The sequence below is a fragment of the Leuresthes tenuis genome, unplaced genomic scaffold (assembly GCF_036924035.1).
Source record: "Leuresthes tenuis unplaced genomic scaffold, fLeuTen1.0.hap1 SCAF_47, whole genome shotgun sequence".
Lineage (NCBI taxonomy): Eukaryota > Metazoa > Chordata > Actinopteri > Atheriniformes > Atherinopsidae > Leuresthes > Leuresthes tenuis.
Window position 1 is genome coordinate 9,538 of NW_027325401.1, and position 52,413 is coordinate 61,950.

Below are 52,413 nucleotides of genomic sequence, written 5' to 3' on the forward strand. Positions count from 1 at the left end.
ACCCTTTCTCATCAGCTTTTTGCAAATTATGATCTGACATTCACACCTACTTGCAGTCGAACAGCTCTGCTCCCGCTTTGATTATGTATGGTTGGATATTCGAACCTTTTCTTAACTGCTTTTTACAAACTTTGGTTGGACGTTCACACCTTCTTGTAGCCGAACACATGCACTCCTGCTTTTGATGATGTATGGTTGGGCATTCGCATCTTTTTTTTACCCATTTTTCAGGTATTATGGGTGGACATTCACACCTTCTTGCAGCTGAACACCTCCTCTCCCACTTATGATCATGTGTGGTTTGATTTTCGAAAATTTTCTTTCATGTTTTCTAGCAATTATTGATGGACATTTAGACCTTCTTGCAGCTGAACACAACCTCTCCCGATTTTGATTATGTATGGACCGGCATTTTTACCTTTTCTAACACATTTTTCAGCAATTATGGTTGGAGATTCACACCTACTCACAGCCGAACAACTCCGCTACCGCATTTGATGGTGTATAGTCGGGCATTCTCACCCTTTCTCATCAGCTTTTTGCAAATTATGATCTGACATTCACACCTACTTGCAGTCGAACAGCTCTGCTCCTGCTTTTGATTATGTATGGTTGGATATTCTAACCTTTTCTTAACTGCTTTTTACAAACTTTGGTTGGACGTTCACACCTTCTTGTAGCCGAACACATGCACTCCTGCTTTTGATGATGTATGGTTGGGCATTCGCACCTTTTTTTTACCCATTTTTCAGGTATTATGGGTGGACATTCACACCTTCTTGCAGCTGAACACCTCCTCTCCCACTTATGATCATGTGTGGTTTGATTTTCGAAAATTTTCTTTCATGTTTTCTAGCAATTATTGATGGACATTTAGACCGTCTTACAGCGGAACACCTCCTCTCCCGCTTATGATCATGTACGGTTTGATATTCGAAAATTTACTTTCTTGTTTTAAAGCAATTATTGATGGACATTCAAACCTTCTTTTTGATGGTGTATAGTCGGGCTTTCGAGCCTTTTCTTCCCGGTTTTTACAAACCATGGTCGGACTTTCACACCTTCTTGTAGCCGAACAACTGCGCTCCTGCTATTGATTGTGTACAGTCGGGTATTTTAACCTTTTCTTACCCGCTTTTTACCAACTATGGTCGGACATTCACACCGTCTTACAGCGGAACACCTCTGCTCCCGCTTTTGATGGTGTATAGTCGGGCATTCGAACCTTTTCTTACCCGCTTTTTACAAACTATGGTGGGACATTCAAACCTTCTTGTATCCGAAAACCTCCGCTCCCTCTTTTGATGGTGTATGTTCGGGTATTCAAACCTTTTCTTACCCGCTTTTTCCAAACTATGGTCGGCTATTCACAGCTTCCTCTCCACCATACTTGTATGGTTGGATATTCACACCCACTTGCATCCGAAGACCTCTGCCCCAAATTTTTTTGATATTTAGTCGGACATTCGCACCTTACCCGCTTTTGGCAAACTATGGCCTTCTTGCAGCCAAACACCTCTGATCTCGCATTTGATGATGTAAGGTTTGGCATTCAGACCTTGTTTCACCTGCTTTTCACCAAATATAGTCGGACATTCACACCTTCTTGCAGCCGAACACTTCCGCTCCACCTTTTAGTGTTCTATCACACCTTTTTTTCACAGCATTTTATACATTATGGTCGGAAATTTTGACATCTGCCTTACATGTAACAGATTAGCGGTTTAGCAGTTTTAATTTAGTTTGAGTGAAGGAATTCATTTTATAGCAAAATCCGAAATCGTGAAGAACTCATGAAAGTAAGCTTATTCTCGGATTCCTGAAACTTTAGATTTGCTATTTCTTTTACTGCAAAGTACAACGTTGGTTTTTTTGTTTAAATCTTTCAAGACATGGTAAATATGATTTTTATATATATAATAAATATATTTATTTCTGTTTACAATATATGACATGTAATAGAACTGAACCGGACCGGGGGACAAGGAAAGAAGAAGAAGAAGAAGAGGAAAGAAGAGAAAAACAGAACATACATCGCATACAACACAGCTGTGGATATAGATGACCTGAGACGACATGATAATACATCAACTGCTTAGCGATCATGCTACTGGACTAATGAATGTGGTTGTGTGTGTGTGAGAACATGCAACACCCATGGCACAGGACCTACATGATAACCGTGCTTAGTTATGAGTGTATAAGCGTACAGGGCCACAATCCACAGCCCCCCCAAGCAATCAGAAGCAGGCAGAGAAGGCCACAAGACCCAGGCCACCAGCAGCCCCCACAGAGCACAGAACCCAGGAAGCCCACCGCAGGGGCAACCACGCATCCACCCAGAAGACTGCAGAGGAAGCCCCCGGAAAGAGCCCCCATAAGCATAGGGCAGAGGCCTTCCGGGAGCCAGGGGCAACAGCCCACCGACGTCGCCAGGCCCCAGCCGCCCAGACATGGGCCGTGTACTGGATCCGGGCCCCAGGAGCCCGAGCGCCCCCAAACCCCCCGGCAGAGGCCCCACCCAATACCCAGGAGGGCCAAGCGCCCCAGACAGCCACACAGTGGGTCAGTGCCTGCCCCAGCACCCCTGGCCAAGTGCCCTGGGAGTCAAGACGTGCCCACAGGTGGGTGAAGTCGCGAGCAGCGGAGAGAGGCCACGCCGCCCCCCCCATCGGGAGAAGCACAGGCAGGCCAGGCGACAGCAAGTCCAAGATCCAGGCCCAATCATTACCACACACACTTTCATGTCCCATACATCCACACGTCCTCCCTCCCTCGACTCCGCTGGGGTGTAGTGCAGCGGGCACACCAGGGGGCCAGCAGCCCCCCAGCCACCACAGACCCCAAACCAGCAGAACAATTAATTAATCCTCCTGGCCCCTCCCGCCCCGAGCAGCAACCAGGAAGCAGGGGTGTGCGAAGAAGACCCCTCCCCTCACCCTTCTGGCTCTTCAATATTTTCTAATAGTGAGCAATTAAAATTGAGGGGCAGCCAAACTTGTAGAACTGGGAGCGTGGCCCTCTGGGCAGCCTACATACCCAAAGAGCCCCGCCCACCAGATGCCACTCAGTGTAACCACCCCCCAAGACCTAATGTGTGTGTGTGAGTGTGTTTGATAAGTAGTAATGTCTAAGGTGTAATTAAAACAGGGGTGGGAACTGCAGAGGGCAACTACTGCAGAGTCCACTACACCCCACCGAACACACACGCCCCCAAAACCCTTCATGTGTGAGTGTGTGCTGTGTACAGGAGCCAGAAGGGAGAGGGGTATGGGGATATACACTGGGGGCAGCCAGGGACTGGCTGCAATAGGCATCCCTGCTACCAGGGAGCCAACACAGGACAGGAGGGCCTGATGTCCACCAGGCTCGGGGCCTGCAGCGACCATATTCTGGGAGCTACTGTACCCCCAGAAGGTACCCATCCCGCCCCACCCCACTCAACCCAACCCCACTCCGGAGGACCTCTACAAAAAACAAACAAACAACAACAAAAAACAAACAAACAAACCACCCGGTCACACCAGTCGCAGCAGCCCGGGCCTGAGACCCACCATCACCCAGGCCCCCCCAGGCCCCCCCTCAACAGGTGCGCTCTTGTGAAAAAGCAAACAGCGGCAGCAACAAAAACACAACGGGAACACCGTATTGAGGCTTTGTTCTGACCGCTCATTTGGTATGGCGTTTCTTTCAAGCAATTCTCCCGGTTAGCCCGCACTCGGCTCGCTCCCAGAGCCGTGTTAAAGTCTACTTCGCATTCACTCTCTTTTCTCCGCAGACTAAAAGAAAGTTTCATCTTGGGCTCCCTGAAACTTGCATCCTGCACCGCTGTTTGCTTTTTCACAAGAGTAGAGAAGAGCGCACCGTTCCCAGCGGCACTGCAGTACGGGGTCAATGCTTGGAGTGAACGGAGCAAGCTAATTTTTCAACTCCTATTGCTAAAAATCCATTTAATATGTAGTCCTCGTAGAGAGGACATATCAGATATTAAACTGATAAGAACAGATACTACACTTGATCTTAGCCAAAAGGCCGAGAAGCGACAACTGTCCACTGGTTCACGTCCGAGGGCCCTTCCTGGCACAATGCGCACTTGTCCGCTAACACCCCTGTTCTTTTTATGGCCATAGGTGGCCAGAGTGTCACTTTGCACCTCCGCCCACCTGCTGCACTGAGCACTCTTCAGCCCTTTTAAATGGTATAACTTTGCACTCCCGCACGCTCCAGCAAGCACCATTCAAGCAACAACTTTGCACTCCAGCTTCGAACATCGGCACAGTCGCAACAAGTAAGGCGACTCTACTCAGAGAAGTCACTCTGCACAGTAACAAGATTTCTTTTGCACAGACAGAAAGGGCTTCACCCGCAAAGGTAAAGCCTGCCAAAAATAGAAACAACTCATTAGTGCTGCTCTCCACAGATGTCTTTAGTAAAAGGCGAAAGACTTGTACGTTATGAAGAGAAACCAGAGTACGATTATCCGTCACTGCGGGAGCAGGGCATCAGGCTAGTTGGCATAGCCACCTTCCCCATGGTGAGCTTTGCTTGGTTGAGACGCTTGCCCCCCCCCACCCCCCCCACCCCCTTGCTCCTCGGCTGACCAAGTAGGAACAATCGGGCCCTATTCGATGGCTGCCTTGTCTTTTACTCTGTGCAAAAGACAAGGCAGCAACAAAAACACCACGGGAAAACCGTATTGAGGCTTTGTTCTGACCGCTCATTCGGTGTCGCGTTTCTTTCAAGCAATTCTCCCGGTTAGCCCACACTCGGCTCGCTCCCAGAGCCGTGTTAAAGTCTACTTCGCATTCACTCTCTTTTCTCAGCAGACTCTTGGGATTTTATCTATAAAATGAATTCCTTCACTCAAACTATGTTAAAACTGCTTTGTCCTTCATATTTACCATGTCTAGAAAGATTTAAACAAAAAAAAAACAACGTTGTACTTTGCAGTAAAAGAAAGAGCAAATCTAAAGTTTCAGGAATCCGAGAATAAGCTTACTTTCATGAGTTCTTCACGATTCCGGATTTTGCTATAAAATGAATTCCTTCACTCAAACTAAATTAAAACTGCTAAACCGCTAATCTGTTACATGTAAGGCAGATGTCAAATTCACCGAAATAGGATCTAAGGGTATTCGGCCAATCGAGCTGTAGCAGCTTTGGTAAAAGAGTATAAGTTGAAGAGTTTGTGAATAAAGGTGTGCGCACACATAGTGAGCTGTAGGAAAATAGGCAGGGAGCAATGCCGGCTGGGGTATATGTTCTTGTATGTTGTCTGACTGTTTGATTTGAATGTGTTGTGTAAGTGTCCTGTTGAATGTTACATGTTTGGGCTTTGACACTTCACTGTGGTTGTTAACTGTGTGGTGTGTCCTGAAATGTTATAGGTTTGGGCTGTGTGACATGCTTAATGCTTGTCAGTAGCTACCCACTTATTCATATATAGCAACTGACAACATAAGAAGTCTGGACATACTTTGATAGTAGTTGTAGAAGTATCCTTATTGATAATAGATAAACTAATTCATAGTGATAGAACAGTAGATGAACAGGTGCCTGCACATGTCTCACGAAAATAAAATGGGTGTATGATTGCTGACGGCAGAGCAATACTGCCAAACTTATGAGTTCTTGTGGCAAACTTGATTCAGTGTCTTGACGTGTATACGCTGTTTCGCTGACTTGATTGTCACAAGAAACAAAGTGTGTTTGATAAGATCCGACCATTTTATTACGGGAGGATCAGTATGTATGGATTCTGATGTGACTGATAAACCCATTCGTATCGTAAGCATAATCTAATACGTGAGACAACGCCCTGGCACACAATCAAAAAAAAAAGAGAGAGCGGTTTTGTGTCCCCACAGTCCATAATGTAGAAAAGAGAGAAAAAAAGCCTTTCTGATTTGGTGTGTGTAATCACAGTGCAGAGTGTAGAGAAAAGAGAGAAAAGAAAGCCGTTTTGGTGTCACGGGTGTTGTGACTTACACACACACATTTCTGAATTGAGAAAGGAAATTATTTTAGAGGAAGCACTAGAGTTTAGATCCCACATTTGTTGATAGGCATTCATTTATTTCTTCACTTCTGATGAAGTTTCAACAATAAACAACAAACTTTGTATTATGAGAAAGAACCAGACTCATTCTTCAGGAATCCGAAAATAAGCTCTATTTTACGAGTTATGCACGAATTCGGATTCTCCAATAAAACGAATTCCTTAACTCTAACCAAGTTAAGACTGCTTTGTCCTTCATATTTATTCATGTCTAATCAAGTTTCAACGATAAACAACGTTGTACTTTGTAGAATGAGAAAGAACTTCTTCAGCAATAAGCATCTCTCGACATATGACGAAATACAGATTTTGCTATAAAATTAATTCCTTCTATCAGCCTGACTTAAAACTGTTTGTCCTCCTTATTTATCCACTTCAAATCAAGTTTCAACAATTAAAAAAATTTTGTAGTTTGAGACAAAACAACTTCATCTTAAGCAATCAGTAGGGTAAGAAAGGGTAAGAAAAGGTGCAAATGCCAACCATACATCACTAAAAGGTGGAGCGGAAGTATTCGGCTGCAAGTAGGTGCGAATGCCTGACAATGTATGATTAAAAGAGGGAGCGGAGGTTTTCGGCTGCAAGGTCTGAATGTCCAACCATAATTTGTAAAAACTGGGGAAGAAAAGGCTCGAAAGCCCGACTATACACCATCAAAAGCGGGAGCGGAGGTGTTCGGCTGCAAGTAGGTGTGAATGTTCGACCATAATTTGTAAAAAGCGGGTAAGAAAAGGTTTGAATGCCCGACTATATATTAACCAAAGCAGGAGGAGAGGTCTTTACAACCATTTACAACCATAATCTATAAAATGCGGTGAAAAAAAAGGTGTGAATACCCCATAGAACACTAAAAGGTAGAGCGGAAGTGTTCGGCTGCAAGAAGGTGTGAATGTCTGACCATAGTTTGTAAAAAGCGGGTAAGAAAAGGTTCGAATGCCCGAACATACACCATCAAAGGAGGGAGCGGAGGTGTTCTGCTGTAAGAAGGTGTGAATGTCCGACCATAGTTGGCAAAAAGCAGGTAAGAAAAGGTTAAAATACCCGATTGTACACAATCAATAGCGGGAGCAGAGTTGTTCCACTACTAAAAGGTGTGAAAGTCCGACCATGGTTTGTAAAAAGCGGGTAAGAAAAGGTGTGAATGCCCGACAATGTATGATCAAAAGAGGGAGAGGAGGTTTTCGGCTGAAACAAGGTCTGAATGTCCATCCATATTTTGTAAAAATCTGGGAAGAAAAGGCTCGAAAGCCCGACTATACACCTTCAACAGCTGGAGCGGAGGTGTTCAGCTGCAAGAAGGTCTGAATGTCCATCAATAATTGCTAGAAAACATGGAAGAGAATTTTCAAATATCAAACCGCACATGATCATAAGCGGGAGAGGAGGTGTTCAAATGCAAGAAGGTGTGAATGTCCACCCATAATTACTGCAAAATGGGTAAGAAAAGGTACGAATGCCCAACCATACATGATCCTAACAGGGAGCGGAGGTGTTTGGCTGCGACAAGGTGTGTATGTACACCCATAATTAATGAAAAGCGGGCAACAAGTAGGTTTGAATACCCATCATCAAAAGCAGGAGTGGATGTGTTCGGCTACAAGAAGGTTTGAATGTCTGACCATAGTTTGTAAAAAGCGGGTAAGAAAAGGTTCGAATGCCCGAACATACACCATCAAAGGAGGGAGCGGAGGTGTTCCGCTGTAAGAAGGTGTGAATGTCCAACCATAATTGGCAAAAAGCAGGTAAGAAAAGGTTAAAATACCCTATTGTACACAATCAATAGCGGGAGCAGAGTTGTTCCGCTACTAAAAGGTGTGAAAGTCCGACCATGAATTGTAAAAAGCGGGTAAGAAAAGGTGCGAATGCCCGACAATGTATGATCAAAAAAGGGAGCGGAGGTTTTCGGCTGAAAGAAGGTCTGAATGTCCATCCATAATTTGTAAAAATCGGGGAAGAAAAGGCTCGAAAGCCCGACTATACACCATCAACAGCTGGAGCGGAGGTGTTCAGCTGCAAGAAGGTCTGAATGTCCATCAATAATTGCTAGAAAACATGGAAGAGAATTTTCGAATATCAAACCGCACATGATCATAAGCGGGAGAGGAGGTGTTAAAATGCAAAAAGGTGTGAATATCCACCCATAATTACTGCAAAATGGGTAAGAAAAGGTACGAATGCCCAACCATACATCATCAAAAGCAGGAGTGGATGTGTTCGGCTACAAGAAGGTTTTAATGTCCGACCATAGTTTGTAAAAAACGGGTAAGAAAAGGTTTGAATGCCCGAACATACACCATCAAAAGAGGGAGCGGAGGTGTTCCACTGTAAGAAGGTGTGAATGTCTGACCATAGTTGGTAAAAAGCGGGTAAGAAAAGGTGAAAATACCCGACTGTACACAATCAATAGCGGGAGCGGAGTTGTTCGGCTACTAAAAGGTGTGAAAGTCCGACCCTGGTTTGTAAAAAGCGGGTAAGAGAAGGTGCGAATGCCCGACAATGTATGATCAAAAGAGGGAGCGGAGGTTTTCGGCTGCAAGAAGGTCTGAATGTCCAACAATAATTTTGTAAAAACCGGGGAAGAAAAGGCTCGAAAGCCCGACTATACATCATCAAAAGCGGGAGCGGAGGTGTTCAGCTGCAAGAAGGTCTGAATGTCCATCAATAATTGCTAGAAAAAATGAAAGAAAATTTTCGAATATCAAACCACACATCATCATAAGCGGGAGAGGAGGTGTTCAGCTGCAAGAAGGTGTGAATGTCCGACCATAGTTTGTAAAAAATGGGTAAGAAAAGGTGCGAATGCTCAACCATACATCATCAAAAGCAGGAGTGGATGTGTTCGGCTAAAAGAAGGTTTGAATGTCCGACCATAGTTCGTAAAATGCGGGTAAGAAAAGGTTCGAATGCCCGAACATACACCATCAAAAGAGGGAGCGGAGGTGTTCCGCTGTAAGACGGTGTGAATGTCCAACAATAGTTGGTATAAAGCGGCTAAGAAAAGGTTAAAATACCCGACTGTACACAATCAATAGCGGGAGCGGAGTTGTTCGGCTACAAGAAGGTGTGAAAGTCCGACCATGGTTTGTAAAAAGTGGGTAAGAAAAGGTTCGAATGCCCGAATATATACCATCAAAAGCGGAAGCGGAGGTGTTCGGCTGCAAGAAGGTGTGAATGTCCGACCAAAGTTTGTAAAAAGCAGTGAAGAAAAGTTTCGAATATCCAACCAAACATAATCAAAAGCGGGAGCGGAAGTGTTCGGCTGTGAGTAGGTGTGAATGTCAAACCATAATTGCTGAAAAATGTGTTAGAAAAGACTAGAATGCCGGACCATACATCATCAAAAGCGGGAAAAGTGGTGTTCGGCTGCAAGTAGGTGTGAATGTCCAGCCATAATTACTCACAAACCGGTAAGAAAAGGTAGTATTGCCAGACCATACATTATCAAAACAGGGAGCGGAGGTGGTTCAGCTGCAAGGTGTGAATGTCTGACTAAAGTTTATAAAAAGCGGGTAAGACAAGGTGCGAATGCCTGACAATGTATGATCAAATGAGGGAGCGGAGGTTTTCGGCTGCAAGGTCTGAATGTACAACCATAATTTGTAAAAACTGGGGAAGAAAAGGCTCGAAAGCCCGACTATACACCATCAAAAGCGGGAGCGGAGGTGTTCGGCTGCAAGTAGGTGTGAATGTTCGACCATAATTTGTAAAAAGCGGGTAAGAAAAGGTTTGAATGCCCGACTATATATTAACAAAAGCAGGAGGAGAGGTCTTCGGATAAGAGTGGGTGAGAATTTCCAACCATAATCAATAAAATGCGGTGAAAAAAAAGGTGTGAATACCCCATAGAACACTAAAAGGTGGAGCAGAAGTGTTTGGCTGCAAGAAGGTGTGACTGTTCGACTATATTTGGTGAAAAGCAGGTGAAGCAAGGTCTGAATGCCCAACCTTACATCATCAAAAACGAGATCAGAGGTGTTTGGCTGCAAGAAGGCCATAGTTTGCCAAAAGCGGGTAAGCTGCGAATGACCGACTAAATATCAACAAAAGTGGGGGCGGAGGTCTTCGGATGCAAGTGGGTGTGAATATCCCACCATACAAGTATGGTGGAGAGGAAGCTGTGAATGGCCGACCATAGTAAAAAGCGGGTGAGAAAAGGTGCGAATGTCCAATCATACATGATCAAAACAGGGAGCGGAGGTGTTTGGCTGCGACAAGGTGTGTATGTCCACCCATAATTAATGAAAAGCGGGCAACAAGTAGGTTTGAATACCCATCATCAAAAGCAGGAGTGGATGTGTTCGGCTACAAGAAGGTTTGAATGTCTGACCATAGTTTGTAAAAAGCGGGTAAGAAAAGGTTCGAGTGCCCGAACATACACCATCAAAAGAGGGAGCGGAGGTGTTCCGCTGTAAGATGGTGTGAATGTCCAACAATAGTTGGTAAAAAGCGGGTAAGAAAAGGTTAAAATACCCGACTGTACACAATCAATAGCGGGAGCGGAGTTGTTCGGCTACAAGAAGGTGTGAAAGTCCGACCATGGTTTGTAAAAAGCGGGTAAGAAAAGGTGCGAATGCCCGACAATGTATGATCAAAAGAGGGAGTGGAGGTTTTCGGCTGCAAGAAGGTCTGAATGTCCAACCATAATTTGTAAAAACCGGGGAAGAAAAGGCTCGAAAGCCCGACTATACACCATCAAAAGTGGGAGCGGAGGTGTTCAGCTCCAAGACGGTGTTCAGCTTCAAGACGGTCTGAATGTCCATCAATAATTGCTAGAAAACATGAAAGAAAATTTTCGAATATCAAACTGCACATGATCATAAGCAGGAGAGGAGGTGTTCAGCTGCAAGAAGGTGTGAATGTCTACCCATAATTACTGAAAAATGGGTAAGAAAAGGTGCGAATGCCTAACCATACATCATCAAAAGAGGGAGCGGAGGTGTTCCGCTGTAAGACGGTGTGAATGTCCGACCATAGATGGTAAAAAGCGGGTAAGAAAAGGTTAAATTACCCGACTGTACACAATCAAAAGAGGGAGCGGAGTTGTTCAGCTAAGAGAAGGTGTGAAAGTCCGACCTTGGTTTGTAAAAAGCGGGTAAGAAAAGGTTCGAATGCCCGAATATACACCATCAAAAGCGGAAGCGGAGGTGTTCGGCTGCAAGATATTGTGAACGTCCGACCAAAGTTTGTAAAAAGCAGTTAAGAAAAGGTTTGAATATCTAACCAAACATAAGAATGAGTCTTTTCCGCTGTAGAATGCCCGACTATAGACCATCAAATGCGGGAGCGGAGGTGTTCGGCTCTGAGTAGGTGTGAATGTCCGACCATAATTGCTGAAGAATGTGTTAGAAAAGGTAAGAATGCTGGACCGAACATCATCAAAAGCGGTAGAGGTGGTGTTCGGCTGCAAAAAGGTGTGACTGTTCGACTAAAGTTTGTAAAAAGTGGGTAAGACAAGGTGCGAATGCCTGACAATGTATGATCAAAAGCGGGAGCGGAGGTGTTCAGCTGCAAGAAGGTCTACATGTCCATCAATAATTGCTAGAAAACATGAAAGAAACTTTTCGAAAATGAAACCGCACATGATCATAAGTGGGATAGGAGGTGTTCAGCTGCAAGGTGTGAATGTCCACCCATAATTCCTGAAAAATGGGCAAAAAAAAGGTGTGAATGCCCAACCATACATCATCAAAAGCAGGAGTGGAAGTGTTCGGCTACAAGAAGGTGTGAACGTCCAACCAAAATATGTAAAAAGCAGTTAAGAAAAGGTTCGAATATCCAACCAAACATAATCAAAAGCGGGAGCAGAGCTGTTCGACTGCAAGTAGGTGTGAATGTCAGAGAATAATTTGCAAAAAGCTGATGAGAAAGGGTGAGAAATCCCGACTATACACCATCAAATGCGGGAGCGGAGTTGTTCGGCTGTGAGTAGGTGTGATTCTCCAACCATAATTGCTGAAAAATGTGTTAGAAAAGGTAAGAATGCCGGTCCATACATCATCAAAAGCGGGAGAGGTGGTGTTCGGCTGCAAGTAGGTGTGAATGTCCATTAATAATTGCTTTAAAACATGAAAGAAATTCGAATATCAAACCTTACATGATCATTAGCGGGAGAGGAGGTGTTCAGCTGCAAGAAGATGTGAATATCCACCCATAATTACTGAAAAATGGGTAGGAAAAGATGCGAATGTCCAACCATAAATCATCAAAAGCAGGAGTGGAGTTGTTCAGCTACAAGAAGGTATGAAAGTCCAACCATGGTTTGTAAAAAGCGGGTAAGAGAAGGTTCGAATACCCGAATATATACCATCAAAAGCGGAAGCCGGGGTGTTCGGCTGCAAGAACGTGTGAACGTCCGACCATAGTTTGTAAAAAGCAGTTAAGAAAAGGTTTGAATATCCAACCGAACATAATCAAAAGCGGGAGCAGAGTTGTTCGACTGCAAGTAGGTGTGAATGTCAGATCATAATTGCTGAAAAATGTGATAGAAAAGACTAGAATGCCGGACAATACATCATCAAAAGCGGGAGAGGTGGTTTTTCGGCTGCAAGTAGGTGTGAATGTCCAGCCATAATTACTCACAAACGGGGGAAGAAAAGGTAGTATTTCCAGACCACACATGATCAAAACAGGGAATGGAGGTGGTTCAGCTGCAAGGTGTGAATGTCTGACTAAAGTTTGTAAAAACCGTGTAAGACAAGGGGCGAATGCCCGACAATGTATGATCAAAAGAGGGAGCGGAGGTTTTCGGCTGCAAGGTCTGAATGTCCAACCATAATTTGTAAAAATCGGGGAAGAAAAGGCTCGAAAGCCCGACTATACACCATCAAAAGCGGGAGCAGAGGTGTTCAGGTGCAAGAAGGTCTGAATGTCCGACCAATAATTACTGAAAAATGGGTAAGAAAAGGTGCGAATGCCAAATCATACATCATCAAAAGCAGGAGCGGATGTGTTCGGCTACAAGAAGGTTTGAATGTCCAACCATAGTAAGTAATAGGTGGGTAAGAAAAGGCTCGAATGCCCAACTATACACCATCAAAAGCGGAAGCGGAGGTGTTCGGCTGCAAGACGGTGTGAACGTCCAACCAAAGTTTGTAAAAAGCATTAAGAAAAGGTTCGAATATCCAACCGAACATAATCAAAAGCGGGAGCAGAGCTGTTCGACTGCAAGTAGGTGTGAATATCAGATCATAATTTGCAAAAAGCTGATGAGAAAGGGTGAGAATGCCCGACTATACACTGTCAAATGTGGGAACGGAGGTGTTCGTCTGTGAGTAGGTGTGAATGTCCGACCATAATTGCTGAAAAATGTGTTAGAAAAGGTAAGAATGCCGGACCATATATCATCAAAAGCGGGAGAGGTTGTGTTCGGCTGCAAGAAGGTGTGAATGTCCAGCCATAATTACTCACAAACGGGTAAGAAAAGGTACTATTGCCAGACCATATATGATCAAAACAGGGAGCGGAGGTGGTTCAGCTGCAAGAAGGTTTGAATGTCCGACTAAAGTTTGTAAAAAGCGGGTAAGACAAGGTGTGAATGCCCGACAATGTATGATCAAAAGAGGAGCGGAGGTTTTCGGCTGCAAGAAGGTCTGAATGTCCACCCATAATTACTGAAAAATGGGTAAGAAAAGGTGCGAAAGCCCAACCGCACATGATCATAAGTGGATGAGAAGGTGTTCGACTCCAAGTAGGTGTGAATGTAAGATCATAATTTGTAAAAAGCGGGTAAGAAAAGGTAAGAATGCCCAACCATAAATTATCAAAAGCGGCAGCAGAGTTTCGGCTGGTATTTATCAATGTCTAGATAGATTTCAACAAAAAACAACGTTGTACTTTGCAGTAAAAGAAAGTGCAAATCAAAAGTTTTAGGAATCCGAGAATAAGCTTATTTTCATGAGTTCTGCACGATTTTGGATTTTATGTATAAAATGAATTTCTTCACGCAAACTAAGTTAACACTGCTTTGTCCTTCATATGTATCCATTTCTACATATATTTCAAACATAAACTTCCTCATATTACCCTGAATGAGAAAGAGCCACACTTGTGATTAAGCCATACCTCCCTTTTGAGGAGTTCTGCATGATTTGGGATTTTATCTATAAAATTAATTCCTTCACTCAAACTATGTTAAAACGGCTTTTACCTTCATATTTATCAATGTCTCGATAGATTTAAACAAAAAAACAACGTTGTACTTTGCAATAAAAGAAAGAGCAAATCAAAAGTTTTAGGAATCCGAGAATAAGCTTATTTTCATGAGTTCTGCACGATTTCGGATTTTATGTATAAAATGAATTCATTCACTCAAACCAAGTTAAAACTGCTTTTTCCTTCATATTTATCAATGTCTAGATCGACTTCAACAAAGAACAACATTGTATTTTGCAGTAGAAGAAAGAGCAAAACTGAAGGATCAGGAATCCGAGAATAAGCTTCTTTTCATACGTTCTGCATGATTTGGGATTTTATGTATAAAATGAATTCCTTCACTCAAACTAAGTTAACACTGCTTTGTCCTTCATATGTACCCATTTCTACATATATTTCAAGCATAAACTTCCTCATACTACCCTGAATGAGAAAGAACCACACTTGTGATTAAGCCATACGCCCCTTTTGAGGAGTTCTGCATGATTTGGGATTTTATCTATAAAATCAATTCCTTCACTCAAACTATGTTAAAACGGCTTTTACCTTCATATTTATCAATGTCTCGATAGATTTAAACAAAAAAACAACGTTGTACTTTGCAGTAAAAGAAAGAGCCAATCAAAAGTTTTAGGAATCCGAGAATAAGCTTATTTTCATGAGTTCTGCACGATTTCGGATTTTATGTATAAAATGAATTCATTCACTCAAACCAAGTTAAAACTGCCTTTTCCTTCATATTTATCAATGTCTAGATCGACTTCAACAAAGAACAACATTGTATTTTGCAGTAGAAGAAAGAGCAACACTGAAGGATCAGGAATCCGAGAATAAGCTTATTTTCTTATGGGCAAGTGGGAACTGCTTTGTCCTTCATATTTATCAATGTGTAGATGGATTTCAACTTCTTCTACTGCAAAGTCCAATGTTTTTCTTTGTAGAAGTCAATCTAGACATTGATGAATATGGAAGGACAAAGCAGTTTTAACTTGGTTAAAAACCATGGTCGGACTTTCACACCTTCTTGTAGCCGAACACCTCCGCTCCCGCTATTGATTGTGTACAGTCGGGTATTTTAACCTTTTCTTACCCGCTTTTTACCAACAATGGTCGGACATAGTTACAGCTTACAGCGGAACACCTCCGCTCCTGCTTTTTATGGTGTATAGTCGGGCATTCGAACCTTTTCTTACCCGCTATTTACAAACTATGGTAGGACATTCAAACCTTCGTGTATCCGAAAACCTCCGCTCTCTCTTTTGATCATACATTGTCAGACATTCACACCTTTTCTTACCCGCTTTTTACAAACCATGGTCGGACTGTCACACCTTCTTGTAGCCGAACACATCCGCTCCCGCTATTGATTGTGTACAGTCGGGTATTTTAACCTTTTCTTACCCGCTTTTTACCAAGTATGGTCGGACATTCACACCTTCGTACAGCGGAACACCTCCGCTCCCTCTTTTGATGGTGTATGTTCGGGCACTCGAACCTTTTCTTACCCGCTTTTTACAAACTATGGTCAGACATTCAAACCTTCTTGTAGCCGAACACATCCACTCCTGCTTTTGATGATGGGTATTCAAACCTACTTGTTGCCCGCTTTTCATTAATTATGGGTGGACATACACACCTTGTCGCAGCCAAACACCTCCGCTTCCTGTTTTGATCATGTATGATTGGACATTCGCACCTTTTCTCACCCGCTTTTTACTATGGTCGGCCATTCACAGCTTCCTCTCCACCATACTTGTATGGTGGGATATTCACACCCACTTGCATCCAAAGACCTCCGCCCCCACTTTTGTTGATATTTAGTCGGTCATTCGCAGCTTACCCGCTTTTGGCAAACTATGGCCTTCTTTCAGCCAAACACCTCTGATCTCGTTTTTGATGATGTAAGGTTGGGCATTCAGACCTTGCTTCACCTGCTTTTCACCAAATATAGTCGAACAGTCACACCTTCTTGCAGCCGAACACTTCTGCTCCACCTTTTAGTGTTCTATGGGGTATTCACACCTTTTTTTTCACCTTATTTTATTGATTATGGTTGGAAATTCTCACCCACTCTTATCCGAAGACCTCTCCTCCTGCTTTTGTTAATATATAGTCGGGTTTCAAACCTTTTCTTACCCGCTTTTTACAAATTATGGTCGAACATTCACACCTACTTGCAGCCGAACACCTCCGCTCCCGCTTTTGATGGTGTATAGTCGGGCTTTCGAGCCTTTTCTTACCCGCTTTTTACAAACTATGGTCAGACATTCAAACCTTCTTGTAGCCGAACACATCCACTCCTGCTTTTGATGATGGGTATTCAAACCTACTTGTTGCCCGCTTTTCATTAATTATGGGTGGACATACACACCTTGTCGCAGCCAAACACCTCCGCTTCCTGTTTTGATCATGTATGATTGGACATTCGCACCTTTTCTCACCCGCTTTTTACTATGGTCGGCCATTCACAGCTTCCTCTCCACCATACTTGTATGGTGGGATATTCACACCCACTTGCATCCGAAGACCTCCGCCCCCACTTTTGTTGATATTTAGTCGGTCATTCGCAGCGTACCCGCTTTTGGCAAACTATGGCCTTCTTTCAGCCAAACACCTCTGATCTCGTTTTTGATGATGTAAGGTTGGGCATTCAGACCTTGCTTCACCTGCTTTTCACCAAATATAGTCGAACAGTCACACCTTCTTGCAGCCGAACACTTCTGCTCCACCTTTTAGTGTTCTATGGGGTATTCACACCTTTTTTTTCACCTTATTTTATTGATTATGGTTGGAAATTCTCACCCACTCTTATCCGAAGACCTCTCCTCCTGCTTTTGTTAATATATAGTCGGGTTTCAAACCTTTTCTTACCCGCTTTTTACAAATTATGGTCGAACATTCACACCTACTTGCAGCCGAACACCTCCGCTCCCGCTTTTGATGGTGTATAGTCGGGCTTTCGAGCCTTTTCTTCCCCGGTTTTTACAAATTATGGTTGTACATTCAGACCTTGCAGCCGAAAACCTCCGCTCCCTCATTTGATCATACATTGTCAGGCATTCGCACCTTGTCTTACCCGCTTTTTATAAACTTTAGTCAGACATTCACACCTTGCAGCTGAACCACCTCCGCTCCCTGTTTTGATAATGTATGGTCTGGCAATACTACCTTTTCTTACCGGTTTGTGAGTAATTATGGCTGGACATTCACTCCTACTTGCAGCCGAACACCACTTTTCCCACTTTTGATGATGTATGGTCAAGGATTCTAGTCTTTTCTAACACATTCTTCAGCAATTATGGTTTGATATTCACACCTACTCACAGCCGAACACTTCCGCTCCCGCATTTGATGGTGTATAGTCGGGCATTCTCACCCTTTCTCATCAGCTTTTTGCAAATTATGATCTGACATTCACACCTACTTGCAGTCGAACAGCTCTGCTCCCGCTTTTGATTATGTTTGGTTGGATATTCGAAACTTTTCTTCACTGCTTTTTACAAACTTTGGTCGGACGTTCACACCTTCTTGCAGCCGAACACCTCAGCTTCCGCTTTTGATGGTATATATTCGGGCATTCAAACCTTTTCTTACCCGCTTTTTACAAACCATGGTCGGACTTTCACACCTTCTTGTAGCCGAACAACTCCGCTCCCTCTTTTGATGGTGTATGTTCGGGCATTCGAACCTTTTCTTACCCACATTTTACGAACTATGGTCGGACATTCATACCTTCTTTTAGCCGAACACATCCACTCCTGCTTTTGATGATGTATGGTTGAGCATTCGCACCTTTTCTTACCCATTTTTTACAAACTATGGTCGGACATTCACACCTTCTTGCAGCTGAACACCTCCTCTCCCGCTTATGATGATGTGTGGTTTGATATTCGAAAATTTTCTTTCATGTTTTCTAGCAATTATTGATGGACATTCAGACCTTCTTGCAGCTGAACACCTCCGCTCCCGCTTTTGATGATGTATAGTCGGGCTTTCGAGCCTTTTCTTCCCCGGTTTTTACAAAATTATTGTTGGACATTCAGACCTTCTTGCAGCCGAAAACCTCCGCTCCCTCTTTTGATCATACATTGTCGGGCATTCGCACCTTCTCTTACCCGCTTTTTACAAACCAGGGTCGGACTTTCACACCTTTTAGTAGCCGAACAACTCCGCTCCCGCTATTGATTGTGTACAGTCGGGTATTTTCACCTTTTCTTACCCGCTTTTTACCAACTATGGTCAGACATTCACACCTTCTTACAGTGGAACACCTCCGCTCCCTCTTTTGATGGTGTATGTTCGGGCATTCGAACCTTTTCTAACCCGCTTTTTACAAACTATGGTCGGACATTAAAACCTTCTTGTAGCCGAACACATCCACTCCTGCTTTTGATGATGTATGGTTGGGCATTCGTACCTTTTCTTACCCATTTTGCAGTAATTATGGGTGGACATTCACACCTTTTTGCATTTTAACACCTCCTCTCCCGCTTATGATCATGTGCGGTTTGATATTCGAAAATTCTCTTCCATGTTTTCTAGCAATTATTGATGGACATTCAGACCTTCTTGCAGCTGAACACCTCCGCTCCAGCTGTTGATGGTGTATAGTCGGGCTTTCGAGCCTTTTCTTCCCCGATTTTTACAAACTATGGTCAGACATTCAAACCTTCTTGTAGCCGAACACATCCACTCCTGCTTTTGATGATGGGTATTCAAACCTACTTGTTGCCCGCTTTTCATTAATTATGGGTGGACATACACACCTTGTCGCAGCCAAACACCTCCGCTTCCTGTTTTGATCATGTATGATTGGACATTCGCACCTTTTCTCACCCGCTTTTTACTATGGTCGGCCATTCACAGCTTCCTCTCCACCATACTTGTATGGTGGGATATTCACACCCACTTGCATCCGAAGACCTCCGCCCCCACTTTTGTTGATATTTAGTCGGTCATTCGCAGCTTACCCGCTTTTGGCAAACTATGGCCTTCTTTCAGCCAAACACCTCTGATCTCGTTTTTGATGATGTAAGGTTGGGCATTCAGACCTTGCTTCACCTGCTTTTCACCAAATATAGTCGAACAGTCACACCTTCTTGCAGCCGAACACTTCTGCTCCACCTTTTAGTGTTCTATGGGGTATTCACACCTTTTTTTTCACCTTATTTTATTGATTATGGTTGGAAATTCTCACCCACTCTTATCCGAAGACCTCTCCTCCTGCTTTTGTTAATATATAGTCGGGTTTCAAACCTTTTCTTACCCGCTTTTTACAAATTATGGTCGAACATTCACACCTACTTGCAGCCGAACACCTCCGCTCCCGCTTTTGATGGTGTATAGTCGGGCTTTCGAGCCTTTTCTTCCCCGGTTTTTACAAATTATGGTTGTACATTCAGACCTTGCAGCCGAAAACCTCCGCTCCCTCATTTGATCATACATTGTCAGGCATTCGCACCTTGTCTTACCCGCTTTTTATAAACTTTAGTCAGACATTCACACCTTGCAGCTGAACCACCTCCGCTCCCTGTTTTGATAATGTATGGTCTGGCAATACTACCTTTTCTTACCGGTTTGTGAGTAATTATGGCTGGACATTCACTCCTACTTGCAGCCGAACACCACTTTTCCCACTTTTGATGATGTATGGTCAAGGATTCTAGTCTTTTCTAACACATTCTTCAGCAATTATGGTTTGATATTCACACCTACTCACAGCCGAACACTTCCGCTCCCGCATTTGATGGTGTATAGTCGGGCATTCTCACCCTTTCTCATCAGCTTTTTGCAAATTATGATCTGACATTCACACCTACTTGCAGTCGAACAGCTCTGCTCCCGCTTTTGATTATGTTTGGTTGGATATTCGAAACTTTTCTTCACTGCTTTTTACAAACTTTGGTCGGACGTTCACACCTTCTTGCAGCCGAACACCTCAGCTTCCGCTTTTGATGGTATATATTCGGGCATTCGAACCTTTTCTTACCCGCTTTTTACAAACCATGGTCGGACTTTCACACCTTCTTGTAGCCGAACAACTCCGCTCCCTCTTTTGATGGTGTATGTTCGGGCATTCGAACCTTTTCTTACCCGCATTTTACGAACTATGGTCGGACATTCATACCTTCTTTTAGCCGAACACATCCACTCCTGCTTTTGATGATGTATGGTTGAGCATTCGCACCTTTTCTTACCCATTTTTTACAAACTATGGTCGGACATTCACACCTTCTTGCAGCTGAACACCTCCTCTCCCGCTTATGATGATGTGTGGTTTGATATTCGAAAATTTTCTTTCATGTTTTCTAGCAATTATTGATGGACATTCAGACCTTCTTGCAGCTGAACACCTCCGCTCCCGCTTTTGATGATGTATAGTCGGGCTTTCGAGCCTTTTCTTCCCCGGTTTTTACAAAATTATTGTTGGACATTCAGACCTTCTTGCAGCCGAAAACCTCCGCTCCCTCTTTTGATCATACATTGTCGGGCATTCGCACCTTCTCTTACCCGCTTTTTACAAACCAGGGTCGGACTTTCACACCTTTTAGTAGCCGAACAACTCCGCTCCCGCTATTGATTGTGTACAGTCGGGTATTTTCACCTTTTCTTACCCGCTTTTTACCAACTATGGTCAGACATTCACACCTTCTTACAGTGGAACACCTCCGCTCCCTCTTTTGATGGTGTATGTTCGGGCATTCGAACCTTTTCTAACCCGCTTTTTACAAACTATGGTCGGACATTAAAACCTTCTTGTAGCCGAACACATCCACTCCTGCTTTTGATGATGTATGGTTGGGCATTCGTACCTTTTCTTACCCATTTTGCAGTAATTATGGGTGGACATTCACACCTTTTTGCATTTTAACACCTCCTCTCCCGCTTATGATCATGTGCGGTTTGATATTCGAAAATTCTCTTCCATGTTTTCTAGCAATTATTGATGGACATTCAGACCTTCTTGCAGCTGAACACCTCCGCTCCAGCTGTTGATGGTGTATAGTCGGGCTTTCGAGCCTTTTCTTCCCCGATTTTTACAAATTATGGATGGACATTCAGACCTTCTTTCAGCCGAAAACCTCCACTCCCTCTTTTGATCATACATTGTCGGGCATTCGCACCTTTTCTTACCCGCTTTTTACAATTCATGGTCGGACTTTCACACCTTTTAGTAGCGGAACAACTCTGCTCCCGCTATTGATTGTGTACAATAGGGTATTTTAACCTTTTCTTACCTGCCTTTTGCCAATTATGGTTGGACATTCACACCTTCTTACAGCGGAACACCTCCGCTCCCTCCTTTGATGGTGTATGTTCGGGCATTCGAACCTTTTCTTACCCGCTTTTTACAAACTATGGTCAGACATTCAAACCTTCTTGTAGCCGAACACATCCACTCCTGCTTTTGATGATGGGTATTCAAACCTACTTGTTGCCCGCTTTTCATTAATTATGGGTGGACATACACACCTTGTCGCAGCCAAACACCTCCGCTCCCTGTGAGGATCATGTATGGTTGGGCATTCGTACCTTTTCTTACCCATTTTGCAGTAATTATGAGTGGACATTCACACCTTCTTGCATTTGAACACCTCCTCTCCCGCTTATGATCATGTGCGGTTTGATATTCGAAAATTCTCTTCCATGTTTTCTAGCAATTATTGATGGACATTCAGACCTTCTTGCAGCTGAACACCTCCGCTCCAGCTGTTGATGGTGTATAGTCGGGCTTTCGAGCCTTTTCTTCCCAGATTTTTACAAAATATGGATGGACATTCAGACGTTGTTTCAGCCGAAAACCTCCGCTCCCTCTTTTGATCATACATTGTCGGGCATTCGCACCTTTTCTTACCCGCTTTTTACAAACCATGGTCGGACTTTCACACCTTTTAGTAGTGGAACAACTCTGCTCCCGCTATTGATTGTGTACAATCGGGTATTTTAACCTTTTCTTACCTGCTTTTTGCCAACTATGGTCGGACATTCACACCTTCTTACAGCGGAACACCTCCGCTCCCTCCTTTGATGGTGTATGTTCGGGCATTCGAACCTTTTCTTACCCGCTTTTTACAAACTATGGTCAGACATTCACACCTTCTTGCAACACCTCCGCTCCCGCTTTTGATGGTGTATAGTCGGGCTTTCGAGCCTTTTCTTCCCCGGTTTTTACAAATTATGGTTGGACATTCAGACCTTGCAGCCGAAAACCTCCGCTCCCTCTTTTGATCATACATATTCAGGCATTCGCACCTACTTGCAGCCGAATACTTCCGCTCCACCTTTTAGTGATGTATGGTTGGCATTTGCACCTTTTCTTACCCTTTCTTACCCTACTGATTGCTTAAGATTAAGTTGTTTTTTCTCAAACTACAACATTTTTTTAATTGTTGAAACTTGATTTGAAGTGGATAAATAAGGAGGACAAACAGTTTTAAGTCAGGCTGATAGAAGGAATTAATTTTATAGCAAAATCTGTATTTCGTCATATGTCGAGAGATGCTTATTGCTGAAGAAGTTCTTTCTCATTCTACAAAGTACAACGTTGTTTATCGTTGAAACTTGATTAGACATGAATAAATATGAAGGACAAAGCAGTCTTAACTTGGTTAGAGTTAAGGAATTCGTTTTATAGGAGAATCCGAATTCGTGCATAACTCGTAAAATAGAGCTTATTTTCGGATTCCTGAAGAATGAGTCTGGTTCTTTCTCATAATACAAAGTTTGTTGTTTATTGTTGAAACTTCATCAGAAGTGAAGAAATAAATGAATGCCTATCAACAAATGTGGGATCTAAACTCTAGTGCTTCCTCTAAAATAATTTCCTTTCTCAATTCAGAAATGTGTGTGTGTAAGTCACAACACCCGTGACACCAAAACGGCTTTCTTTTCTCTCTTTTCTCTACACTCTGCACTGTGAGCACACACACCAAATCAGAAAGGCTTTTTTCTCTCTTTTCTACATTATGGACTGTGGGGACACAAAACCGCTCTCTCTTTTTTTTTTTGATTGTGTGCCAGGGCGTTGTCTCACGTATTAGATTATGCTTACGATACGAATGGGTTTATCAGTCACATCAGAATCCATACATACTGATACTCCCGTAATAAAATGGTCGGATCTTATCAAACACACTTTGTTTCTTGTGACAATCAAGTCAGCGAAACAGCGTATACACGTCAAGACACTGAATCAAGTTTGCCACAAGAACTCATAAGTTTGGCAGTATTGCTCTGCCGTCAGCAATCATACACCCATTTTATTTTCGTGAGACATGTGCAGGCACCTGTTCATCTACTGTTCTATCACTATGAATTAGTTTATCTATTATCAATAAGGATACTTCTACAACTACTATCAAAGTATGTCCAGACTTCTTATGTTGTCAGTTGCTATATATGAATAAGTGGGTAGCTACTGACAAACATTAAGCATGTCACACAGCCCAAACATATAACATTTCAGGACACACCACACAGTTAACAACCACATTGAAGTGTCAAAGCCCAAACATGTAACATTCAACAGGACACTTACACAACACATTCAAATCAAACAGTCAGACAACATACAAGAACATATACCCCAGCCGGCATTGCTCCCTGCCTATTTTCCTACAGCTCACTATGTGTGCGCACACCTTTATTCACAAACTCTTCAACTTATACTCTTTTACCAAAGCTGCTACAGCTCGATTGGCCGAATACCCTTAGATCCTATTTCGGTGAATTTGACATCTGCCTTACATGTAACAGATTAGCGGTTTAGCAGTTTTAATTTAGTTTGAGTGAAGGAATTCATTTTATAGCAAAATCCGAAATCGTGAAGAACTCATGAAAGTAAGCTTATTCTCGGATTCCTGAAACTTTAGATTTGCTCTTTCTTTTACTGCAAAGTACAACGTTGTTTTTTTTTGTTTAAATCTTTCTAGACATGGTAAATATGAAGGACAAAGCAGTTTTAACATAGTTTGAGTGAAGGAATTCATTTTATAGATAAAATCCCAAGAGTCTGCTGAGAAAAGAGAGTGAATGCGAAGTAGACTTTAACACGGCTCTGGGAGCGAGCCGAGTGTGGGCTAACCGGGAGAATTGCTTGAAAGAAACGCGACACCGAATGAGCGGTCAGAACAAAGCCTCAATACGGTGTTCCCGTGGTGTTTTTGTTGCTGCCTTGTCGATTGCACAGGGGCAAGCGTTTCAACCAAGCAACGCTCACCATCGGGAAGGTGGCTATGGCAACTAGCCTGATGCCCTGCTCCCGCAGTGACGGATAATCGTACTCTGGTTTCTCTTCATAACATACAAGTCTTTTGCCTTTTACTAAAGACTTTCGTGGAGAGCAGCACTAATGAGTTGTTTCTATTTTTGGCAGGCTTTACCTTTGCGGGTGAAGCCCTTTCTGTCTGTGCAAAAGAAATCTTGTTACTGTGCAGAGTGACTTCTCTGAGTAGAGTCGCCTTACTTGTTGCGATTGTGCCGATGTTCGAAGCTGGAGTGCAAAGTTGTTGCTTGAATGGTGCTTGCTGGAGCATGCGGGAGTGCAAAGTTATACCATTTAAAAGGGCTGAAGAGTGCTCAGTGCAGCGGGTGGGCGGAGGTGCAACGTGACACTCTGGCCACCTATGGCCATAAAAAGAACACTGCTACAAGTGCGCATTGTGCCAGCAAGGGCCCTCGGACCTGAAACAGTGGACAGTTATCGCTTCTCGGCCTTTTGGCTAAGATCAAGTGTAGTATCTGTTCTTATCAGTTTAATATGTCCTCTATACGAGGACTACATATTAAATGGATTTTTAAGAATAGGAGTTGAAAAAGAAGCTTTGCTCCGTTCACTCCAAGCATCGACCCAGTACTACAGTGCCGCTGGGAACGGTGCGCTCTTCTCTGCTCTTGTGAAAAAGCAAACAGCGGTGCAGGATGGAAGTTTCAGGGAGCCCAAGATGAAACTTTCTTTTAATCTGCTGAGAAAAGAGAGAAGTAGACTTTAACACAGCTCTGGGAGCGAGCCGAGTGTGGGCTAACCGGGAGAATTGCTTGAAAGAAACGCGACACCGAATGAGTGGTCAGAACAAAGCCTCAATACGGTGTTCCCGTGGTGTTTGTGGCTGCCTTGTCTTTTGCACAGAGTAAAAGACAAGGCAGCCATCGAATAGGGCCCGATTGTTCCTACTTGGTCAGCCGAGGAGCAAGTGGGGGGAGCAAGCGTCTCAACCAAGCAAATCTCACCAAGTAGGAACAATCGGGCCCTATTCGATGGCTGCAACACCTGAAAGAGATATTGATGCGAGACCCGATCAAAAGCTTTTTCAAAGTCTAAATTTAAGATGACAAGCCGGGTGTTTCTGTCTCTAGCGTAATCAATGATGTCTCGAATCAGTACGAGGCTGTCGGTCAGTTGTCTCTCTGAGATGGCACAAGCCTGGTCTGGGTGAATTACCTCCTCTAAAACAGAGGACATCCGTGTCGTTAAAACCTTGCTAAAAAGTTTACAGTCAAAGTTTAAAAGTGTGATGGGCCTCCAATTCTTTAGGTCAGTCTTATCATTTTTATCAGAAGTGAAGAAATAAATGAATGCCTATCAACAAATGTGGGATCTAAACTCTAGTGATTCCTCTAAAATAATTTCCTTTCTCAATTTAGAAATGTGTTAGAAAAGGTAAAAATGCCGGTCCATACATAATCAAAATCGGGAGAGGTGGTGTTCAGCTGCAAGAAGGTCTAAATGTCCATCAATAATTGCTAGAAAACATGAAAGAAACTTTTCGAAAATCAAACCGCACATGATCATAAGTGGGATAGGAGGTGTTCAGCTGCAAGGTGTGAATGTCCACCCATAATTCCTGAAAAATGGGCAAAAAAAAGGTGTGAATGCCCAACCATACATTATCAAAAGCAGGAGTGGAAGTGTTCGGCTACAAGAAGGTGTGAACGTCCAACCAAAATATGTAAAAAGCAGTTAAGAAAAAGTTCGAATATCCAACCAAACATAATCAAAAGCGGGAGCAGAGCTTTTCGACTGCAAGTAGGTGTGAATGTCAGATCATAATTTGCAAAAAGCTGATGAGAAAGGGTGAGAATGCCCGACTATACATCATCAAATGCGGGAGCGGAGTTGTTCGGCTGTGAGTAGGTGTGAATCTCCGACCATAATTGCTGAAAAATGTGTTAGAAAAGGTAAAAATGCCGGTCCATACATCATCAAAAGCGAGAGGGGTTGTGTTCGGCTGCAAGTAGGTGTGAATGTCCAGCCATAATTACTCACAAACGGGTAAGAAAAGGTAGTATTGCCAGACCATATATGATCAAAACAGGGAGCGGAACTAAAGTTCAAATATATTAACAAAAGCGGGAGGAGAGGTCTTCGGATGAGAGTGGTTGAAAATTTCCGACCATAATGTATAAAATGCGGTGAAAAAAAGGTGTGATAGAACACTAAAAGGTGGAGCGGAAGTGTTCGGCTGCAAGAAGGTGTGAATGTCCGACTATATTTGGTGAAAAGCAGGTGAAGCAAGGTCTGAATGCCAAACCTTACATCATCAAATGCGAGATCAGAGGTGTTTGGCTGCAAGAAGGCCATAGTTTGCCAAAATCGGGTAAGGTGCGAATGTCCGACTAATTATCAAAAAAATTTGGGGCAGAGGTCTTCGGATGCAAGTGGGTGTGAATATCCAACCATACAAGTATGGTGGAGAGGAAGCTGTGAATAGCCGACCATAGTTTGGAAAAAGCGGGTAAGAAAAGGTTTGAATACCCGAACATACACCATCAAAAGAGGGAGCGGAGGTGTTCCGCTGTACGAAGGTGTGAATGTCCGACCATAGTTGGTAAAAGGCGGGTAAGAAAAGGTTAAAATACCCGACTGTACACAATCAATAGCGGGAGCGGATGTGTTCGGCTACAAGAAGGTGTGAAAGTCCGACCATGGTTTGTAAAAAGCGGGTAAGAAAAGGTGCGAATGTCCGTTAATGTATGATCAAAAGAGAGAGCGGAGGTTTTCGGATACAAGAAGGTTTGAATGTCCCACCATAGTTTGTAAAAAGCGGGTAAGAAAAGGTTCGAATGCCCGACTATACACCATCAAAAGCGGGAGCGGAGGTGTTCCGCTGTAAGACGGTGTGAATGTCCGACCATAGTTGGTAAAAAGCGGGTAAGAAAAGGTTAAAATACCCGACTGTACACAATCAATAGCAGGAGTGGAGTTGTTCGGCTACAAGAAGGTGTGAAAGTCCGACCATGGTTTGTAAAAACCGGGAAGAAAAGGCTCGAAAGCCCGACTATACACCATCAAAAAGAAGGTTTGAATGTCCATCAATAATTGCTTTAAAACAAGAAAGTAAATTTTCGAATATCAAACCGTACATGATCATAAGCGGGAGAGGAGGTGTTCCGCTGTAAGACGGTGTGAATGTCCGACCATAGTTGGTAAAAAGCGGGTAAGAAAAGGTTAAAATACCCGACTGTACACAATCAATAGCGGGAGCGGAGTTGTTCGGCTACTAAAAGGTGTGAAAGTCCGACCCTGGTTTGTAAAAAGCGGGTAAGAAAAGGTTCGAATGCCCGAACATACACCATCAAAAGAGGGAGCGGAGGTGTTCCGCTGTAAGACGGTGTGAATGTCCGATCATAGTTGGTAAAAAGCGGGTAAGAAAAGGTTAAAATACCCGACTGTACACAATCAAAAGAGGGAGCGGAGTTGTTCAGCTAAGAGAAGGTGTGAAAGTCCGACCATGGTTTGTAAAAAGCGGGTAAGAAAAGGTTCGTATGCCCGAATATACACTATCAAAACCGGAAGTGTAGGTGTTCGGCTGCAAGAAGGTGTGAACGTCCGACCAAAGTTTGTAAAAAAGCAGTTAAGAAAAGGTTCCCCCACAGAGCACAGAACCCAGGAAGCCCACCGCAGGGGCAACCACGCATCCACCCAGAAGACTGCAGAGGAAGCCCCCGGAAAGAGCCCCCATAAGCATAGGGCAGAGGCCCTCCGGGAGCCAGGGGCAACAGCCCACCGACGTCGCCAGGCCCCAGCCGCCCAGACATGGGCCGTGCACTGGATCCGGGCCCCAGGAGCCCGAGCGCCCCCAAACCCCCCGGCAGAGGCCCCACCCAATACCCAGGAGGGCCAAGCGCCCCAGACAGCCACACAGTGGGTCAGTGCCTGCCCCAGCACCCCTGGCCAAGTGCCCTGGGAGTCAAGACGTGCCCACAGGTGGGTGAAGTCGCGAGCAGCGGAGAGAGGCCACGCCGCCCCCCCCATCGGGAGAAGCACAGGCAGGCCAGGCGACAGCAAGTCCAAGATCCAGGCCCAATCATTACCACACACACTTTCATGTCCCATACATCTACACGTCCTCCCTCCCTCGACTCCGCTGGGGTGTAGTGCAGCGGGCACACCAGGGGGCCAGCAGCCCCCCAGCCACCACAGACCCCAAACCAGCAGAACAATTAATTAATCCTCCTGGCCCCTCCCGCCCCGAGCAGCAACCAGGAAGCAGGGGTGTGCGAAGAAGACCCCTCCCCTCACCCTTCTGGCTCTTCAATATTTTCTAATAGTGAGCAATTAAAATTGAGGGGCAGCCAAATTTGTAGAACTGGGAGCGTGGCCCTCTGGGCAGCCTACATACCCAAAGAGCCCCGCCCACCAGATGCCACTCAGTGTAACCACCCCCCAAGACCTAATGTGTGTGTGTGAGTGTGTTTGATAAGTAGTAATGTCTAAGGTGTAATTAAAACAGGGGTGGGAACTGCAGAGGGCAACTACTGCAGAGTCCACTACACCCCACCGAACACACACGCCCCCAAAACCCTTCATGTGTGAGTGTGTGCTGTGTACAGGAGCCAGAAGGGAGAGGCGTATTGGGATATACACTGGGGGCAGCCAGGGACTGGCTGCAATAGGCATCCCCGCTACCAGGGAGCCAACACAGGACAGGAGGGCCTGATGTCCACCAGGCCAGGGGCCTGCAGCGACCATATTCTGGGAGCTACTGTACCCCCAGAAGGTACCCATCCCGCCCCACCCCACTCAACCCAACCCCACTCCGGAGGACCTCTACAAAAAACAAACAAACAACAACAAAAAACAAACAAACAAACCACCCGGTCACACCAGTCGCAGCAGCCCGGGCCTGAGACCCACCATCACCCAGGCCCCCCCAGGCCCCCCCTCAACAGGTGCGCTCTTGTGAAAAAAAAAACAGCGGCAGCAACAAAAACACAACGGGAACACCGTATTGAGGCTTTGTTCTGACCGCTCATTTGGTATGGCGTTTCTTTCAAGCAATTCTCCCGGTTAGCCCGCACTCGGCTCGCTCCCAGAGCTGTGTTAAAGTCTACTGACCTAAAGAATTGGAGGCCCATCACACTTTTAAACTTTGACTGTAAACTTTTTAGCAAGGTTTTAACGACACGGATGTCCTCTGTTTTAGAGGAGGTAATTCACCCAGACCAGGCTTGTGCCATCTCAGAGAGACAACTCACCGACAGCCTCGTACTGATTCGAGACATCATTGATTACGCTAGAGACAGAAACACCCGGCTTGTCATCTTAAATTTAGACTTTGAAAAAGCTTTTGATCGGGTCTCGCATCAATATCTCTTTCAGGTGTTGCAGCCATCGAATAGGGCCCGATTGTTCCTACTTGGTGAGATTTGCTTGGTTGAGACGCTTGCTCCCCCCACTTGCTCCTCGGCTGACCAAGTAGGAACAATCGGGCCCTATTCGATGGCTGCCTTGTCTTTTACTCTGTGCAAAAGACAAGGCAGCCACAAACACCACGGGTACACCGTATTGAGGCTTTGTTCTGACCACTCATTCGGTGTCGCGTTTCTTTCAAGCAATTCTCCCGGTTAGCCCACACTCGGCTCGCTCCCAGAGCTGTGTTAAAGTCTACTTCGCATTCACTCTCTTTTCTCAGCAGATTAAAAGAAAGTTTCATCTTGGGCTCCCTGAAACTTGCATCCTGCACCGCTGTTTGCTTTTTCACAAGAGCAGAGAAGAGCGCACCGTTCCCAGCGGCACTGCAGTACTGGGTCAATGCTTGGAGTGAACGGAGCAAGCTTCTTTTTCAACTCCTATTCTTAAAAATCCATTTAATATGTAGTCCTCGTATAGAGGACATATTAAACTGATAAGAACAGATACTACACTTGATCTTAGCCAAAAGGCCGAGAAGCGATAACTGTCCACTGTTTCAGGTCCGAGGGCCCTTGCTGGCACAATGCGCACTTGTAGCAGTGTTCTTTTTATGGCCATAGGTGGCCAGAGTGTCACGTTGCACCTCCGCCCACCCGCTGCACTGAGCACTCTTCAGCCCTTTTAAATGGTATAACTTTGCACTCCCGCATGCTCCAGCAAGCACCATTCAAGCAACAACTTTGCACTCCAGCTTCGAACATCGGCACAATCGCAACAAGTAAGGCGACTCTACTCAGAGAAGTCACTCTGCACAGTAACAAGATTTCTTTTGCACAGACAGAAAGGGCTTCACCCGCAAAGGTAAAGCCTGCCAAAAATAGAAACAACTCATTAGTGCTGCTCTCCACGAAAGTCTTTAGTAAAAGGCGAAAGACTTGTATGTTATGAAGAGAAACCAGAGTACGATTATCCGTCACTGCGGGAGCAGGGCATCAGGCTAGTTGCCATAGCCACCTTCCCCATGGTGAGCGTTGCTTGGTTGAAACGCTTGCCCCTGTGCAATCGACAAGGCAGCAACAAAAACACCACGGGAACACCGTATTGAGGCTTTGTTCTGACCTCTCATTCGGTGTCGCGTTTCTTTCAAGCAATTCTCCCGGTTAGCCCACACTCGGCTCGCTCCCAGAGCCGTGTTAAAGTCTACTTCGCATTCACTCTCTTTTCTCAGCAGACTCTTGGGATTTTATCTATAAAATGAATTCCTTCACTCAAACTATGTTAAAACTGCTTTGTCCTTCATATTTACCATGTCTAGAAAGATTTAAACAAAAAAAAAACAACGTTGTACTTTGCAGAAAAAGAAAGAGCAAATCTAAAGTTTCAGGAATCCGAGAATAAGCTTCCTTTCATGAGTTCTTCACGATTTCGGATTTTGCTATAAAATGAATTCCTTCACTCAAACTAAATTAAAACTGCTAAACCGCTAATCTGTTACATGTAAGGCAGATGTCAAATTCACCGAAATAGGATCTAAGGGTATTCGGCCAATCGAGCTGTAGCAGCTTTGGTAAAAGAGTATAAGTTGAAGAGTTTGTGAATAAAGGTGTGCGCACACATAGTGAGCTGTAGGAAAATAGGCAGGGAGCAATGCCGGCTGGGGTATATGTTCTTGTATGTTGTCTGACTGTTTGATTTGAATGTGTTGTGTAAGTGTCCTGTTGAATGTTACATGTTTGGGCTTTGACACTTCACTGTGGTTGTTAACTGTGTGGTGTGTCCTGAAATGTTATATGTTTGGGCTGTGTGACATGCTTAATGCTTGTCAGTAGCTACCCACTTATTCATATATAGCAACTGACAACATAAGAAGTCTGGACATACTTTGATAGTAGTTGTAGAAGTATCCTTATTGATAATAGATAAACTAATTCATAGTGATAGAACAGTAGATGAACAGGTGCCTGCACATGTCTCACGAAAATAAAATGGGTGTATGATTGCTGACGGCAGAGCAATACTGCCAAACTTATGAGTTCTTGTGGCAAACTTGATTCAGTGTCTTGACGTGTATACGCTGTTTCGCTGACTTGATTGTCACAAGAAACAAAGTGTGTTTGATAAGATCCGACCATTTTATTACGGGAGGATCAGTATGTATGGATTCTGATGTGACTGATAAACCCATTCGTATCGTAAGCATAATCTAATACGTGAGACAACGCCCTGGCACACAATCAAAAAAAAAAGAGAGAGCGGTTTTGTGTCCCCACAGTCCATAATGTAGAAAAGAGAGAAAAAAGCCTTTCTGATTTGGTGTGTGTGCTCACAGTGCAGAGTGTAGAGAAAAGAGAGAAAAGAAAGTCGTTTTGGTGTCACGGGTGTTGTGACTTACACACACACATTTCTGAATTGAGAAAGGAAATTATTTTAGAGGAAGCACTAGAGTTTAGATCCCACATTTGTTGATAGGCATTCATTTATTTCTTCACTTCTGATGAAGTTTCAACAATAAACAACAAACTTTGTAGAATGAGAAAGAACTTCTTCAGCAATAAGCATCTCTCGACATATGACGAAATACAGATTTTGCTATAAAATTAATTCCTTCTATCAGCCTGACTTAAAACTGTTTGTCCTCCTTATTTATCCACTTCAAATCAAGTTTCAACAATTAAAAAAATGTTGTAGTTTGAGAAAAAACAACTTCATCTTAAGCAATCAGTAGGGTAAGAAAGGGTAAGAAAAGGTGCAAATGCCAACCATACATCACTAAAAGGTGGAGCGGAAGTATTCGGCTGCAAGTAGGTGCGAATGCCTGACAATGTATGATCAAAAGAGGGAGCGGAGGTTTTCGGCTGCAAGGTCTGAATGTCCAACCATAATTTGTAAAAACCGGGGAAGAAAAGGCTCGAAAGCCCGACTATACACCATCAAAAGCGGGAGCGGAGGTGTTCGGCTGCAAGTAGGTGTGAATGTTCGACCATAATTTGTAAAAAGCGGGTAAGAAAAGGTTCGAATGCCCGACTATATATTAACCAAAGCAGGAGGAGAGGTCTTCGGATACGAGTGGGTGAGAATTTACAACCATAATCTATAAAATGTGGTGAAAAAAAAGGTGTGAATACCCCATAGAACACTAAAAGGTAGAGCAGAAGTGTTCGGCTGCAAGAAGGTGTGAATGTCTGACCATAGTTTGTAAAAAGCGGGTAAGAAAAGGTTCGAATGCCCGAACATACACCATCAAAGGAGGGAGCGGAGGTGTTCCGCTGTAAGAAGGTGTGAATGTCCGACCATAGTTGGCAAAAAGCAGGTAAGAAAAGGTTAAAATACCCGATTGTACACAATCAATAGCGGGAGCAGAGTTGTTCCGCTACTAAAAGGTGTGAAAGTCCGACCATGGTTTGTAAAAAGCGGGTAAGAAAAGGTGTGAATGCCCGACAATGTATGATCAAAAGAGGGAGAGGAGGTTTTCGGCTGAAACAAGGTCTGAATGTCCATCCATATTTTGTAAAAATCTGGGAAGAAAAGGCTCAAAAGCCCGACTATACACCATCAACAGCTGGAGCGGAGGTGTTCAGCTGCAAGAAGGTCTGAATGTCCATCAATAATTGCTAGAAAACATGGAAGAGAATTTTCGAATATCAAACCGCACATGATCATAAGCGGGAGAGGAGGTGTTCAAATGCAAGAAGGTGTGAATGTCCACCCATAATTACTGCAAAATGGGTAAGAAAAGGTACGAATGCCCAACCATACATGATCCTAACAGGGAGCGGAGGTGTTTGGCTGCGACAAGGTGTGTATGTACACCCATAATTAATGAAAAGCGGGCAACAAGTAGGTTTGAATACCCATCATCAAAAGCAGGAGTGGATGTGTTCGGCTACAAGAAGGTTTGAATGTCTGACCATAGTTTGTAAAAAGCGGGTCAGAAAAGGTTCGAATGCCCGAACATACACCATCAAAGGAGGGAGCGGAGGTGTTCCGCTGTAAGAAGGTGTGAATGTCCAACCATAATTGGCAAAAAGCAGGTAAGAAAAGGTTAAAATACCCTATTGTACACAATCAATAGCGGGAGCAGAGTTGTTCCGCTACTAAAAGGTGTGAAAGTCCGACCATGAATTGTAAAAAGCGGGTAAGAAAAGGTGCGAATGCCCGACAATGTATGATCAAAAAAGGGAGCGGAGGTTTTCGGCTGAAAGAAGGTCTGAATGTCCATCCATAATTTGTAAAAATCGGGGAAGAAAAGGCTCGAAAGCCCGACTATACACCATCAACAGCTGGAGCGGAGGTGTTCAGCTGCAAGAAGGTCTGAATGTCCATCAATAATTGCTAGAAAACATGGAAGAGAATTTTCGAATATCAAACCGCACATGATCATAAGCGGGAGAGGAGGTGTTAAAATGCAAAAAGGTGTGAATGTCCACCCATAATTACTGCAAAATGGGTAAGAAAAGGTACGAATGCCCAACCATACATCATCAAAAGCAGGAGTGGATGTGTTCGGCTACAAGAAGGTTTTAATGTCCGACCATAGTTTGTAAAAAACGGGTAAGAAAAGGTTCGAATGCCCGAACATACACCATCAAAAGAGGGAGCGGAGGTGTTCCACTGTAAGAAGGTGTGAATGTCTGACCATAGTTGGTAAAAAGCGGGTAAGAAAAGGTGAAAATACCCGACTGTACACAATCAATAGCGGGAGCGGAGTTGTTCGGCTACTAAAAGGTGTGAAAGTCCGACCCTGGTTTGTAAAAAGCGGGTAAGAGAAGGTGCGAATGACCGACAATGTATGATCAAAAGAGGGAGCGGAGGTTTTCGGCTGCAAGAAGGTCTGAATGTCCAACAATAATTTTGTAAAAACCGGGGAAGAAAAGGCTCGAAAGCCCGACTATACATCATCAAAAGCGGGAGCGGAGGTGTTCAGCTGCAAGAAGGTCTGAATGTCCATCAATAATTGCTAGAAAAAATGAAAGAAAATTTTCGAATATCAAACCACACATCATCATAAGCGGGAGAGGAGGTGTTCAGCTGCAAGAAGGTGTGAATGTCCGACCATAGTTTTTAAAAAATGGGTAAGAAAAGGTGCGAATGCTCAACCATACATCATCAAAAGCAGGAGTGGATGTGTTCGGCTAAAAGAAGGTTTGAATGTCCAACCATAGTTCGTAAAATGCGGGTAAGAAAAGGTTCGAATGCCCGAACATACACCATCAAAAGAGGGAGCGGAGGTGTTCCGCTGTAAGACGGTGTGAATGTCCAACAATAGTTGGTATAAAGCGGGTAAGAAAAGGTTAAAATACCCGACTGTACACAATCAAAAGCGGAAGCGGAGGTGTTCGGCTGCAAGAAGGTGTGAATGTCCGACCAAAGTTTGTAAAAAGCAGTGAAGAAAAGTTTCGAATATCCAACCAAACATAATCAAAAGCGGGAGCGGAAGTGTTCGGCTGTGAGTAGGTGTGAATGTCAAACCATAATTGCTGAAAAATGTGTTAGAAAAGACTAGAATGCCGGACCATACATCATCAAAAGCTGGAAAAGTGGTGTTCGGCTGCAAGAAGGTGTGAAAGTCCGACAATGGTTTGTAAAAAGCGGGTAAAAAAAGGTTCAAATGCCCGATCATATTTATTGCTATAAAATGAATTGCTTTGCTCAAACCAAGTTAAAACTGCTTTGTCCTTCCATATTCATCAATGTCTAGATCGACTTCAACAAAGAAAAACATTGGACTTTGCAGTAGAAGAAGTTGAAATCCATCTACACATTGATAAATATGAAGGACAAAGCAGTTCCCACTTGCCCATAAGAAAATAAGCTTATTCTCGGATTCCTGATCCTTCAGTGTTGCTCTTTCTTCTACTGCAAAATACAATGTTGTTCTTTGTTGAAGTCGATCTAGACATTGATAAATATGAAGGAAAAAGCAGTTTTAACTTGGTTTGAGTGAATGAATTCATTTTATACATAAAATCCGAAATCGTGCAGAACTCATGAAAATAAGCTTATTCTCGGATTCCTAAAACTTTTGATTGGCTCTTTCTTTTACTGCAAAGTACAACGTTGTTTTATTTGTTTAAATATATCGAGACATTGATAAATATGAAGGTAAAAGCCGTTTTAACATAGTTTGAGTGAAGGAATTGATTTTATAGATAAAATCCCAAATCATGCAGAACTCCTCAAAAGGGGCGTATGGCTTAATCACAAGTGTGGTTCTTTCTCATTCGGGGTAGTATGAGGAAGTTTATGCTTGAAATATATGTAGAAATGGGTACATATGAAGGACAAAGCAGTGTTAACTTAGTTTGAGTGAAGGAATTCATTTTATACATAAAATCCGAAATCGTGCAGAACTCATGAAAATAAGCTTATTCTCGGATTCCTAAAACTTTTGATTGGCTCTTTCTTTTACTGCAAAGTACAACGTTGTTTTTTTTTGTTTAAATATATCGAGACATTGATAAATATGAAGGTAAAAGCCGTTTTAACATAGTTTGAGTGAAGGAATTGATTTTATAGATAAAATCCCAAATCATGCAGAACTCCTCAAAAGGGGCGTATGGCTTAATCACAAGTGTGGTTCTTTCTCATTCGGGGTAGTATGAGGAAGTTTATGCTTGAAATATATGTAGAAATGGGTACATATGAAGGACAAAGCAGTGTTAACTTAGTTTGAGTGAAGGAATTCATTTTATACATAAAATCCCAAATCATGCAGAACGTATGAAAAGAAGCTTATTCTCGGATTCCTGATCCTTCAGTTTTGCTCTTTCTTCTACTGCAAAATACAATGTTGTTCTTTGTTGAAGTCGATCTAGACATTGATAAATATGAAGGAAAAAGCAGTTTTAACTTGGTTTGAGTGAATGAATTCATTTTATACATAAAATCCGAAATCGTGCAGAACTCATGAAAATAAGCTTATTGTCGGATTCCTAAAACTTTTGATTTGCTCTTTCTTTTATTGCAAAGTACAACGTTGTTTTTTTGTTTAAATCTATCGAGACATTGATAAATATGAAGGTAAAAGCCGTTTTAACATAGTTTGAGTGAAGGAATTAATTTTATAGATAAAATCCCAAATCATGCAGAACTCCTCAAAAGGGAGGTATGGCTTAATCACAAGTGTGGCTCTTTCTCATTAAGGGTAATATGAGGAAGTTTATGCTTGAAATATATGTAGAAATGGGTACATATGAAGGACAAAGCAGTGTTAACTTAGTTTGCGTGAAGAAATTCATTTTATACATAAAATCCGAAATCGTGCAGAACTCATGAAAATAAGCTTATTCTCGGATTCCTAAAACTTTTGATTTGCACTTTCTTTTACTGCAAAGTAAAACGTTGTTTTTTGTTGAAATCTATCTAGACATTGATTACATTCACACCTACTTGCAGTCGAACACCTTCTCATCCACTTATGATCATGTGCGGTTGGGCTTTCGCACCTTTTCTTACCCATTTTTCAGTAATTATGGGTGGACATTCAGACCTTCTTGCAGCCGAAAACCTCCGCTCCTCTTTTGATCATACATTGTCGGGCATTCACACCTTGTCTTACCCGCTTTTTACAAACTTTAGTTGGACATTCAAACCTTCTTGCAGCTGAACCACCTCCGCTCCCTGTTTTGATCATATATGGTTTGGCAATAGTACCTTTTCTTACCCGTTTGTGAGTAATTATGGCTGGACATTCACACCTTCTTGCAGCCGAACACAACCTCTCCCGCTTTTGATGATATATGGTCCGGCCTTCTTACCTTTTCTAACACATTTTTCAGCAATTATGGTCGGACATTCACACCTACTCACAGACGAACACCTCCGCTCCCACATTTGATAGTGTATAGTCGGGCATTCTCACCCTTTCTCATCAGCTTTTTGCAAATTATGATCTGATATTCACACCTACTTGAAGTCGAACAGCTCTGCTCCCGCTTTTGATTATGTTTGGTTGGATATTCGAACATTTTCTTAATGCTTTTTACAAACTTTGGTCGGACGTTCACACCGTCTTGCAGCCGAACACCTCCGCTTCCGCTTTTGATGGTGTATAGTCGGGCATTCGAGCCTTTTCTTACCCACCTATTACTTACTATGGTTGGACATTCAAACCTTCTTGTAGCCGAACACATCCGCTCCTGCTTTTGATGATGTATGATTTGGCATTTGCACCTTTTCTTACCCATTTTTCAGTAATTATTGGTCGGACATTCAGACCTTCTTGCACCTGAACACCTCTGCTCCCGCTTTTGATGGTGTATAGTCGGGCTTTCGAGCCTTTTCTTCCCCGATTTTTACAAATTATGGTTGGACATTCAGACCTTGCAGCCGAAAACCTCCGCTCCCTCTTTTGATCATACATTGTCGGGCATTCGCCCCTTGTCTTACACGGTTTTTACAAACTTTAGTCAGACATTCACACCTTGCAGCTGAACCACCTCCATTCCCTGTTTTGATCATGTGTGGTCTGGAAATACTACCTTTTCTTCCCCCGTTTGTGAGTAATTATGGCTGGACATTCACACCTACTTGCAGCCGAAAAACCACCTCTCCCGCTTTTGATGATGTATTGTCCGGCATTCTAGTCTTTTCTATCACATTTTTCAGCAATTATGATCTGACATTCACACCTACTTGCAGTCGAACAGCTCTGCTCCCGCTTTTGATTATGTTCGGTTGGATATTCAAACCTTTTCTTAACTGCTTTTTACAAACTTTGGTCGGACGTTCACACCTTCTTGCAGCCAAACACCCCCGCTTCCGCTTTTGATGGTATATATTCGGGTATTCGAACCTTCTCTTACCCGCTTTTTACAAACCATGGTTGGACTTTCATACCTTCTTGTAGCTGAACAACTCCACTCCTGCTTTTGATGATTTATGGTTGGACATTTGCATCTTTTCCTACCCATTTTTCAGTAATTATAGGTGGATATTCACATCTTCTTGCAGCTGAACACCTCCTCTCCCGCTAATGATCATGTAAGGTTTGATATTCGAAAATTTTCTTTCATGTTTTAAAGCAATTATTAATGGACATTCACACCTACTTGCAGCCGAACACCACCTCTCCCGCTTTTGATGATGTATGGACCGGCATTCTTACCTTTTCTAACACATTTTTCAGCAATTATGGTTGGAGAATCACACCTACTCACAGCCGAACAACTCCGCTACCGCATTTGATGGTGTATAGTCGGGATTTCTCACCCTTTCTCATCAGCTTTTTGCAAATTATTCTCTGACATTCACACCTACTTGCAGTCGAACAGCTCTGCTCCCGCTTTTGATTATGTTTGGTTAGATATTCGAACCTTTTCTTAACTGCTTTTTTACAAACTTTGGTCGGACGTTCACACCTTCTTGCAGCCGAACACCTACACTTCCGGTTTTGATAGTGTATATTAGGGCATACGAACCTTTTCTTACCCGCTTTTTACAAACCATGGTCGGACTTACACACCTTCTCTTAGCTGAACAACTCCGCTCCCTCTTTTGATTGTGTACAGTCGGGTATTTTAACCTTTTCTTACCCGCTTTTTACCAACTATGATCGGACATTCACACCGTCTTACAGCGGAACACCTCCGCTCCCTCTTTTGATGGTGTATGTTTGGGCATTCGAACCTTTTCTTACCCGCTTTTTACAAACCAGGGTCGGACTTTCACACCTTTTAGTAGCCGAACAACTCCGCTCCCGCTATTGATTGTGTACAGTCGGGTATTTTAACCTTTTCTTACCCGCTTTTTACCAACTATGGTCGGACATTCACACCGTCTTACAGCGGAACACCTCCTCTCCCGCTTATGATCATGTACGGTTTGATATTCGAAAATTTACTTTCTTGTTTTAAAGCAATTATTGATGGACATTCAAACCTTCTTTTTGATGGTGTATAGTCGGGCTTTCGAGCCTTTTCTTCCCGGTTTTTACAAACCATGGTTGGACTTTCACACCTTCTTGTAGCCGAACAACTCCGCTCCTGCTATTGATTGTGTACAGTGGGGTATTTTAACCTTTTCTTACCCGCTTTTTACCAACTATGGTCGGACATTCACACCGTCTTACAGCGGAACACCTCTGCTCCCGCTTTTGATGGTGTATAGTCGGGCATTCGAACCTTTTCTTACCCGCTTTTTACAAACTATGGTGGGACATTCAAACCTTCTTGTATCCGAAAACCTCCGCTCTCTCTTTTGATCATACATTGTCGGACATTCGCACCTTTTCTTACCCGCTTTTTACAAACCATGGTCGGACTTTCACACCTTCTTGTAGCCGAACACATCCGCTCCCGCTATTGATTGTGTACAGTCGGGTATTTTAACCTTTTCTTACCCGCTTTTTACCAACTATGGTCGGACATTCACACCTTCGTACAGCGGAACACCTCCGCTCCCTCTTTTGATGGTGTATGTTCGGGTATTCAAACCTTTTCTTACCCGCTTTTTCCAAACTATGGTCGGCTATTCACAGCTTCCTCTCCACCATACTTGTATGGTTGGATATTCACACCCACTTGCATCCGAAGACCTCTGCCCCAAATTTTTTTGATATTTAGTCGGACATTCGCACCTTACCCGCTTTTGGCAAACTATGGCCTTCTTGCGGCCAAACACCTCTGATCTCGCATTTGATGATGTAAGGTTTGGCATCCAGACCTTGCTTCACCTGCTTTTCACCAAATATAGTCGGACATTCACACCTTCTTGCAGCCGAACACTTCCGCTCCACCTTTTAGTGTTCTATCACACCTTTTTTTCACCGCATTTTATACATTATGGTCGGAAATTTTCAACCACTCTCATCCGAAGACCTCTCCTCCTGCTTTCTTTAATATATTTTAACTTTAGTCGGACATTCAAACCTTCTTGCAGCTGAACCACCTCCGCTCCCTGTTTTGATCATATATGGTCTGGCAATACTACCTTTTCTTACCCGTTTGTGAGTAATTATGGTCGGAGATTCACACCTACTCACAGCCGAACAACTCCGCTCCCGCATTTGATGATGTATAGTCGGGCATTCTCACCCTTTCTCATCAGCTTTTTGCAAATTATGATCTGACATTCACACCTACTTGCAGTCGAACAGCTCTGCTCCCGCTTTTGATTATGTTTGGTTGGATATTCGAACCTTTTCTTAACTTCTTTTTACATATTTTGGTTGGACGTTCACACCTTCTTGTAGACGAACACTTCCACTCCTGCTTTTGATGATGTATGGTTGGGCATTCACACCTTTTTTTTGCCCATTTTTTAGGAATTATGGGTGGACATTCACACCTTGCAGCTGAACACCTCCTATCCCACTTATGATCATGTGCGGTTTGATTTTCGAAAAGTTTCTTTCATGTTTTCTAGCAATTATTGATGGACATGTAGACCTTCTTGCAGCTGAACACCTCCGCTCCCGCTTTTGATCATACATTGTCAGGCATTCGCACCTTGTCTTACCCACTTTTTACAAACTTTAGTCGAACAGTCACACCTACTTGCAGCCGAACACAACCTCTCTCGCTTTTGATGATGTATGGACCGGCATTCTTACCTTTTCTAACACATTTTTCAGCAATTATGGTCGGAGATTCACACCTACTCACAGCCGAACAACTCCGCTCCCGCATTTGAAGGTGTATAGTCGGGCATTCTCACCTTTTCTCATCAGCTTTTTGCAAATTATGATCTGACATTCACACCTACTTCCAGTCGAACAGCTCTGCTCCCGCTTTTGATTATGTTTGGTTGGATATTCGAACCTTTTCTTAACTTCGTTTTACATATTTTGGTTGGACGTTCACACCTTCTTGTTGCCGAACACTTCCACTCCTGCTTTTGATGATGTATGGTTGGGCATTCACACATTTTTTTTGCCCATTTTTTAGGAATTATGGGTGGACATTCACACCTTGCAGCTGAACACCTCCTGTCCCACTTATGATCATGTGCGGTTTGATTTTCGAAAAGTTTCTTTCATGTTTTCTAGCAATTATTGATGGACATGTAGACCTTCTTGCAGCTGAACACCTCCGCTCCCGCTTTTGATCATACATTGTCAGGCATTCGCACCTTGTCTTACCCACTTTTTACAAACTTTAGTCGAACAGTCACACCTACTTGCAGCCGAACACAACCTCTCTCGCTTTTGATGATGTATGGACCGGCATTCTTACCTTTTCTAACACATTTTTCAGCAATTATGGTCGGAGATTCACACCTACTCACAGCCGAACAACTCCGCTCCCGCATTTGAAGGTGTATAGTCGGGCATTCTCACCCTTTCTCATCAGCTTTTTGCAAATTATGATCTGACATTCACACCTACTTGCAGTCGAACAGCTCTGCTCCTGCTTTTGATTATGTATGGTTGGATATTCGAACCTTTTCTTAACTGCTTTTTACAAACTTTGGTTGGACGTTCACACCTTCTTGTAGCCGAACACATGCACTCCTGCTTTTGATGATGTATGGTTGGGCATTCGCACCTTTTTTTTACCCATTTTTCAGGTATTATGGGTGGACATTCACACCTTCTTGCAGCTGAACACCTCCTCTCCCACTTATGATCATGTGTGGTTTGATTTTCGAAAATTTTCTTTCATGTTTTCTAGCAATTATTGATGGACATTTAGACCTTCTTGCAGCTGAACACCACCTCTCCCGATTTCGATGATGTATGGACCGGCATTTTTACCTTTTCTAACACATTTTTCAGCAATTATGGTTTGAGATTCACACCTACTCACAGCCGAACAACTCCGCTACCGCATTTAATGGTGTATAGTCGGGCATTCTCACCCTTTCTCATCAGCTTTTTGCAAATTATGATCTGACATTCACACCTACTTGCAGTCGAACAGCTCTGCTCCCGCTTTTGATTATGTATGGTTGGATATTCGAACCTTTTCTTAACTGCTTTTTACAAACTTTGGTTGGATGTTCACACCTTCTTGTAGCCGAACACATGCACTCCTGCTTTTGATGATGTATGGTTGGGCATTTGCACCTTTTTTTTTACCCATTTTTCAGGTATTATGGGTGGACATTCACACCTTCTTGCAGCTGAACACCTCCTCTCCCACTTATGATCATGTGTGGTTTGATTTTCGAAAATTTTCTTTCATGTTTTCTAGCAATTATTGATGGACATTTAGACCTTCTTGCAGCTGAACAGGCATTGTGCACATGTCTCATGAAAATAAAATGGGTGTATGATTGCTGACGGCAGAGCAATACTGCCAAACTTATGAGTTCTTGTGGCAAACTTGATTCAGTGTCTTGACGTGTATACGCTGTTTCGCTGACTTGTCACAAGAAACAAAGTGTGTTTGATAAGATCCGACCATTTTATTACGGGAGGATCAGTATGTATGGATTCTGATGTGACTGATAAACCCATTCGTATCTTAAGCATAATCTAATACGTGAGACAACGCCCTGGCACACAATCAAAAAAAAAATAGAGAGAGAGCGGTTTTGTGTCCCCACAGTCCATAATGTAGAATAGAGAGAAAAAAGCCTTTCTGATTTGGTGTGTGTGCTCACAGTGCAGAGTGTAGAGAAAAGAGAGAAAAGAAAGCCGTTTTGGTGTCACGGGTGTTGTGACTTACACACACACATTTCTGAATTGAGAAAGGAAATTATTTTAGAGAAAGCACTAGAGTTTAGATCCCACATTTGTTGATAGGCATTCATTTAATTTTTCTTTTAATCAGTTTTAAAGTGAATACTAACTGAGAAATGAAAAAGGTGAAGAGTTTAGAAGCTTGGTTCAAGAGCAAAACTTGGTTTATGATCAGCTGAGTCTCTAAACAGAACAGCAAAGGGCTTCATCGAACATTTAAAAAAGATTCAGATTGTTAGAATATCCAGAATTTATAGGAATGGTGGTGATTACTCTTATTTTCTAGAATGGAAATAACTGCACCATGTCTGTTTTATGAATTTAAGGGGCTAAAAAGTTTTGTTCTCGTTTTTCTATGATTAACCGAATGTATGTGAGAGTCCAAACAGACAGAAGGGTTACGGCCGAGCGCTGGACCTTCCAAAAAAGATGAGACAGGCTGGACCTGTGCCATACTAGTTAAGACCGGCCTGTGGATAACAGGTTCTTTAAACTCTCACACACACAAACTCACACACGTTCGCACACATACACCCATACACACACACATTCTTGAACTTGCTGCAAGATTAAACATTTGCATTAACTGACTCCAGCAACTCTGAGTCTCATTGAGAGACTTTTCTCAACAATTGGGTCCTCAAACCAGATCTCAACGTTTTTTCCGCTTTCCAGGGTCGGAGCTGAAACCGTGCACGGGGGAGTCCAGTACTCCTAATGAAAGACCCCCTGCTGAATTGCGGTAATTAGGGGCCAGTGTCCACTGAAAGGGGGAAACAGGGACGAGATCGTACTTTTGAATCAATGGCCAGAAGCCATTGGCAGTGCAGGCATCAACAATAATGGTGTTATTTCACCCATTAACACTTAAGGTACCTCATGCAGTGGCTGTGATATGGTTACTTAACAAAATATCTTTACCAGACATCTCTCCTACATAACAGTTCTTCTTTCACAGCCACACCTTGTTGTCGAGAGATGTGCTACACTTAATCCATCCACACTGCTACCTACCCCACAGATGGAAAGCCTCATGATTGCATGTCAGAAATAACCATCAGTGTTTTACCCAGGCCAGACTTAACTGATATACGTTATGAAAATGCAGAAATAACTATATTTATTCAACAGGTCAAGCAAAAAACCCTGATGGCACAAATGCTACAGGATTTGCAGTAGTAACAGAAACTGAAGTTTTCTTAAAACAACCACTACCAAAAAATTACTCTGTTCAAGCAGTCGAATTGGTAGCTTTAACTGAAGCTTGTAAATTAAATAACAAAAAGGTTGTTAACGTTTACACTGACAGTCAGTATGCCTTCTCAACTGTACATGTGTTAACACAGCATTGGAAAAACAGGTATGTTGACATCCACAGCTAAATGTATAAACTACAAATATTTTAGCATTATTAGATGTTATTCAATTGCCATCTACAATAGACTCGTATGAATGACCGGAAGGAAAACCATACTGCCAAAGAATTTGTTTAAATATGCTGCAGTATTGAGCCACGGACCATGTCATGTCTCAACAGGAGGGATGGAAGCAATAATGAACAAGGTTTTTACAGCATATGGTTTTACTAATTATTGAATTTTTTTTTTAGAATAAATAAATGAATAAAGTTTTGTCTAGCAGGTCAAATATGTGCAAAATACATTCCACAGGGCAATCTAAGACCAAAACGAAGATAATTCCCTAAGCCAGTGTATCTTTTTCAACATATTTGTTTGGATTTCATTATTTCATTATTGTGTAGATTTCATTGAACTAAATTAATGTTAAGGGAAACGATTCTGCTCAGTGACAACAGAGGTTTTTACCAAATGGTCTGAAATATTTCCATGTGCACAAGCAGATGCACTCTCAGTAGCAAAATCACGCGTAAAATAACTCATTTCTAGATTTGAAATTCCTGAAAAGATCTTCAGTGATAATTTGACACACTTTGTAAACTATGTCATCTCACTGATGGCAAAGAACTTAAAATAGATCTTAGAAACCACTGTGATATAGAAGGTTTCGCTAACACATTGGAATTGTTTTACTATTTACATATGCATGTGCAGTGAAGAATTGCTTGCTGCTGATAAATGCAAAGAAGAACAGCTTACACATAGATGCTCACATATAGGCTGCTGAATGCAATGAAGACCTGCTTATCCAGTAAAGTTCAATGTCAATGTGTAATATTCAATTAGGATTTGCAAAACAGTGAAGTTAAACAATGAATGGGTCCATAGTCGGTATGAGAAGACTACAGGAATATTTACCTGGGTGTACGTTCAAACAGAGATGAGAAAATTGCGATAAATTATTGTTTGTTTGTTTGTTAGTATGTATATGAATGTTATGTGTATAAACTGTGTTGAGTTGTAGTTACTCAGTAGTGTCTCAGTGAAACAACCGACGGGGGAAGCCTTGCGGTGACAACAAAAGCAGTGTTTTACTGATCAGTCAAGTTGCTCCAGTGTACTCCATACAAACTGGTTGGCTACTGAAGGGATAGAAAATGGGGAATACTTGTTTTAAAGCAAACAAGGAATTAGATGGGAAAAATACATGTTTTAACGGGACCCAGACAATATTATATAGATGTCGCCACTGAAGTAAAGAACATTTACGTGGGATGGTGTGAGGGTCCTCGTTTGGCTGACGTTCGCCGATATGCTCGCCATGCTCAGAACCAAGTTGAGACGCGTAAGACAACCAAAAGGGACAAGTGTGAAAAGGAGCTGCATTTGGCAACCATGACCATGTATTACGCAGTTGGTGTAAACAGAGGACGAGGCCGAAGTCGAAGACGTGGACGTGTGGGAGAGGAGGTCGAAATGGGCCACGCCAGAGCTATGATCCGAATATTTGTTTTTACTGTGGCCAGACTGGACACTGGAAGAAGGACTGTCCACAGCTAAAAAGTGATGAAATTGGGCAAAAGGCTGACTGAGGGTGGGAGGCAGGTTCTGGACGTCACGCGGCAGCGGAGCCTTCACTAATGGGTGATAGCACAAACACACTCACACATTTTTCCTGCTCTGTGTAGTGAAGCAACGCTTGCCGACTGTGATTCACGTAGTAAAGTTTTGCATGCTATTTCCGTCCTAGAGCAAAGATATTTCTTTCAGAATATAGGAACTTATGTTCATCAGTAGTGACGTCAGGGGAGTTTGATTGTCCTCCAAAGTTAAGTGGAAACCACGTTTACTGTATGTCTGCATCAGGCCAGGTTGTGAAGGAGAAAATGACAATGCCCATTGCGTGTTGTCACTCCCGATGAGCTCTCCTTCAAACACTCATTTTTGTTATCAGAGTTGTGTCCCATTCACCTGATGGGCTGTGATCTCATGTGTAAATTAGGCATTATTTTAACTTCTACACCAGAGGGTGTTAAGGTTATGTTACAGCCTGACAAAGTTTTCACAGCAGTGCAGTTTGATTCATCGGCACTTACATATGCTTATGAGTGGAAACTTCCCAGCTCTCCTTTTTCACAACAACTAGTGGAAGAAGCAAAAGCGTTAGTTTCACCCCTTTCTGATTTCATGCAACCTACTGATTTGCACTGCACATCACACATTTCTTCGGGGCCTGACAATGACTATGAGAAGAAGTGAAAAAATATGTGCGCCTACTTTATTGGCTGTGTCGCTCACTCCAGAGCACTTCGATTTTTTTAATGTTTGTGGTACTCGCCCTCACATTTCCTTGGCCAAACATACACACTGGCAGTGACAAGGTGTGGGAGAGTTTGTTGCTACATGTCAGAAAGAAATGGAGTGGACCGTTTCACCTGCTGATCCAAATTTGATGTTTTCTGAACGATTGTCAGCATACAAAAAAACATTTTTGAGTACAATGCATTGTCAAAGAACTGTGGACTTAATTCCTACCACAGAATCACATTTTGAAGCATGTTTTTTATCTGAAACAGATTTGTCTTTGATACCCATGTTGGCTGAAGTGCCCAATGATCTTTGGGCTAAGAGCAAATATGATGTGGGGTTGATAAAAGGCTGTGAACCAGTAATTGTCACCCCTAAATCAGACTTTTGTCCATGTAAAAAACAATACCCTTTTAAGCCTGAAGCAATTAAAGGGATTAAACCTGTTTTTCAATCTTTTCAGAAAACAGGCGTTATTGTTCCTTTTGAAAATTCACCTGTGCTTACTCCATTGTTTCCTGTTAAAAAGATTAAAGATGCTGGCCAGCCAGATGAATGGCGTTTTGTACAGGACCTCCAAGCGGTGAATGCTGCAGTTCAGCCACATGCTCCTACTGTGCCCAACCCACACACTATTTTGTCTCAAATTACATCAGATGCACAGTTTTTCTCAGTGGTTGACTTGTCGCCAGTGCACCCTGATAGCCCATTTTGGTTTGCTTTTTAGTTTGAAGGGAGATCTTGGACTTTTACCCGGTTATGCCAGGGGTACTGTGAAAGTCCCACTATTTACAATGCTGCCCTCAAAGCTAGTCTGGATTAACTTCAATCAACCACAGGCTCTGCTCTTTTGCAGTATGTGGATGACATCCTTTTATGTGGTCCATCTAAACAACAGTGTGAAAAAGACAGTGAATCTGTTGAAACATCTTCCTTCTTATGGCCATAAAGCCAGCCTTTCTAAGTTACAGTTTGTACAGGACGAAGTCACCTTTTTGGGTCATGTGATTTTTAAGGATGGGCGCTCACTTTCTCCTAAACGTGTTGCTGCAGTTCAGATCATTCCTAAACCGGTTACTAAAAAACAGCTTATGTCATTCTTAGGTATAACATCTTACTGCAGGAACTTTATTCCTAACTACTCTTTTCTCGAAGCTCTCTTAGGTGCTCTTATCCATGGTAAAGGCAGCTGCAGTTCTGACATGCAGCTCCAGCCTTTAGTCAGCTTAAGCTGGCTCTTCAAACAGCACCAACACTTGGCATTCCAGATCCTCATAAACCTTTCATACAGGCAGTTGATGAGAAGCATGGTTGTATGACATCTGTTCTTATGCAGGAACATGGGGCAGGCAAAGGCCAGTGGCTCATTTCTCAGCAAAACTGGACTCTGTGACTGCAGGCCTGCCTGGTTGTCTTCGTGCTGTTGCAGCTGCAGAGAAAGCTGTCCTGGCCTCCCAAGATATTGTGGGCTACGCTAATTTGACTGTTTTGGTTCCTCATGCTGTTGCCTTTATTCTTCTCGAGCAGAAAACTTCACATCTTTCAACTGCTCGTTGGCTCAGATACACCTCTGTGATATGCCAAATGTCACTGTTAAACGTTGTACTGTTCTGAATCCTGCTACTTTGCTTCCGACTCCTGAGGATGGGGAGCCTCATGACTGTGAAGCTGTTTTGGAACAAGTTTGTACACCCCGACCTGATCTTTTAGAGACTCCTCTTCCAAACTCTGACATGATTCTTTTTGTAGATGGATCAGCTTTGCGTGATCCAGCCACAGGTACGAACTGTGTTTGGTTTGCAGTATGTTCTTCACATGACACTTTGTTGTCTGGTTCTCTTCCTAAACATTTCTCTGCTCAAACTACTGAGCTTATTGCACTTACTGAAGCTTGTAAGTTGGCAGCTGGTAAGTCTGTCACTATTTACACAGATTCCAGATATGCTTTTGGTGTTGTTCATGACTTTGGTGCGCTGTGGAAACACAGGCATTTCCTTAAATCAGATGGTAAAACTATTCTGAACTCCAAGCAGGTTTCTGATCTTCTTGATGCGATCCTTTTGCCTACAGCAATCTCGGTCTGTAAGTGTACGGCTCACACTAACTCAGACGATCCTGTTGCTTGTGGCAATGCCAGAGCTGATGCTGCAGCTAAGCAAGCAGCTAATTTTTTTCCTGTTTTCGCTTCCCTCTCTTTGCAGGCAGAAGACTCCCTCACAGATCTCCATGCTTTGCAAACTTTTGCCTCTGCAGATGAAATTTGGTCCTCTGGACGCATTTGGTCCTCTGTGGGTGCAACTCATACGGATGGTGTTTGGATGGGACCTGATGGTAAACCCTGTCTACCTAAACATTTTTTTCCTCATTTTTCAAAATTGACACATGGGTTGGACCATGTGTCAAAAGGGGGGATGCTGAATGCACTCACTGCTCAGTGGTTCACAAAAGGGTTCAGTTCATATGCGCAAAAATACTGTCAGTCATGTATGGTTTGTGCCACACATAATGTAGGAAAGGCATTACACACATCGCAAGTTGCACACCCTCCACCAGAGAAACCTTTTGAACATTTGATGATGGATTTTGTTGAACTCACACCAGCTGAAGGAAAGAAATATGCACTAGTAATAGTGGACGTGTTTAGTAAATGGGTTGAAGTTTTCCTTGCAAAACATGCAAACAGTAATGCAGTGACTAAAGCACTGCTAAACAGAAATCATTCCTAGATGGGGCATTCCAGAGAAGATCAGCAGTGATAATGGCACACATTTTGTAAACACTGCATTGACTGAGGTTGGTAAATTCCTGGGAATAACCTTGCGCACACATTGTGCTTATCATCCACAGAGTGGAGGTGCTGTGGAAAGAGAAAATGGTACATTAAAGTCCAAGTTAGCCAAATGTTGTGAAGAAACAGGTCTGCCATGGACAAAAGTATTACCTATTGTGCTTACCTACATGAGAATGAGAATCAGAGCTCAAGTGAATCTCAGCCCATTTGAAATTTTATTTGGCAGACCTCCTAACCTGGGATTGGGACCTGTAACCAGACCCCTCCCTTCCACAACTGTTTGTGATGATGCTATGTTGTCTTACTGTCGAAACCTTTCCACTGTTCTATCTCAAGTTTCACAGACAGTAAAAGCAGCCCTTCCAGCCACAGAAAACACACCACTCCAACCAGATGACAGGTGGTGAAGGAACTTCGCAGGAAACATTGGAAGTCCAAACGTTGGCAAGGCCCGTTCCAGGTGCTACTGGTCACTCATACAGCTGTTAAAGTTGCAGAGAGAGCAACCTGGATTCATGCCAGTCACTGTAAGAAGGTACCAGAACCAGTAGATGACTTCCACCCTGACATACATCAGCCTAACCAACACGCCCGGAAGGACAAAGATAAGAGTCAGCAGTAAAAGCTGTACTCCACCGGTGTGTTAAGTGCTAGTAACCTCTGACACCGAAGATTGAAACATCCTTACTGAGACCTGCGATGAAGATGATCATACACATGCTGTGAACCATGGAAGAAACTGTTTGTTGTTTGTATTTTCTTATTTGTAACCAGCATGTGCACATTGTATCTTGATTTCACAGGAAGCAATAATACAGGGCTGCTGTATTTTTCCCTGTGTGAAAGGCCTCATTGTATGTATCTCACCAAATGATTCAAATGACTCAAAGAACTTTTTTGCTTTCAAAATTTTTCCTCTAGTGACGCTGACTTAGAGAGGGATGAAGATAATCATATTTAATTGTTCATGTTTTGATTGTTTATCATTGGACCCTTTATCACTATGATGCCTGCATTTTAAACTCACGTTGTGTGCAAATGCAGGCTGATGTTTTACAGATAAAGTTATTATTTTCCTTGTTTCTTTTGGGTTGATTAATATAATGGTATTATTATAATCAAAAGGGAGGAATGTAATGGAAAATAATTCTTATATGCATTGTATTGAGTGTTACTGTGTATAACCTGCAAATGACCGAGCTGCAAGGTACCACCCTGCCCTGTTTTCTTAAATTCCTCTTTACAATGGTGGGCTTGTTATTATGAGATAGCTGCACTTTAGGGGGGACAGGGTTAGGCTGGTATTTACGAGTGTGTCTGGGTAACCTCAACTAATGGTTGGGGAGGAAAGTTAGAAGAACAATCAATTATACCCAAAAACAGATGACGTGATGAGTGGGCAATATAACTGTGTGTTTTTGCTTCAGTGGTCAGAGCAACTCTGTATTCTGTACTGTGTTGTTCTCTCTTGCAAGATATTATTATTAAAGCCTCTTATCTCCTCAAAAGAAAATAACTGACTCCCCAAGTGCAAGTGTCAGGACAAATGATCAAACTTCTCCAAGCTTCAGTCTGCAGAGAGGTACAAGACAGGGTTGCCCACTTTCGCCCTCACTTTTTGCTATTTTCATCGAACCTTTAGCAGCTGCTATCAGACAAGATAGAAATATTAAAGGCATCCAACCCCAAAATATTGAGCATAAAATAAGTCTTTATGCTGATGATGTATTACTTTTCCTTCAGAACTCACAGACGTCTCTCACTCACACGATCACACTCATAAATAAATTCTCAGCACTTTCTGACTACTCTATCAATTGGTCTAAGACCACAGTTCTGCCCATTAACTATAGGGACCAGAATATACCTTCGATCACTTTACAGTCAGGAAATATTAGATATTTAGGCATAAACATTTCCTCCAGGCTCTCAGGGCTAACAAAGCTAAATTATGTGCAATTATTAAAGACAGTAGAGGACGATCTCTCTCGTTTGAAGTCCTTACCTATATCACTTATGGGGAGAGTTACAACCATTAAAATGATGATACTACCAAAAGTTAACTATTTGTTCTCAATGATCCCCATAAAACCATCTGCTACTTGGTTTAAGTCACTAGGTTCATGCATCTCCAAATTTCTGTGGAAAAACAAACCACCACGTATTAGTTTAAAAACCCTACAGAAGACCAAGGACAGTGGTGGATTAGATTTACCTAATTTTCAGCACTATTCCTTAGCCAATAGGTTACAGTATATATCAAAATGGTTTAAACCTAGCCCAATAGATGAACCATGGATAAATATAGAACAAGCATTGTGTGATAATCTGGAAATCTCTGACCTGCCACTTATTAGTCAAAACGTAAAAAATCACAAATGTTTCAAAAGCATTAACATCAGCACCTCTCTGACAGCCTGGTAGGAATTTCTTAAAATAACAAAGTCTTCACTTGTCCCGTGTAAGCTTACACCCATCTGGAACAATCCT

At 42.9% G+C, this 52,413-nt stretch overlaps 6 non-coding genes across 6 annotated transcripts; 2 read left to right on the top strand and 4 right to left on the bottom strand.

Moving 5' to 3' along the window:
* Positions 1 to 3,853: 3,853 nt before the first annotated feature.
* Positions 3,854 to 4,044, bottom strand: LOC140285541 (U2 spliceosomal RNA). Its single transcript, XR_011910557.1, has one exon. It is a non-coding gene; the product is annotated as a U2 spliceosomal RNA (small nuclear RNA).
* A 316-nt stretch (positions 4,045 to 4,360) lies between these two features.
* Positions 4,361 to 4,474, bottom strand: LOC140285526 (U5 spliceosomal RNA). Its single transcript, XR_011910543.1, has one exon. It is a non-coding gene; the product is annotated as a U5 spliceosomal RNA (small nuclear RNA).
* Positions 4,475 to 24,488: 20,014 nt separating this feature from the next.
* On the top strand, positions 24,489 to 24,602 carry LOC140285521 (U5 spliceosomal RNA). Its single transcript, XR_011910540.1, has one exon. It is a non-coding gene; the product is annotated as a U5 spliceosomal RNA (small nuclear RNA).
* A 308-nt stretch (positions 24,603 to 24,910) lies between these two features.
* Positions 24,911 to 25,095, top strand: LOC140285563 (U2 spliceosomal RNA). The gene has a single exon (XR_011910577.1). It is a non-coding gene; the product is annotated as a U2 spliceosomal RNA (small nuclear RNA).
* A 5,106-nt stretch (positions 25,096 to 30,201) lies between these two features.
* LOC140285546 (U2 spliceosomal RNA) lies at positions 30,202 to 30,385 on the bottom strand. Its single transcript, XR_011910562.1, has one exon. It is a non-coding gene; the product is annotated as a U2 spliceosomal RNA (small nuclear RNA).
* A 308-nt stretch (positions 30,386 to 30,693) lies between these two features.
* On the bottom strand, positions 30,694 to 30,807 carry LOC140285581 (U5 spliceosomal RNA). Its single transcript, XR_011910593.1, has one exon. It is a non-coding gene; the product is annotated as a U5 spliceosomal RNA (small nuclear RNA).
* Positions 30,808 to 52,413: the final 21,606 nt, after the last annotated feature.